The 72,089-nt window shown below is 43.3% G+C and overlaps 1 protein-coding gene and 2 long non-coding RNA genes across 5 annotated transcripts; 1 reads left to right on the forward strand and 2 right to left on the reverse strand.

The window, feature by feature from the left end:
- Positions 1–31,346: 31,346 nt before the first annotated feature.
- LOC124699570 lies at positions 31,347–33,865 on the forward strand. 3 transcript variants are annotated; one of them, XR_007001435.1, is made up of 5 exons: positions 31,347–31,474; positions 31,561–31,719; positions 31,857–32,093; positions 33,131–33,176; positions 33,522–33,865. XR_007001435.1 is itself a non-coding variant. In XM_047231852.1 (4 exons), exons 2-4 carry the CDS (start codon positions 32,668–32,670, stop codon positions 33,778–33,780), a joined length of 387 nt encoding a protein of 128 aa, XP_047087808.1. In that variant the 5' UTR covers positions 32,032–32,093; positions 32,660–32,667; the 3' UTR covers positions 33,781–33,865. The 3 variants fall into 3 exon arrangements, 2 of the variants coding, with proteins under 2 accessions (XP_047087809.1, XP_047087808.1); XM_047231852.1 differs by lacking the exons at positions 31,347–31,474; positions 31,561–31,719 and adding an exon at positions 32,660–32,749 and having other exon boundaries at positions 32,032–32,093; XM_047231853.1 differs by lacking the exons at positions 31,347–31,474; positions 31,561–31,719; positions 33,131–33,176 and having other exon boundaries at positions 32,027–32,093.
- Positions 33,866–34,362: 497 nt separating this feature from the next.
- LOC124699572 lies at positions 34,363–36,128 on the reverse strand. Its single transcript, XR_007001437.1, has 2 exons — positions 35,834–36,128; positions 34,363–34,759 (listed from the first exon to the last, which is right to left on the reverse strand). It is a non-coding gene; the product is annotated as an uncharacterized LOC124699572 (long non-coding RNA).
- A 23-nt stretch (positions 36,129–36,151) lies between these two features.
- On the reverse strand, positions 36,152–37,156 carry LOC124699571. The gene is made up of 4 exons (XR_007001436.1): positions 36,869–37,156; positions 36,729–36,776; positions 36,511–36,583; positions 36,152–36,210 (listed from the first exon to the last, which is right to left on the reverse strand). It is a non-coding gene; the product is annotated as an uncharacterized LOC124699571 (long non-coding RNA).
- Positions 37,157–72,089: the final 34,933 nt, after the last annotated feature.

Raw genomic sequence — 72,089 nt, forward strand, 5'->3', positions numbered from 1 at the left:
CCGTGGACCAAAGCACTTTGGACCAGGAGGACCTTCTGCCTCAATCATTTCTGATAAGTACACTCTATCCAGCCTGTGCCTCGCATCCCGGTCTGGTAGGCATCTTTCTCCCAACTGTGTCCCTAAAGGGTTTCGGTAGGCTGCAACTCTTTCAATTCCTGAATCAGCTTCATCGTAATGTTTCGGTACCGCGGCCCTTGCCTGCCGGTACCTTGGCGGAGGCATTTCCTCCTCATACGCTGCTCTTGGCGCACGATAATTTTGCCCGCTTTCTTCTCTAGCGACGTAATCATTTCCGGCATAGCCCTTTCTGGCATAACCGCGACCTGCCCATTGGCTTTTTCTACCGGCCTCGTGTCGCCCGGCTTGTTGTTTTCCGGCAAGTACCGGATCATACACAGTCATTTGCTGCGCATTCACTTCTTTTTCTTTTCTCTTGTCCGGATGGGGGGACGATGCCTGCCCATGGGACTTGCTTCCGGCATTCTTTGTAGAACGCACAGATTTTGAAGCCGCAGCTTTGTTCACCTTAGCAAGCTGCTCAGCATTTTGTGCCTCTATCATGTCAAGCAACTCTCTGACTCGATCTTGCTATTTTGCGAAAGCATCTCCGGTAAGCGATTCACATAGCTCTACTGCAGCCCTAGCAGCTTTTATGGTTTTATCCGGGCTACTGTACTTAGGTTTCTCTACCATGCTCAAAGATACAAAGGTACTCTTCCCGGCAAGAACTTCCTTACGCAGATCATGATCTAGGTTCCGAGCTCTAAGCCGGTTTTCCGGTATCCTGGCGGCCTGAGCGCTAACAGAAGCAAAGCCATGGGCAGCGTTATACTCACGTAGGGTTAGGTTCAGCTCGCGCTGCGCCCGGATGATGTCCGCGCCTGCGGAGAGCAGCTTCTGTTGTTGTGCCTCCAGCTCCGCCTGAGCCACTGCCGGGTCGATGTTCTGCGTGAGGGGCGTCGCCAGCACGTTCATGGCCGCTTGGAGAGGAGTCTCCGGTGGCGCTGTAGATGCACCCGCAACCTCCTGGTTGCGCTCGGTCGGCGGCTTGGCCGTGCGCGTGGACTTCGTCGGTCCTGCGCCTTCCGCCGCAACTCCTTTGCCGGCGTCACCTGCGCCAACCACCAGCACCTCGACGCTGCCGGCGGCGTGGCCGTTGCAAAGCGCAGACCTTGGCGGGTCCGGAGCCACCAGCACCGGCGAGAGGCACTGGCGCTCGGGGACGGTGCCGTAGTAGACGCGGAAGCTCCCGAACTCGATGACGCGGACGTTCTTGGGGAACTTACCTCCATTGGCGAAGCAGCCCGTGTTGTCGTTGATGAAGTCCATGGCGAGGACGCGTTCGACGAGCGCAGTGACGACACGCTCGCCGTCGATGGTGAGGAGGCCCGCCCGAGTATGTACTCCGGCAAGCGCAGCTGCTGGCCCCACGGTGGGCGCCAACTCTCGTCGTGGTGAACAGACAGATGCCATGGGATGGCCTAAGTTGGGGCCGAATGTGCGCTAGAGGATTCGGGTGAGGGTTTTGGTATGGATGGGATGGATTCCGGATGGATTTCCTATGAACTTGGCCTTGGCCAGAGGTAGAAGATGATGAACACAAGAACTATTTCCCCTTCAGATCTTTCTATTCCTTGATCATAAGAGGTTACAGGTTTTTGGATACAAGACTGGATGTACCGGCGTATGGGTGTACCCCCTCTCCTTATATAGGGGAGAGGGTGACTTACAAGGGAAGAAACCCTAGGAAACCCTAATGGCATCTTTGACTAGACAAACTACTTTACAAAGCTTCTTTAGCTACCGGCGTCATCGGTATTTCTTTAATCAGGGAGGCTGACGTCCTCCGGTACCTTTTACGTCATCATCTGCTTTAGCTCCAGAGCTTCGATTAAAGCTGAAGTGCTTCGCTCATCTTTGTCCTCTAGCTCCTTAGAGAATCTTTGACCAGTCTTGCCGACGTGCTACAGTGTAGCCTGTACCGGTAATCCGGTACCTTCTTAGCTTATTCCGGTTTACACCTCCTGGGATACCGGTATAGATTTACTTAGCCAAAAGCTTAGCTTCACAGTCCGGAATAATCTTTAAACCGGTAACTTGATGGCTCAAACCATCCGGTTTGGCATGCCTTTGGCATACCGGGGGTCATCCCCACAACACTTGTTATCACTCAGTACCTCCAATGATTCTTGCATCTATTTGAGAGAAAATAGAGAGGAGGACTAGATCTACATCTTCTCCAATCAATATCGTACTGAGGGAATCCTTTGTATCCATATCTTGGAGAATATTTTTTATCCTTCTTTGTTCTCCATATCATATTCCTCCATGGCATTAGTTGCTTTGGCTGTATTTAGGAGAAAAGGACTCCAACACTTGTGTCTTTTCCAGTATTGCATTGGTTGCATCGGTATGAGTTTTGTATGGAGAATCAGTTAGGTGAAATAATAATCTTATTACATTTGGGTGCTTGTACCCGCAGCTTGTTTCTCTTGGGGTTTTGGAACCCTAGAGAGTTGGTTGGTGTTTTCGGGGAGCTCAATCATTGTGGTGTAAAGTTCGGTGGAATTCTTAGAATCCTCCAATTTAGTTGTGGAGATTGGCCCAAACTTATTGTGTGGGTTTGGTGACCACTTTAAATGGTTCCCTAGTGGATCGAGACACTTCCCTTTTGGTGGGAAGACATAAGGAGAATACAACGAACCATTGTGGCGTTTGGGATTATGTACCCCTGTTATTATGAATAAAATGGGTTTAGTGGATGGCGATCGGCGATCTCAGATCTGAGATCACCGTCGGCGGCGCCCGCCGGTGAGGCGGGTCTCTCCATCACCCCTCCCCTAGCCTCTCCTCTCCATGGCTTTGGGGATGTCGCCATCCAGATGGCAGGTAAAGTTCTGCTCCTTCCTCTCACAACGTCTTCTCTCGGCTGATTCGGACTCGGGTTTTCTATACCTTCGTCCGCATGCCAATCGTCTCGCCCTCCTGGACACTGATGGCCTCCTGGTTGATGCCCATTTGCTTGAGGCGGACGAGGTGGTATCCTCGGAATCTGTGATCTCCATGCCGTGTCACCGAGTCATGGTGGGTGCTCAAGATCTGCCCAAGGTTGCAACCCCACCTCCTATGGCCTCTACCCTTGATCTTCGTCCAGGAATTGGACTTTAGAGGCAGATCTGGCAGCATTTTCATAGTCCTGTGGCATTTGCGGCCTCATAGTCACAAGGAGTTCTTCCTTGTCGCCTCCTTTGAACGATCTAAGCTTCGACTTGATCCAGACATGGTGGCTCAGATGCTTCATGCCTGTTTGGGTGGCAATCCGCATGATTTGAATGTCGTCTTTCTTCGTGATCGGACTTATCGTTTTTCAGTCCGCATCAAGCAAATTGGTTTCTTCATCAATAGTCTGCGACATTTTAAGTGTTCAGAGTTTACAGTGTTCTTTCTCCTCTGGGGCAATGGAGGACCAAATTCAGTCAGAGAGTATATGCTCTGGGAAATGGAAGAGAAAAACTCCTGGACTTCCGTAGGGAAAAAGTCATTTGCAGATGTTGTGACACTGGAGCCAACAGGGTTCCTAATGGTGCAAGAGCTCCACTGCCGGCAAGCTGACAGCCGGCTGTGACACTATATTTTCTTCACCGACTGTCTGTCAAGGAAAAACAGCTTCTCTCTGAAGCCATTATTGCTGGCTATGATTCTGGGAAAATTTTGCGCCGTTTCCACTTTTATGACTTTGATTGCCCGATTGCATCTCCCTTGGACTCACTCAGTACAATGCAGCTCCAGGAATTAAGGGCCCTAATTGCGCACAAACCTTTGGAAGATATTCTTGCAAAGATTTTTTGGGGTGTGCCTGAGCAGACAATGCCAATTCATGCATATTCGGTGGTTTCAGATATCCCTGTGGATTTGGTCTTTAATCGGTTGCATGAGTCCATTATGCAGCAAGGCGCGGAAAGGAATTTTAAAAACTCAGAGGCAGTCACTAGCCTAGATGCGGCCCATGTCAGAATCTTTGCTTTTGATCGATCGCAATACCCATCGGCCCATTAGCGTGTCTCACCTTTTCAGCGGCTGCAGACAACAGTGCCTGGTGCGGAGCCTCTCGATGGACAGCGTACTGCCAGCCAAGCTCCAACCCGCGACCCAGCTCGAAGGCAGCCCACTTGCCCCAGGTGTCTGTAGGTTGGGCACATTAGACGTAATTGTTGGAATAAAATCCGCTGCCATGGGTGCAATAAATCTGGGCACATTAAAAAAGATTGTCGTCCCACTAATTATACTTAGGTACCGAAGGAAGGCAATTTGCCGATTAAGGAAAAGTCTTTTATGACTAATTGGGATCTTAACCTTCCTGCTAATGAGCTTTCATCTTAGCCCTTGATAGATCAAGATACTCTACGCCTGGCCCTTGGATCCTTGTCATCCAGAAGCATCCTCTGTTCTTTGGACAAAAAATCTGGTGAACCAACATTTACTCCTTTTGGTCTTGGACTCGCCGTTGCCTCTTCATCTCCCTGCAAACCCTCTGAGCACCTGCACTGTAGCTCTCCGACCACCGCGCCTGCCGCCGCCGCATTGGCCCAATCGGCGATGGCAAACTTCCCCGTCGACCCCACGCCGTTCATCCCTGGGCAGTTTGAGATCCTGGAGGTGGCGAATCGGCCTCAGCAATGGCGCTACCACGTCTCTGGCCGAGCATCCACCAAGCATGAGGACTTGGCCATCGCCACCATCACGCATGCGCCCCTGCCAATCAGCCATTTGCGGCGACCATGTTTTTGCTGCGATCCTTCATAGAAGATGAACTCCGCATCCCGCTCGGTAACACTCAGAGGTGCCCCATTGGTACTGCCTATGTGAGGGTTAATGCAGATTCTTATAGAGATTGGCTAGTACAGAATAGTCCTCATCACTTTGAAGGGAGGGAGATTTCTTTTGTTGAGCACAATAGGGGAATTAATCATCGCTCTTTCACTTACAATCGTGAGTGTTGGCTTATGCTGTTAGCATTTCCTCCTGATTACTGGTCAGATGAGCATATTAGAGGTGCAGTTAAAGATTTTGGGGCTATGATATCTTGGGATAAAGATGTTAGTACTTATGGTGCTTAATTGTCAAAGTTAGAGTGGCTGACTTGCATCATATATCTCATTCCTGTGTGATCTCTACTAGCAATGAATGGGCAGCTGAATCTTGTCCTATACCAGTTTTTATTCTAAGTCAAAGGCTTCTAGGGGCCCTACCTGCAGATGAAGACCTTCCTCCTGCTGATGGGTCTACTCCTCACCCTATGCCACAAGTGCCTTTCCATGCACCTGCAGATGCTGATGTTGTTGATGTGCCCATCCACCAAGCAGATCCTGGCTGGCCTCTCTGGCACAATGGGAAAATGAATGATCCTGTTGCTCCTCCAGTGAGCTTACCAGGACAAAATCTTCATTTTCTTGGTGTTAATCCTAATGGGCACTTGGACATTAATGATGTACCTCATAATATTGCTAGTGACCTTAATGCAGCCCCTCACCAATTGAATGAGGATTATTTTCTTGAGCTTAATGACTTGCTTAATCATGTTATTCAGAATCATCCATAGCCACCAGTCATTTTTGCTCTTCCTGCTCTGAATCCTCCTCCTCAGCTGCCAGAAGATGTTGAGATGAATCAGCCTGAGGAAGTTCATAGTGATATCACTATCACCATTATCTCTGATGGTACTATGTTTGATGAATCTGGAGATTCAGTTAATGGAGGGTTGCCTCAATTGCAGCAGCAAAATGTGCAGGTTGGTGTAGCTCTTCTGCCTGCTATGTCTGTTGATCCATTGACTGCTTTTTGTCCAACCTATGGCACTGCCAAGACTTCCTTTTATCTGTCTAAGGAAGGTACTGCTGCATGGTCCTCTTATTTCAAACCAGATGGGTCCATCATCAATTATGTGACTGTTCCAGCCCAGTGGGCTGATTTCTTCACAGCAAAGCTGCTAACACCTGAGGATTTTGATTGGGCCAAATCCTTGATTTAGTCTAGTATTTGGCAGATTTCAAGTGATCTTGATGCTCCCCCTGATATATCTTCAAGGACCTTTGCTCTGCCAAGAAAATGTCTGATTCGTCTCCGACGTATCGATAATTTCTTATGTTCCATGCCACATTATTGATGATATCTACATGTTTTATACACATTATATGTCGTATTTATGCATTTTCCGGCACTAACCTATTAACGAGATGCCGAAGAGGCGATTGTCGTTTTTTGCTGTTTTTGGTTTCAGAAATCCTAGTAAGGAAATATTCTCGGAATTGGACGAAATCAACGCCCAGGGTCCTATTTTTGCACGAAGCTTCCAGAAGACCGAGGGGGAAAGGAAGTGGGGCCACGAGGCGCCGCCACAATAGGGCGGCGCGGCCCAGGCCTTGGCCGCGCGGCCCTGGTGTGTGGGGCCCTCGTGTGGCCCCCCGCGTTGCCCTTCCGCCTACATATAGTCTTCGTCGCGAAACCCCCAATACCGAGAGCCACGATACGGAAAACCTTCCAGAGACGCCGCCGCCGCCAATCCCATCTCGGGGATTCGAGGAGATCGCCTCCCGGCACCCTGCCGGAGAGGGGAATCATCTCCCGGAGGACTCTTCACCGCCATGGTCGCCTCCGGAGTGATGAGTGAGTAGTTCAACCCTGGACTATGGGTCCATAGCAGTAGCTAGATTGTTGTCTTCTCCTCATGTGCTTCATTGTCGGATCTTGTGAGCTGCCTAACATGATCAAGATTATCTATCTGTAATGCTATATGTTGTGTTTGTCGGGATCCGATGGATAGAGAATACTATGTTATGTTGATTATCAATCTATTACCTATGTGTTGTTTATGATCTTGCATGCTCTCCGTTATTAGTAGAGGCTCGGCCAAGTTTTTGCTCTTAACTCCAAGAGGGAGTATTTATGCTCGATAGTGGGTTCATGCCTCCATTAAATCTGGGACAAGTGACGTAAAGTTCTAAGGTTGTGGATGTGCTTGTTGCCACTAGGGATAAAACATTGATGCTATGTCCGAGGATGTAGTTATTGATTACATTACGCACCATACTTAATGCAATTGTCCGTTGTTTGCAACTTAATACCGGAAGGGGTTCGGATGATAACCTGAAGGTGGAATTTTTAGGCATAGATGCATGCTGGATAGCGGTCTATGTACTTTGTCGTAATGCCCAATTAAATCTCACAATACTCATCATATCATGTATGTGCATGGTCATGCCCTCTCTATTTGTCAATTGCCCGACTGTAATTTGTTCACCCAACATGCTATTTATCTTATGGGAGAGACACCTCTAGTGAACTGTGGACCCGGTCCATTCTTTTACATTGAATACAATCTACTGCAATACTTGTTCTACTCGTTTTCTCGCAAACAATCATCATCCACACTATACATCTAATCCTTTGTTACAGCAAGTCGGTGAGATTGACAACCTCACTGTTTCGTTGGGGAAAAGTACTTTGGTTGTGTTGTGCAGGTTCCACGTTGGCGCCGGAATCCTTGGTGTTGCGCCGCACTACATCCCGCCGCCATCAACCTTCAACGTGCTTCTTGGCTCCTACTGGTTCGATAAACCTTGGTTTCTTACTGAGGGAAAACTTGCCGCTGTACGCATCACACCTTCCTCTTAGGGTTCCCAACGGACGCGTGCTGTACGCGTATCAAGCTCTTTTTCTGGCGCCGTTGCCGGGGAACGAAGAAAAGTTACACCACAAAGATTTCTAACTTCCACATCAACTACACGCCAGCACTCTTTTTCTGGCGCCGTTGCCGGGGAGATCAAGACACGCTGCAAGGTGAGTCTCCACAATCCAATCTCTTTACTTTGTTTTTGTCTTGCTTTATTTTATTTACTTTCTTGTTTGCTGCATTATATCAAAACACAAAAAAAATTAGTTGCTAGTTTTACTTTATTTACTGTCTTGCACTCTATATCAAAAACACAAAAAAAAAATAGTCTCTTGCATTTATTTTATCTAGTTTGCTTTATTTACTACTGCTAAAATGGCCACTCCTGAAAATACTAAGTTGTGTGACTTCACAACCACAAATAATAATGATTTCTTATGCACACCTATTGCTCCACCTCGCTACTACAGCAGAATTCTTTGAAATTAAACCTGCTCTATCTGAATCTTGTTATGCGAGAGCAATTTTCTCAGTGTTAGTTCCGATGATGTCTGCTGCCCATCTCAATAATTTTGTTGAATTGTGTGAAATGCAAAAGTATAAAGATGTAGATGGTGACATTATAAAATTAAAATTGTTTCCTTTCTCATCAAGAGGAAGAGCTAAAGATTGGTTGCTATCTCTGCCTAAGAATAGTATTGATTCATGGACTAAATGCAAGGATGCTTTTATTGGTAGATATTATCCCCCTGGTAAAATTATATCTTTGAGGAGTAGCATAATGAATTTTAAACAATTGGATAATGAGCATGTTGCACAAGCTTGGGAAAGAATGAAATCTTTGGTTAAAAATTTCCCAACCCATGGACTGACTACTTGGATGATCATCCAAACCTTTTATGCAGGACTGAACTTTTCTTCGCGGAACCTATTGGATTCAGCTGCTGGAGGTACCTTTATGTCCATCACTCTTGGTGAGGCAACAAAGCTTCTTGATAATATGATGATTAATTACTCCGAATGGCACACGGAAAGAGCTCCACAAGGTAAGAAGGTAAATTCTATCGAAGAAACCTCTTCCTTGAGTGATAAGATTGATGCTATTATGTCTATGCTTGTGAATGATAGGATTAATGTTGATCCTAATAATGTTCCGTTAGCTTCATTGGTTGCCCAAAAATAACATGTTGGTGTGAATTTTGTTAAAAATAACAATTACAATAATTCTAGGCCATATCCTGCTAATGGTAACTCTTATGGTAGATATGTTTCACCTAATGAGGAAAAGATGTTAGAAATTGAAAGATCCACCAAGAGCTTTATGCAATCACAATATGAGAAAAATAAATTATTTACCAAAACTATGAATGAACAATCTACCTTGTTGAAGAATATAGGAAATCAACTTGAAAATCTGAATATGGAGATTTCTGGGTTGCAAACTAAACTTGCAAATGCTGAAAACCGAATCTCATACATGTCTAAGTCACAATCTTCTTTAATCAATAAAATGGCTGCTAAAACTGAGGATATTGAAAATAAAATTGTTACTACAGCAAATGCCATCCAAGTTAGAATTAATGAGAATATAAGATTGATGGCCGAATTGCATGCTAGGTGGGAAAGAGAAGAAAATGAAAAACTAGCTAAAGAGAACAATGTAGCTAAAGTTTGGACTATTACCACCACTAGTAATGTTAATGATTCACATGTTGCTGCACCTCCTACTATCAATGGTAAAATAATTGGTGTTGGCAATGTTACTACTCCTAGTGCAAAGCGTGCAAAATTGCCTGAAACTGCTAAAACTGCTGAAATTGCCTGTGATAAAACTGCTGAATTTTTTTCCACCATTGGGGATGATGATCCCATTGCTTTAGATTATAATGGTTTGGACTTTAATGATTGTCACATCTCTGAAGTTATAAAGTTCTTACAAAAACTTGCTAAGAGTCCTAATGCTAGTGCTATAAACTTGGCTCTCACAAAACATATTACAAATGCTCTCATAAAAGCTAGAGAAGAGAAACTAGAACGTGAAGCTTCTATTACTAGGAAGCTAGAGGATGGTTGGGAGCCCATCATTAAGATGAAGGTCAATGACTTTGATTGTAATGCTTTATGTGATCTTGGTGCAAGTATTTCCGTTATGCCTAAGAAAATTTATGATATGCTTGACTTGCCACCATTGAAAAATTGTTATTTGGATGTTAATCTTGTTGATAATGCTATAAAGAAACCTTTGGGGAGAGTTAATAATGTTCGTATTATGGTTAACAATAACCTTGTCCCCGTTCATTTTGTTGTCTTGGATATTGAATGCAATGCATCTTGTCCCATTATATTGGGAAGACCTTTTCTTCGAACTCGTTGGAGCTATCATTGATATGAAGGAAGGTAATATTAAATATCAATTTCCTCTCAAGAAAGGTATGGAACACTTCCCTAGAAATAGAATGAAGTTACCTTTTGATTATATTATTAGAACAAGTTATGATGTTGATGTTTCGTCTCTTGATAACACTTGATATACACTTTCTGCGCCTAGCTGAAAGGCGTTAAAGAAAAGCGCTTATGGGAGACAACCCATGTTTTTACTACAGTACTTTTATTTTATATTTGAGTCTTGGAAGTTTTTTACTACTGTAGCAACCTCTCCTTATCTTAGTTTTGTGCATTGTTGTGCCAAGTAAAGTCGTTGATAGTAAGGTTCATACTAGATTTGGATTACTGCGCAGAAACAGATTTCTTTGCTGTCACAAATTTCGACCTGCCTCTCTGTAGGTAGCTCAGAAAAATATGCCAATTTACGTGCGTGATCCTCAGATATGTACGCAACTTTCATTCAATTTGAGAATTTTCATTTGAGCAAGTCTGGTGCATCAATAAAATCCATCTTTACGTGATCTGCATCGTTTTGACAGATTCTGCCTTTTATTTCGCATTGCCTCTTTTGCTATGATGGATGAATTTCTTTGTTCCATTAATGTCCAGTAGCTTTGTGCAATGTCCAGAAGTGTTAATAATGATTGTGTCACATCTGAATATGTGAATTTTTATTATGCACTAACCCTCTAATGAGGTCTTTCGAGTTTGGTGTGGAGGAAGTTTTCAAGGATCAAGAGAGGAGGATGATACAATATGATCAAGGAGAGTGAAAGCTCTAAGCTTGGGGATGCCCCGGTGGTTCACCCCTGCATATTTTAAGAAGACTCAAGCTGTCTAAGCTTGGGGATGCCCAAGGCATCCCCTTCTTCATCGACAACATTATCGAGGTTCCTCCCCGAAACTATATTTTTATTCCATCACATCTTATGTGCTTTGCTTGGAGCGTCGGTTTGTTTTTGTTTTTGTTTGAATAAAATGGATCATAGCATTCATTGTGTGGGAGAGAGACACGCTCCGCTGTTGCATATGGACAAATATGTCCTTAGGCTTTACTCATAGTATTCATGGCGAAGGTTGAATCTTCTTCGTTAAATTGTTATATGGTTGGAATCGGGAAATGCTACATGTAGTAATTCTAAAATGTCTTGAATAATTTGATACTTGGCAATTGTTGTGCTCATGTTTAAGCTCTTGCATCATATACTTTGCACCCATTAATGAAGAAACACATAGAGCTTGCTAAAATTTGGTTTGCATATTTGGTCTCTCTAAAGTCTAGATAATTTCTAGTATTGAGTTTGAACAACAAGGAAGACGGTGTAGAGTCTTATAATGTTTACAATATGTCTTTTATGTGAGTTTTGTTGCACCGGTTCATCCTTGTGTTTGTTTCAAATAACTTTGCTAGCCTAAACCTTGTATCGAGAGAGAATACTTCTCATGCATCCAAAATCCTTGAGCCAACCACTATGCCATTTGTGTCCACCATACCTACCTACTACATGGTATTTCTCCGCCATTCCAAAGTAAATTGCTTGAGTGCTACCTTTAAAATTTCCATTCTTTACCTTTGCAATATATAGCTCATGGGACAAATAGCTTAAAAACTTTTGTGGTATTGAATATGTACTTATGCACTTTATCTCTTATTAAGTTGCTTGTTGTGCGATAACCATGTTCCTGGGGACGCCATCAATTACTCTTTGTTGAATATCATGTGAGTTGCTATGCATGTCCGTCTTGTCTGAAGTAAGGGAGATTTACCACTCATTTAATGGTTAGAGCATGCATATTGTTAGAGAAGAACATTGGGCCGCTAACTAAAGCCATGAATCATGGTGGAAGTTTCAGTTTTGGACATATATCCTCAATCTCATATGAGAACATTAATTGTTTCTACATGCTTATGCATTAAAGAGAAGTCCATTATCTCGTTGTCTATGTTGTCCCGGTATGGATGTCTAAGTTGAGAATAATCAAAAGCGAGAAATCCAAATGCGAGCTTTCTCCTTAGACCTTTGTACGAGGCGGCATAGAGGTACCCCTTTGTGACACTTGGTTAAAACATGTGTATTGCGATAATCCCGGTAATCCGAGCTAATTAGGACAAGGTGCGGGCACTATTAGTATACTATGCATGAGGCTTGCAACTTGTAATATATAATTTACATGATACATATGCTTTATTACTACCGTTGACAAAATTGTTTCTTGTTTTCAAAACCAAAGCTCTAGCACAAATATAGCAATCAATGCTTCCTCTCGCGAAGGGCCTTTCTTTTACTTTTATGTTGAGTCAGTTCACCTATTTCTCTCTACCTCAAGAAGCAAACACTTGTGTGAACTGTGCATTGATTCCTACATACTTGCATATTGCACTTGTTATATTACTTTACATTGACAATATCCATGAGATATACATGTTACAAGTTGAAAGCAACCGCTGAAACTTAATCCTCCTTTGTGTTGCTTCAATACCTTTACTTTGATTTATTGCTTTACGAGTTAACTCTTATGCAAGACTTATTGATGCTTGTCTTGAAGTACTATTCATGAAAAGTCTTTGCTTTATGATTCATTTGTTTACTCATGTCATTACCATTGTTTTGATCGCTGCATTCATTACATATGCTTACAATAGTATGATCAAGGTTATGATGGCATGTCACTCCAGAAATTATCTTTGTTATCGTTTACCTGCTCGGGACGAGCAGGAACTAAGCTTGGGGATGCTGATACGTCTCCGACGTATCGATAATTTCTTATGTTCCATGCCACATTATTGATGATATCTACATGTTTTATACACATTATATGTCGTATTTATGCATTTTCCGGCACTAACCTATTAACGAGATGCCGAAGAGCCGATTCTTGTTTTCTGCTGTTTTTGGTTTCAGAAATCCTAGTAAGGAAATATTCTCGGAATTGGACGAAATCAACGCCCAGGGTCCTATTTTTGCACGAAGCTTCCAGAAGACCGAGGGGGAAAGGAAGTGGGGCCACGAGGCGCCGCCACAACAGGGCGGCGCGGCCCAGGTGTGTGGGGCCCTCGTGTGGCCCCCCGTGTTTCCCTTCCGCCTACATATAGTCTTCCTCGCGAAACCCCCAGTACCGAGAGCCACGATACGGAAAACCTTCCAGAGACGCCGCCGCCGCCAATCCCATCTCGAGGGATTCAGGAGATCGCCTCCGGCACCCTGCCGGAGAGGGGAATCATCTCCCGGAGGACTCTTCACCGCCATGGTCGCCTCCGGAGTGATGAGTGAGTAGTTCACCCCTGGACTATGGGTCCATAGCAGTAGCTAGATGGTTGTCTTCTCCTCATGTGCTTCATTGTCGGATCTTGTGAGCTGCCTAACATGATCAAGATCATCTATCCGTAATGCTATATGTTGTGTTTGTCGGGATCCGATGGATAGAGAATACTATGTTATGTTGATTATCAATCTATTACCTATGTGTTGTTTATGATCTTGCATGCTCTCCGTTATTAGTAGAGGCTCGGCCAAGTTTTTGCTCTTAACTCCAAGAGGGAGTATTTATGCTCGATAGTGGGTTCATGCCTCCATTAAATGCTGGGACGGTGACGAGAAAGTTCTAAGGTTGTGGATGTGCTTGTTGCCACTAGGGATAAAACATTGATGCTATGTCCGAGGATGTAGTTATTGATTACATTACGCACCATACTTAATGCAATTGTCTCGTTGTTTGCAACTTAATACCGGAAGGGGTTCGGATGATAACCTCGAAGGTGGACTTTTTAGGCATAGATGCATGCTTGGATAGCGGTCTATGTACTTTGTCGTAATGCCCAATTAAATCTCACAATACTCATCATATCATGTATGTGCATGGTCATGCCCTCTCTATTTGTCAATTGCCCAACTGTAATTTGTTCACCCAACATGCTATTTATCTTATGGGAGAGACACCTCTAGTGAACTGTGGACCCCGGTCCATTCTTTTACATTGAATACAATCTACTGCAATACTTGTTCTACTGTTTTCTTGAAACAATCATCATCCACACTATACATCTAATCCTTTGTTACGAGCAAGCCGGTGAGATTGACAACCTCACTATTTCGTTGGGGCAAAGTACTTTGGTTGTGTTGTGCAGGTTCCACGTTGGCGTCGGAATCCCTGGTGTTGCGCCGCACTACATCCCGCCGCCATCAACCTTCAACGTGCTTCTTGGATCCTATTGGTTCGATAAACCTTGTTTCTTACTGAGGGAAAACTTGCCGTTGTACGCATCACACCTTCCTCTTGGGGTTCCCAACGGATGCGTGTTGTACGCGTATCAATGTCCTACAAAGACCCCCCCTGTCTGCACTTTATCTCTGGCTACCTTGGAGGATACCCAGGGTTTCTTGACTCCTCAGGCTCCAAGGAAGCAGAAGCTGGGGTAGCCCCCTTCATCTACTTCTGCATTACATATGAAGAAGAAGATTGTCAAGACTTCAAAGGCTCCCCTGGCATGCTCTGAAGTTAGGAGGAGCACAAGAATCAAAGCTTTGCACAAAGGCTATAAGGCTAGGACATGTTTTGATCAGAATTGTTTGGCTTGTGCTGCAGTTGCTCCACCAATCAAAAAAATAGTAGTAAAAAACCTCTGTGATAAATTTGATAAATCAGAGGAGGATGTTGATGAAGAGGAAGCAGAAGATGAGCATCTAGTTGTTCCAGTTGGTGCTATGGAGGCAGATCCTTCCAAGAAGAGTTCCAATGGAAGACAAAACAAGAAGTCCAAGAAGAAGTGAGGACTTCAGTCCTTTATTGCAGTGCTTAGATAGCTTTTGGCCCCTTGCATGTGGTGTTGGCATGATTATCTACTTTTGTAACTACTGCTTTCTTAGCAGTCAGATTATGTCCTTTCTTTTGGATTATTCTAGTTTCTGTAATGGATGCTTAAAGTTTCTTATGGACTTACATCCACCTTACTGTCAGCCTATGGTTGCCAGTTTATTTTCTGCTCTTTAATGTTTATAAGATCTTCTGGGAAATATTAAACTGGAATATTAGGGGTCTTAATGACCCAGCAAAGTGGACTCTCATATTTGATAAAATTCGAGGAAGTGGCTGTAATGTTGTTTGCTTCCAAGAATCCAAAAGAGAAAATGTTGACACATTCCTTAGAAATTTCTGCCCTAGGAATTTTGATTCCTTTGCCTTTGTACCATATGTTGGCAGATCTGGTGGTATTATCATTGTTTGGGACATTTCAGTATTTTCTGGTGTGGAGGTTTTCCAAAACAGATATGCACTGTCAGCTGAGCTGCATGCTACTAAGTCTGACACTTTTTGGACCCTTACCAATATATATGCCCCATGTGTGGATGCTGAGCAGTTACAATTCCTTCAATTGTTGCAAAACATACATATTCCTCCTGATGAAAATTACATGATGATTGGGGATTTTAATTTGATTAGATCTCCACAAGATAGAAATAAACCTGGTGGTAATGTTAATGATATGCTTCTGTTCAATGAAGCTATCAGCCAATTGGGCTTGGTGGATATTCCTCTTAAGGGCAGGAAATATACTTGGAGTAACATGCAAGCTACCCCTTTACTGCAAAGGCTTGACTGTTTTTTCGCTTCTTTGGCCTGGTCTGAAAACTTCCCAAATACCGTGGCACATCCTCTGGCTATGACAACATCTGATCACATTCCCTGTATTATTTCTATTGAGACTGATATCCCAAAGTCTAAGGTTTTTAGATTTGAAAATAACTGGTTACAAATGGAGGGTTTTTTTACCACTAGTTGAATTAGCATGGACATACTCCATCCATTATGCTCATGCTACCAAAAGAATCTCTGCAAAATTCAAGATTCTGCGTAAAGAGCTCAAAACTTGGTCAAAGAAGCTTTCAACTATCAAAGAAGATATTGTTGATCTTAATTCCCTCATTTCCTTGCTGGATGCCATTGAAAACTTCAGAAACCTTTCTAACTTGGAGAGATCTTTCAGAGCAGCTATGAAGAAGCATCTGGCAAATTTGCTGCAGCAGCAACTTGTGTATTGGAAGCAAAGAGGCAAGATTAAATGGGTAACAATTGGTGATGAAAATTCTAGATTTTTCATTTTATGGCCTCTAGCCAGAAAAGGAAAAACCATATTGCAACCCTCTCTAATCCAGCAGGGATTCAAGTCACTGACCATAATGACAAGGCCAGAGTTTTGTTGCAAGCTTATAAGGAAAGATTAGGTCAGACTAGCTCGACAAACTCTATTGCATCCATTGCTCATCTGCTGCATTCAGACATGGATCTATCTGTTTTGGGAGCTCCTTTTACACATGATGAAATTGATGCAGTGGTTAAATATTTTCCTCATAATAAATCCCCTGGCCCTGATGGCTTCAATGCAGAGTTCATGCAAAAATGCTGGCCCATTATCAAACAAGATTTTTATGACTTGTGTGATCAATTTCATCAAGGAGACTTATGCCTTCAGAGTATTAATGGCTGCTATATAACTTTGGTTCCAAAAAAAGAACATGCTGAGACTGTAAATGATTATAGACCCATCTCATTGTTGAACTGCACTCTTAAGCTGTTAACTAAATTGTTGGATAATCGCCTACAAACTGTTATCCAGGAGCTCATTCATGAAAACCAGTATGGGTTCATAAAGCTAGAACTATACAAGATTGTCTGGTTTGGGCATATGAATATCTCCATTATTTTCATAAAACAAAAAAGGAGGTAATTTCACTGAAGCTGGATTTTGAGAAAGCATTTGACAAAGTGGAACATTTTTTCATTCTTTCTGTGTTGCAAGCAAAAGGTTTTGGAGCTATCTGGTGCAATTGGATTAGCTTAATTCTGAAGTCAGTTACCTCCTCTATTCTTTTGAATGGAATTCCTGGTCATACTTTTCACTGCAAAAGAGGGGTTAGACAAGGTGATAACCTTTCACCTTTGCTCTTTGTTCTGGCTGATGATGTGCTTCAGTCACTGGTTAATGAAGCACTAAATAATGGTCTCCTCACCAGACCTTTAAGTCTGCAATGTTCATGATCCTTTCCCATCCTTCAGTATGCAGATGGTACTCTGATTATTCTTCAGGCTGATGTGCAGCAGCTAAGACACTTGCAACATTTGCTTCAAGTCTTTGGAGATATCTCTGGCCTCAGAGTTAATTATAGCAAGTCTAATCTTGTCCCCATCAACATAGCTGAAGACAGAATATCAATGTGTACTGATGCTTTACAATGCCAAAGAGGTAGCTTTCCCTTCACATACCTTGGATTGCCTTTAAGTAACACCAAGCCAATAAAGGAATTCTTTTTGCCTCTTATACACAAACTATTCAAAGAAGACTGCCAGCTTGCACTATGTATCTCAACTATGGAAGTAAGCTCGGTCAACTCTGTCCTCTCTTCCTTGCCTATGTTCTACCTATGCTCCTTAAAAGTTTACCAATGGATAATTGCTGAAGTGGATAAATACAGAAGGCACTGTTTGTGGAGAGACAAAGATCTGCAAAAGAAAAACCCACCACTTGCTTCTTGGGAATTAGTGTGTAGGACAAAGGATCACAGAGGGCTGGGAGTTCTGAATCTCTCAGTACAATGATTGTTTGCTCATGAAACATCTGCATAAATTTTATAATAAAGCCAATTTTCCTTGGGTCAGCATGTCTTGGGAACTTTATTACTCCACATCCTTACCTCCTGCCAGGACAAGAGAGGTCTCTTTCTGGTGGAGAGATTGTCTGAAACTGTTGCCACGGTTCAAAGACTTAGCCCAATGTGAGTTTGTCCAAGGAAATTCAATCCTACTAATTCCTCAAAAAAAGAAATTCAATCCTACTCTGGCAAGATAAGTGGGCTGGACCTCCTCTCAAAGATACTTGGACACATCTCTATTCTTTTTGTAAGGATTAAGGCATTTCCATTAAGCAAGCTCTTCTGTTGCCACAAATTTCTGATCTCTTTGTTTTTCCACTTTCTAAGGAAGCTTTAGTGCAATTCCATCTCTTCCAGGCTATTCTACTAGACCTGGAGCCGACTGCAGGAACATATATCTAGACAGTAATGGGTAATATGATGACCACCAAAGTTTCATCTGTTTACTCCACAGTCATGGACTCCGGGGGCACAATTCCAGCTCTCAAATGGCTTTGGCAAGGGTGTTGTTAGCAAAAACATAAAGTCTTTTTCTGGCTGCTGGTCTACAACAGATTGAACACAAGAGCAATGCTGCAAAGGAATAACTTTTTCATGGACACTTATACATGCATCATGTGTGATCATTCAGAGCTGGAAACTAGAAACCACCTGTTCTTCTTTTGTCCATTTGCTCAACTATGTTGGCAATATCTCTGCCCATCTTGGATACCTCCTCTTCAGCAGGATATTCAACGTATTATTGCCAGTCTAAAGAATGAATTAAGGGTGCCTTTCTTCATGGAATTAATCATGTTGACGTCATGGGCTATCTAGATGATCAGGAATGGCTTTATCTTTAAAGGTACTACACCTAATCTATATAGATGCAGGAAGATATTCAAGGCAGAGCTGGCACTCTTGGTTCATAAGGCTTCTAGGAAGTCTTATTCAGGACTCAAATCTTGGGTGGAGAGATTTAGATAAATCGGTACCACTCTTTCCTCTTTCTCTTTCTTTTGGCGTATGGCCTTTTAGATAGTCTTTTGTTGCTTTTCTCTAGCAACAGCCCTTTGTACAACCTTTTATTATAAATTTATAAATATACACAGTGGGGAAACCCACTGATTCGCCTCAAAAAATTGTGGCCTTTGGTGGGTAGCATTGTTCCTCCGCACTACGGCGGCCGACGTTATTGAAGCGGCCGTTTGCGCGCCAGCCGCCCACACGAGCTCGATGGCGCGCTCCTCTTCGAAGCGCGGCCACGCTGGGCTGTTGAGCGCATTCGACGGTAGGCTTCTCTCCGCCGGTGTCATATGCTTCCGCCGCTCGGTGATGAGGGCGCGCAACTCTGGTCCTGCCGGTGGCACGGCGAAGCCGACGATGGAGATGTGCCACCTGTGCGACAGCCTGTACTGTACTGGTACAGGGATGCGCTGCCAGTACGGTACGTCCGCCTCGTCGTGCGTTAGTTGCAGCGAGCGGAGCACGCCGCCGCTGCTGCCGGCCTCGTCGTTGTGCACCATCGCGTCGGTGGGGTGCGTGGGGGAGGTTGGTGTTTGGCGCGATGTCTGCGACAATGGCGGTGGTGGCGGCTAGGCTTGGAAGATGGGGAAGAAGAGAGGTGCGCGCCGGTGGGGTTTTAAGGGAGGTGGCGGACGCGCATTGAAGACGCGTGGGAGGAGGTGGGTGGACGTCGCGTGGCCAGTCGCCGCCCTCGTCGCCGCTTCGATTTCCGCATGGGAGACCATTAACGCCGACATCGAACCTTCCCGCGTCGTTTCCAACGTGGACCGTCGCGTCCTCTCGCTGCCAAGGCGGTCCCACCCGCGAAAACCGACGTGATGCGAGGCGCCGGTGCGCCCGATTCGCGCCCTTCGCAAAGGGGCTGGCATGGGCTGCCGGCGTTTCTATTGGGCTCAAAATTGCGCTGACGCTTTTTGGGGCGCGCCGGTGCGAGCCCATTTTCGATGCTGGCCCCTAAAATGCTATCGGAGCCGCTATCGGGGTTGCCGGCGGAGATGCTTTTAAAAGGTGGGCTATCCGTGCTCATAGTTGGTAAATAGTGCAACTCCTATTTTCCTCTCAGAGTTCTCTATACTTCGGTTACTTTTCTTCAAACCATAAAAAATAGTGTTCACCAACTCTATCCCTGGTTAATCTCCAAATTATAAAAAATATTACTCACGAGGTAAACAATATAAACATATTGCCCCACTCTTTCCAAAAACAAGTAAACCTCTCCTTTAGCACCGTGTCACTAGCTACTACATGTCAAGCGCACTTGTTAGTAGGCAAGGAAACAATTATGAGGGACGTAGCGTCAAGTATGCATTTTGTTAATATACTTCATCTTGCCATATTTTTTTCTCAAGCAATTGAAATAATGGAGGAAAGAGCCAAAGAGGGTATCTCTGGTTAGGCTGGCATAGGGAGTCTGCAACCCGCCTCCAAAGAAATCCAATTATTCACAGGATAATGTCTTCAAATTTAAAAATCCTGAGTCGACAATTTGATACACACGCAAGTTACTTAAAAGAATGGGCAAATAGTTTTAAACTTTGGATGGAACATACTCAAATTCTAATATCCATACTCATGCAAACATAAAACTTTGAAAATAAATAAATTCGACAACAGCAGCAACGATACATAGTACATGTATACTATGACAGTATACATTGGTTCTTATTGAAAATTACAATAAATCATGTAGTTCTGAGAGTTTAATTATTTCCTTTTGCCTGAAAGAGATGAACATTCCTACACGAATCCATGCGGAAGTGTAGTACAAGTTCGGGCCACTGGTCCTCTTGCCGATCCAGTAGAACCTGTACACGTCGGCGGGACATAAAAATAATTCATCAGTCAAATATTAGTAATTTAGAAATGTCAGATACTTACAAAGTGTAGCAGTTAAATTAAGTAAAAAAGTATTTACTATGAAACTAAGGACTATATCTAGAATATACTTTTGACCTGCATATGCATACATATACATAAATCTATATCGCCCTATATGATGTTGTATTAATAAACTCCAACCTAATGATCAATTAAGTAAAAAAAAATTCCACCCGTGATAATACTACCAGATTGTAGATATTTATCAAGACAACGACTTCCAAGTTGAGAAGGTGTTGCAAATGTAAAAATTCATCATGACTAACAAGAAGTGACAATTGGAGGTGGTGCATTTTGTAGTGAAGTTCTTCCCAAATTAATAGAATACAACAGAGTGAAGGTAGTTTCAGGTATTGAACACCGCTAACAGATGATATCATGTATAGTAAGGAAAAACTGTGTGGTTTACCTGAAGTATTACTTGAATTTGCATCCCCTGTCCTTTGTGTTTTGGTGGTCTGCGTATAATCTGCAGACATAATAGTCTGAATAAGTTAGTAATCAGGCTCTAATTCCAAATAACCTAACTAAAGCTGCGATGTAATATTGTACTGATTGTTAAAATCAAAGCTAGCAAAGTTATTTTCATACAAGAGTCTTACATATCTGTACAGAACACAAGCTAAAAAGTTATATCCAGTAAGGAAAAAAACATTATACAGAAAATGGTTACTTGAAGTTTTTCTTGTGAAATTAAGTAAATTTTAGATAACACTGCTTATATGCCATTGACAAGCGCTCCAATGATTCATTTGCCAACCAATAAAGATTTTGTGTATATACCAAGCACAAACAAGTTCTAGTGCTTATTTTCCATCGCCATGAGTTACCATGTCTCGGCTTCCCTATCACCTATCAGTCTAGCTGAAAATTCCTAGTTTACCTCACTTGAGAATATAAGAATGAGAAAAGGCAAATTGAACCCGCACCTCTCTCCCAGATCCACACACGCATGCGGACCATGGCAAGGAAGACACATCATGAGGCACCGCTTCACACAGAGAGCCGAGCAGATCATTCCTCAACGAAACAAGGTCAGATTTCCAGCCAATAACAAGTAGCACTTCCCCAGCGTGAAGAATTTGTACAAAGTTTTCGCCTACTCGACTCCTTTGATGGCAACAACCAGATGCTACATTTCTAATTATTTGTTTGGCCCCACAAATTAATTCAGTCAAGAGTTTTCCTATTAACCCGTGTGATTGTGTGCATACATATTTATGCACTTCAGTCTCGCTGAAGATCGATCGGATTTCGGACAACCTAGGCCGGAAGCATCGAGTGCCATGCATGGCATTGGCGACGACATCCAGCGTTCGCTCGTAGTGCACATGCCGCGTGTTCTGAACTTCAATCAAGTTGCATTGGGATTTTGCATGCGGCATGAGCACATGACGCATGCGGCATCTACACAGCTCACCCAAAAACTCATCCCAAACCCATCGAAGTGAGGAATTCATGGCTGCATGCATCAGTGTCCACCCAAAATGGATCCACGGCGAACAAGATCAGATCAGCCAGTGTTTTCTACGTGAGTCAATTAGGTTACGTCGATTAAGATTTCCACGTGAAAATAGAGGCAAGAATCAGTCAATTTTTTATAGACATGTTTTTCATTTGTTGCTCATTTGCCACATAGGGCAAAGCAGTTATTTTGGCCTCTTAACAAGTTAACAGACTGATGTAACTCTAGACTAACACAGTGGTATATAAGCACTAAAATTTATCGTGTTTGGATATAAGCACTGGAGCTTTGTTGGATGGCAAATGAGAAATTTCAGCACTTGTCAATGGTATAGAAGCAATTTTCTCCAAGTTTTATGCACATGTTACAGTAAAGTTCAAGAAGTACGTATATTGCTGTGAAACAATACACTTGCAACAATCAGTAAGTCCAAACAGCTGAAAAGGAACCATGTAATCTTATATAAAACCTGTTTTCTATGAAATATTATCAACGGAGCTTAAAGTGTTGTTTCTGACAAAAAAAAAGTTGGGTAACCATTGTGTTGATCTGCCCTTGTTCGTAAAACAACTACTAAGCCATAGACACAAACATTGTCTATATTTTCTTCCTCAAATGGATGATATTTCAGTGGACAAAAAGTAATAAATAAAGACATAAATTATTCTAAAACATGGATCGAACAACACATACCATGATCAGTACTTGTAGTACCAGCTGATCTCTGCAACCCAAAAGGAAAACATATCAACTTAATACTTCAAAATTAAATAGGTAAAATATAGTTTATATAATTATTATATGCTTGAAAATGAAGTATCTACGCACCTTTTTGTTGACGACCTTCCCTTTTACGGTTCCATATTTTGAAAACTCAAGAACGTTGGGTTTGGAGAGGAAGGGTCTTTCATACTCATTATGATAGAAGTACTGAAATGAAAAACACAATATATTGCATTTAACATATATACAACAGTATAAGTTTGCATGGGTGGAAGGATGCACATATAAATATAGAAGGTAAAAGTAACAATAACAATAAAAATCAGAAAATTTACTAGTAATACAAAACAAACAATATTTTTAAGTGGGACAAGTCAGAATGTTCAATACTTGTATTAACATATTTTTATCGTATTTCATCCCGAATGTGTGTTTTCATATACATGGTTGTTCAATAAGATAAGGGACACAAGGTATTAAAAATGGCAGATAAATCAATTTTGCCTAGGTTGAAACTAGGATGTATTTGTTCTCCAGTGAGCTGCACAACCGCGAGTTGTATTTCTCCATATTTATTGGATAACTTTGGAAAACATCAAATGGTTAATTGAGTGATGTAAAATAGTTTAACAACTCATTACACATGCGAGTTATAAAATACCTTAATCTGATGTGAGCTGATCATAAAAAAGATGAGTTGGCTGTTAAATAGAGTCAGAAAATCACTATGTCTCCGGTTCCTACATATATTCTCGTAACTCGTTCAGCTGACCACAGAAAAAAAGACTATATAACAGTTTCACTTCAATTTAGTTTTACTCACTGCCTTGCTCCATCCCTCGGCATATATATAACTAACCCAGCTCAGTAGCTATGGAAACCTTTTCTTGTATCAGTGCAATTCTCCCAAACTTCAGTTCACCTTACCATATTGCATGTTCAGGTGTTTCATTCTAATAATAATAGGCACTTCACACAAAAAATCAGGCCGATCACATGATTAACCATGATAATGTTCCGCGCAATATTAAGCATAATGTACATTTTTATGCACAAGTAGAATATACATGCAATATTTGTATCTCTTCTTTGCCAGATTATTAGTAAAAGTACCGTCAGTTCCTATAGAGGTATAGTATATACTCCCTCCGGTCGGATTTAATCGACGCGGAGGGAGGCTTCCGAATGCATCTTATTAGCAGGACTGTGCGTCAATTAAATGAGTCCAGAGGTAGTAGATATGAGTGCCCTTTTTACTGTTCAGGCACGGCCGGAAATTTTCTCAAAGGCCTTTCTAAATTGATTATACACAAAAAGTATATTTTATAACTGACATCTTTTTAAAAAAATTAGTAGATATTTTGCTCTATATACCCGTCTAGAATACATATTGTGGATGAGAGCTGTCCGCATTCTATTTTTTTCGCTTATGTTTGACCTTGTTCTCTTGTAATTTCTATTTTTTTTAAGGTAGTTACTTGTTTTATTAGCTAATTGTATGAGTGATTAATGCATAAATAGTACTACGGATGAGAGCTATGCACAGTTCCTCTTCTATGGTTCGTCTTGTTTTATTGTATTTTATAACAGAGTCAAGTTGCTTACTAATTTTACTAGCTAGTACGAGGGTACAAAGGGAAGGACTCCATCAAATGACATCGGATGAGAAGCACAATATGACGTAAACGTTACAGTTTATGGGCTCACAAGGCATAGATGTGCAAATTCTTTTGTTGTCTCCTTGCCCGACGCCTGCCCACGCATTATGCACCACCTTTTTTTTGGGTACGATGCCTCCTATGTTGCTCCCGGTGTCCTAATCTACCCATCCAGCGAGCATTGCACCATACAGGAATGGCGGACTTGTCCCTTCAAACCAATCTACGAGAAGCTGAGCTTTTTATAAATTGGTATCACATACAACTACGGGAACATTTGGGTGGAGCTTCAAGAACACTGGTGGAGAAGTGAGGGAGCCTAGCATCCAGGAAGGTTGTTAGCAACACAACGGATAGTTATGAGTTATTTTTTTTCTATCTTTTCACATACAACTACCGCTATCGATCATGAAGTATCAACCACACAGAAGATTGAAGATTAGAAGAGAAACCACACAATATTTTTTGTCATAAAAAAACGAGATCTAATTTATCCTGCAGGCTCATCAAAAAAAAAGCGTATGTTATGAGATGGTTAAGAAATGGTAAAATAATGTGATTTGACGATTAAAGCATATGTCTTAGTGCACCAGAAAGTGAATATACTAACCATGTCAGATTTCTTCCCATCTGATCGAAACCTTTTAGTAGCTGTCCATATGCCTCTGCCCAAATCGATTTCCTTCAGCCAAGGTTCGAGAGGCAGCTGTATGGATTTTGAATTGACAACTGCCTTAGCACGAGAGGCCGACTCTACTTCCAGGCCATGAACTGCGATCTGCCCAGATGTATCACTATCAGATGTTTCTTCCTTCTCGGCTACAGCAGGTACAACCATTGAAGATTCTGCTTCCAGGCCGGCATCTTCTGCTTGATTCCGCTCAAACTCAACGCTGATGGTTCTGTCACTGTCAGCAGGAGTGGAGGGAATCTTTCCCATATCTCCTTCCAGATCTTGGCCTAGGTACAACCAGGGTTTGCACGAATGAATGAAGAAGTAACAGAACGAGGAGATTAGGTACAAGATGGTATCGATGAGAGCAAACCTTGTTTCCGCAGTGTAGAAGAATGAGGAGATTAGGTACGTTTACGATGATTGTTTTTCCAGGTGACTTGGGTGGCGACTGGAGGAAAGAGAGGGAATGTTTAGATGAAGACAACAAATAGATTTCAAATTGGGTCGAGCCCGGGAATATAAGGTTTGAAACTGCGGTGCATTTTACAGCTAATGCAATCTTGCCTGCGTGGTCACCAGCAGCTTGCATGCTTTAATTAATGAATTAACCGTTGCTAAAAATATTTCGAAATAATTGGCCTCCTCTGTTTCCTTCTGTTCTTGTAATGTGTAAACACGAATCGATTTTGTATGCGCAAAAAATCTATTACTGCCATATAATACAGGTTTCAACATTAATTACTTTCTCCCCACAAAAAAAACAGTAAATTACTTCCTAAAATATTTCATTATTATCGTATCCAACAAGATACTGCATACATAATTCGCAATATTGCAGAATATGACAATTAAAACCCTTCTCAGACTCTGTAAACACGATCAATTGTGTATGCGCTAAAAATCTATTGCTACCATACAATACAGGTGTCAACATTAATTACTTTCTCCCCACAAATAAACGTACTGTAAATTACTTCCTAAAATATTTCATTATTATCGTATCCAACAAGATAATTCATACATAATTCTTAATATTGCAGATTATGATAGTAAAAAAAAAACCCTTCTCATACTGTGTAAACACGATTCAGTTTTGTATGTACCAAAAACTACTCTGTAACATCTCAACCTTGTTTAAATAAATAAAGGAGTGATCATGTGTGTTTCGTGCATATAGTTTGCATTTGAGCAAAATTTGCATCAAATCCTAATTATGCAAATTCTTCTCTATTTCAATTGCCTTCAAAATCTCTCAAGTTTTTACAAGATAAGCAACATGGTTTTGTTGTTACTCAATATAAGCCTATGGTGTTTTGAAATATCTCTGAAAAGTTTGAGTTTTCAAACCACATTCAAACATATTCAAATTTGAATTTTATTTTGGAAATGAAAACTAGAAAAAAGGAAAAGGAGAGAAACCCTTCCCTCTCTCTCTTCCTGGGCGCAGTCCATTCCCTCTCTCTCCCTCCCTCCCTCCCTCCCTCCCTATCTGGCACAGCCCAAGAAGCTCAGCCAACAGCCCAACAATTCCCGCATGGTTTTCTTTTTTTTTGCAAAAATCCCTTTCTTCCCCGCGGCTCCAAGCTGCTGCCTGGCAGCGCCGTGGCCGTCTGATGCCGCCTCGCCGCCGGATGCGTGCCACCACCCCCAGCGACCTACAAGTAGCCTCCGCCGCCGCCCAGGAACCCTAGAACCGCCAGTTTCCCCTCTCCCGCTCTCCCGCGCGAGAAAAACCTAATCCTAACCCTCGCAGATGCTGGCCGCCCCTACCGAATTCGTCACCGGCGAGCCTCCCCAGCCGTCACCGTCCACTCCATCGTGTCCACGGTGAGCTGCTGCACCTCGCCTCACTCTCTCCTCCCTTGTAGCGCCTCCGCGCCGAGCACTTGCCCCCGGTCGCCGCAGCTGCTCGTCGCCGGACAAGCTCCGGCGACCAATCGCAAGCGGCGCCGCCACCAAATGACCCGTCGCGTCGCGCTGCCCCGTTTGCCCCCTCACGCGCGCCCTCTCGCGGTCGAAATCGCCGAAGCCGAGCTCGCCTGTGAGCTCATAGCCGCGCCGACATCAGCGTGACATCATTATTGTTTTTTATGTTTTATGTAAATCATTTTCGATTTAGGAAAACAATACGACATGTGGGCCCCCTTGTCAAGATTTTAATAATTTTGTAAATGTTTCAATAATGAATAAAACTATGATAGTGGGTCCAAGCTGTCAGACTTTTAATATTTTTCCAGAATTTTCAGAAATTTATTTAAAATGAATAAAACTTGGAAAATTCAAAATTCATTCATTTTAAATAAGAAAAATACAAACAATATATCAAAATATTCAGAAAAACAAATCATATCTGTTTATCCATGTTTCATACATGCTTGAACCAACTAAATTCAAACCCTAATGGAACCCTAATCGGCCCCTCTCATATGTCGGGTTCGATGTCGGTTTCCCCTTTATTTAAGTCGATGCATCTAGGGTTGTTCCAATCCCTTTAATATGACATGTCATCATATTGTATGTGCATTGCATTATGCCATGTATTGATTGAGTCCTTCCTCTCCGGTGTTTTGGTTCTTCTCGATAGGGACCGAACACGAGCCTAATATCAACGCCACCGAAGAGCAGCACCTGAACAACGAGGGACAAGGCAAGCCCTAACCTGGTTCATATATTGTTTCGAAATGCTTTTACTTCTAGTTCATACATATTGAATACGCTTTAAATATGTTTTATCGGCAGTTGTAGATATCCTATGTGTGCATACTCCATCCTTGTAGCCTAAAGTTCTTGATCCACCGCTCCCAGTAAAACTAGGTTCGAGCTTGTATGCATCGCTAGAGCTGTATATATGATATTCTTAACCATGCTTAGTTGTTGAAGTCTGATCCATCCGGTTGATGAATCAGAGCTACGAATGAACCTAGTATGATAGGATGACGTGCTATGACCAGTGATGATAATAAACATGTTTAAAGACTTGGATGGGCCACCACATAGGGATGTGGTGATTTGACTCGTTCTCGCCGATACTAGGACCTGAGTTCTCGCCTTCGGAACCAAGACGGAGCGTACAACCACGTCACTTAGTTTGCGAGTTTCATTTGCCATACGCATGGGGAAAAGGTGGTAAATATTTTCAAAGGTGCATCATACAGGGCGTGGCCGGGGTGAAGGATGCTGGAGGCATTGAACTGGATCCCCTGCGCACAATAACCGGGACCGCCTCGGAGAATTTCTACCTACGATGAAGAAGTTCCCCGGTTATGTTGACTCATGGAATAGGCGAAGTAAGGGAAAGGTTTTGGTCTACCACCAACTGTCGGCACACCAAGGAAGTGTGTTAACCTAGTGGCATTAAGAGTCGGTCGGCGCGTGTGGGCAAAGTTCTACACCCCTGCGGGGTTAAATCTTTTCAAAAAGCCGTGTCCACGGTTACAGATGACTTGGTGATGGATTTTGTGATGATAGATAACTTGAACCTAATGGTAAGACTTGATATCAAGAGTGTGAATAAGGATCCCTTCTCAGGGTATCGAGGGGGTGATCCTAGTTGATAGGTTTAGGTAATGATGAAGATTCGGTGCATTCAACATGATGAGACATAGAGCTACAGTTGTTATCGCTCTCTTATCCCTTTTGAAAATGGTCTGAATAGATGAGCTTCTGCTCCCTCTTGCTTACAAAGAAAAACTGGCTTTACGCAAAATAAGCTCCACATAAAGCCTTACATACCCGCTTTGCTAACATGTTGTACTAAGTCTTGTTGAGTCCCTGTACTTAGATTTGCATGCTTTGTTTCAAACGAAGTCCCTCCAAAAGATGGTGGTTTCTTCTTTGACGTCGACGAGTAGTTTGGAGTTCCCAGGCGGCAGCCTGAGACTTATGGGCTGGGACGTCGCCTTATGTTATGGCTTCTTAGGCCCTTTGCAGTCTTCTTGTCTAAAATACCATAATTTGCTTTCCGTTGTTTGTTGTAATGTGGTCAGTGACCTCTGTGTGTAATAAATTTGGATCTTAACTCTGTTAAGAGTTGTAATATATTTGGTTTCAGTCGTAGAGTCACTGTTATGATACCGATTCTCACCATGTAGGCCCTAGAGATCTATGTTAGGCTTATGCCAGATGTGAATCTGGGTTTGTCTAGCCCCGACCTCCGGGGTTCCCGACATACTCTCTCCGATCTATATTACTTGATACTAAAATGGATGATATACCTACAACTAAAATTTGGCTAGATACATCTATATTAGCGATTTAGCGTCAAGTAATATGAATCGCAGGGAGTATCACATTATACGTATCAACATTAATTAGTTGAGATATTTAATTATGTGTCCCTGGTTCTTTAGTTGTGCTCACTGTTCCCCACGCTTCAAACTTTGTCTCACTTTTTCCCACTTCCTTAGCTGAAACTCTCACAAATTCTCATACATGACGTTTGCCGTCTTGACCGTTAACTCTGACTAGTGGGGCCCACGCAGACTATGCATTGACCGTTGCTTGTTGACTGGTGGGACAGCACGAAGAAACGTATCGGGCTTGTCTAAACCTGAAACGATTCAGATCGAGATTGTCCATACCGCACCGCGCCGGCCTCCCCGCCCCCTCCACCGGTGCCATGCCGTGTCCATCGACGTTGTTCCCTCCACTCTATGCCCCCATTCCGTTCGTCGGTGACGCCGCGTCTCCGCCAGATCTAACCCACCCCCCCCCCCGTCCGTGGGATTACGAAGCGATGTTGGGTGAGGACGCGTGGAATTTCCTCGACTGTGGAGAGGATTGGGTCGAATCCGCGGCAGATAATTCATGGATTACACCTGGGTAAGCATCGTTTCCCCTCGAATTGATGTTCTAAATCGTATTATAGGCCGTATTTGACTTCTGATAGCTTGAATCTTCGAATTTTTCTGAATTGTCCCTGGCCTAACTACAATCTTTGTTTGAACGAGCTAAGATTGATCCCGCGCTGGCTTTCCGGCTGTCGATTAGAATGGAAATTAGTGTGTTGCGTGGTACTAGACCGCAATTGACTTTATTTTTCTATCAGAAAGTGGTAGAAACCAACATGAATTTCAAAGATTTTTTAGCTGAGCTCCGTAACACCTTTCCATGGAGCAATGCCAATGCTATTGAACTGAAATATTTCAATAGTGAAGAGCAAAGATTTCTCTCACTAACTTGCGACGAGCACAGACTGTTGGCAACTGATTTGGTAAACTCCAAATCGATGTGCTTCAGCGACGCGCAGAATGGGTGAAGGAGAAGGGAGTTCAGACATCGATCATCTGTCTCCGCTAATAGCCAGCACCCCGGCACTCCTTGTAGTTTGACACCAATTAGTGGTGCTGAAAGGCACAACATGTCTGCTGCCAATTCTATTGCCGATTCGGCTAGTGCAGTCGTTGTACAGGAAGATGCAGAAACTGACGAGCAAGTGCCAAATGATGATGAAGACCAGATGATGTATCCTGAACTGGTAGATGGAGCCATTCAACAAGAAGTGGATGATGAATATCTAGAGGAGCCCATCAGCCGAGCTAGGTTTGATCACACTGATGATGAAGAGAAGGAGGAGAACATGGACAGCTTAATCGATGATGAATACGATGGTGAGTACATGCCAACAATTGAGTGGAGTAGAGAAGCATCTGAGCTTACTAAAGGAACCATTTTCCAATACTGGGCACAACTAAGGAATGGGGGGCACAGGAGTAATAATCCCTAATTAGTTTCTCCAAAAAAACATAAACTACTTCCTAAATATTTCATTATTATCGTATCCAATAAGATAATGCATACATAATTCATAATATTGCAGGAATTTATATATATATATAGAGAAACTCTATTCAACCCCTGGGTGCAGAATAATAATTCTGCTCCCCGGTCGAATTTTCGGGCCCGGTTGCACCGAACCTGTTGGTCTCTCTCGCACCCACCCTATTATATGTGTCATAATCATAACCTGTTTACGCCGACAGTTTTCTTGTGAATTAAGGGCGTTGGGGAGCTAGCCCACTACCGAGCCACCTCTTTTTTTTCCTCCAGGTTTTCTATTCGAGCGTGTCAGGCGGTGAGCAGTTTCTCAAAAAGGAATTGAAGCTTGGCGGCGGCGAGCGGGTGTCGTCCGGCGGCGGGCGGACTTGGTGACCCGGCGAGCGGCGGGTGGGCTCCGCTGACCGTGTCCTCGGCATCAGCGGCGTGATTGACGGGTGAAATCCGCGGCGGCATGGGCAGCCGGCCGAATCAGCGCCGGCGTGGTCTGGTGGCCGAATCGTCGAAAATGGCGGCGTGATCTGCTTCTCTTGTATCATGCCGCGCACGGCAACTGGTGACTTCGGCGACCTCAGCCCATCCCCTTGCTAGGTACCTGAAGTTTTGCTCGTTTCAATCTGTGTGCACGAATTTTATACGGCCTCCATAAGATCTGATAATGTGCGCCTTTTTCCTAGAGTCAAGACTGAACAAAATGGTGCATAGAGGTGGTTCTGGTCGGCGTGGTATAAGATTACATCTCAGGGACAAATCAAAAGGAGCTATCTCCAGATCAGACCTACGGCTGCCTCCTGCTACCATTTTTCCCGGCCTTCCCATAAACAGAGCTAATAGAGGTGGTGATCTGGTTCAGCGCCACTTTTTTTTTGTCTGTTCTGGTCCGTCGAGTGTTCATTATTAGATTAAGCAACACGAGATTGGATATATGATGATAAACTTACACATTATTACATCTATTGCTACTGGTATGCAGCTGAGGATTGTGGCCAGCAGCGAGCTGCTGCAGCTAGAGAACGACAGGTGGTATCAGACTATAGTAGCACTGTCGTGGACTCTGCACCGTGGGGAGTGGCATGTTGTCTCGGTGTTTGGCAATGCGTCGTGTGGTGGCTGACTGACGGCAGCGCTGTGATGGCATCGGTGTCATGGTGAGCAAGGGCTGCCTCGGCACTGCTACCGGAGAAGTACACCGGCGGGCTTTGATGTCAAGGTGTGTTGTGGCGATTGACATTTTATTTCTTCTTTCACCAGCAATATCGCATACATTGGACGTGTCACTAGTGTCTAGGATTCTGAAATTTATGGCACAGTTGCCTTTGGGCCTGCTATTGCCTCCAATTTAAGGAAAACTATATATGCTAGAAACTTTGCACACATATACCACTGCTATGTTATGAAGGTTCCAACTTATTCAAAGCTCCACCTTTTCATGTGCATATACCCCTTAGTTTTATACAGGCAAATAATATTTTATGTCTTCAATTTGATCATCACGATTTTTATTCCTAATATATTCATGTTTGGGTGTATCGCCAACTTTGCCGTGTGGCCATTTGACCTGAATTATGAACTTATATGCCAAGATAACAAGATTATGAAACTATGATGGATTTGACTGTATCTAGTTATTATTTGTCATATCTGATATATTTATTTTGTACAACAATGCTAAATACAATTGTTTCATGCTTCCAGAAATTCTGTCGCTGGTTCGCTATTTTGGTTGTGAGTTTGTGTATGGTACTTTGACACTCAGTCTACCTTCCTAATATTCAGAATACCATATGCTGATTTGTAAGAGTGCTGTGCAGCAGCCGTACATAGGTGGCGATGGCATTAAGACCAGTGCAGTATTGATAGCAATTTGTATGTATTTATTTGTGAATTCTTCACTTGCTTGCCGTTTTATCCTATTCAGATATTCCATTGTCCCGTTCATACATCTAATAATACTAGCTCTGTAATTTCTTGCTAGCTACCAGTTTTGAGTTAGATTTATTTCAGTTTAGGGAGGCAGATGGTTATAGATGAATGGAAAACCTACACAATACTGACTTCTATAGACATTTGTTTATCTACTCTCATTTGATATTGATTCATCTACATTGTTAATGTTGTCTACATGCTTTGCAATTTATTGCACACCCATTATGCTATTTGGTCATTTACCTTTCGCCATTTTGGCAGTAGGCCAATAGCTACAAGTGAGACACTACTTCTAAAACTTTGCTTGATATTTATGTCTAGTGGGGCGGTCGGCGAGCAGCGCATGGCTTCGGCGCAACACAAAATGGTATACTGAGAGCACATATGCTTCCCTGATGTTATTTCCGTTGCTTTATTTGGAAGTTGGTATATGAAAATAACCAGAAATAAAGGGGTACATCTAAACGGATACCAATAAAGAAAGTGGTATATGTGATGGACTGTGCCCTCGTCGTGTTTTCTGTTGGCTTCAACAATTTTAACGTCGGGGTCGGTTTTGGCTATATTGGCATGTCCAAGGTCATCATCAAGCAACTTGTTTTCCCAATTGCTACTAATTACTTCCTGATTCATATTTCAAGTTTTGAGTTGGTCTTTTGCTTATTGGTTGGGTAAGTGATCTGACCCTAGGATGACATTATTGAATTGCCAGGCTGAGGATTGGAAGATGCAGTGCAATGGTCGATATTAGAGCTCCCGTCCCCACCAAAGGCCTCAGGCACCCAATGGCATTGGCTCCTATCGGTGACTCCAGCAGCAGCGCCTTTGTACTGGGCATCAGCTCCCTGGAAAGTCCTTCCGGCACTGCTTCCCTGCGGACTAGTGATTGTCAGAAGATAAGATACGGCATGAGCTACCGTGCAAGACATAGACATTATTGTATTGGTCAGGTGTGGTCTTTCCCAGGGTAGATAAGCTATGGGAGTAATCAGCACCGGAAACAAACTGTAATTACTGGCTCTAAAAGCCCTCTTTTCAAAAGCTAGAATTTCGTTGTACATGAGTTGCTACGGAATTCTTACATTTGACACAACCGATTCAATTCAGTTAATACTGAATCCTTTGGTCAACAATAGAACAACATGTGTTTGCCGAAATATGATTATGGCTTTTTGGGAAAAAATAATTAAATCAGCTTGCTAACAATGTGATGTAAAAACAAGGCCAGCTTGATTTTTGGTTCTTAAAAAATATTGTGCAGTATTTGGAATTCGCAAGCTCCGCTAATTAGCTACTCCTGTGTATTTGCATGTGCATATACTTAACCACTAAGCTATCTAGATCTAGCTAGCAGCCTTAAATCTCAAAGGACACTTCAGCTCTACAAACAAAAACTTATAATCTGCTTGCTAAAGAAAGTTCTGTTACAATTGGCATACATACGAAATCTGGGAAGTAGGACTTCCAATTACACCGGTTATTTCTTCCAAAGTTATTATGTTGTCACACAAATCAACATCAGATCATATAAATTATGGTATACACTGGGAAATAAAAAAAATGTGAATTACAAAATGTCACGTAGGTGACATGGATCATTCTTTCAGTACAACAATTCCGGACATGATCTGTTTGATGACGCCAATAGTAGGAAGCATTCATAAGCAATTTCATTACATGGACAGGACACGAGACTAAAAATATCCACCTATATACAGAAGTGCAGTTTGTTTTAGGGAGTGAATGCACAAGGGGAAACTTGAAAGCAGAAGGTAGTTTCGAACTTCAATGTTTATTTCTCTGCTGCTCTTCGGAGGCTGGGTTCCATGGAAAACAGCAGCGCAAGGAACAACCTTGTTCTGGGATTTCCTCGACCTGGACAATTTCTTTGAGGGACTCGAAACCATTGGCCTACTAATGTTAGTTGTGGTCTTCAATTCCTGTCACGAACTTCAGACCACATGCACAAAAGCAAGAGAATAAGAGTTGCTAAATCAAATAAAATAAGATGTGCCTACGACATGAAAATAACATAAAATTATGAGGATGGTATTATTATATTTCCTTTTCTGTTCAATATATGTAGCCAAGTCACCTAGTGTTGTTTCTCAAACATAATCATGCTACATAGAATATGTTATGCTAGTGAAAATATACAGTGAACATGAACTGACAGTGAAGCAATTGCATCAGTTCTAGGTAATCAGAAAACATTTACAAAGAAAACAGCTACATGACTCTCCATCTTTTGTAAATAGTTGTTGTAGCTTGTTTTGGTTAAGGTGGAGCATGTCCAGACAAGCTTGTGACTAACAAGGATGCAGTGTAAGATTTTAAACTACTCGAAATTGCTAGTACTAAGTCAGAGCTTCCAGCAAGCATTCAAGTCTGGCAAAAAGGGGTATGAAGCATCACAAATCGGATTTTCTGGAAATATGACTATTTTTCAGAGAGTATCTTGTATAAATGTGACAGTACCACATCTACCGTGTTCGGGTTTCAACAGAGGTTCTTTGTTCAGAACAGTAAATTGTTAATACAGACGCAATGTCCGGAATGGACTTTTTTTTTCTCAGCTTCGTTCCATGTTGCCTAACTAAATCATGCAAGTCTTATAGGAAAACACATTTTATTGACCTGATATATGTGTATTACTTGGATAGATAACCTAAGAAAATGATAATTGTAAAAGTGTTTTTTATTGGGCTCACTTTTGATTCATTTTTACAAACTCATTATGTCGCGTGCAGAAAGCAAAGAATGTTAACATGACCTATTGTGCTTTCGAGTTCCACTGGACTTGCTATTTGTTCTCTCAAGATCCAACTTCGCTCATCCATGTGCAAAAAAGAAAACACATCCAGCTCTCTTCGCTCTTGTATAATTTTCAGAGGTGTTTAATCTACAGTTGGTTATACTCATTGTAATAGGAATAATCTATCAGTCTAGAGTGTAACCTCTGAAATATGACATTTGCAAAATGTTCAAGATGGGAATAACAGAATAGTGGTTGTTAGTTTTAACCTGAATCAGTGCATCTGCCCACAACCTCCACCCATTACGCCGATGCCGAGGCCACCCTCAGCCACCACCCGCCACGTGGCCTGACCAGGCTTTTGACGCCGCCACCAAGCCGCCATTGCCCCGAGATGACCTGAAACCTAGATAGATCTAATTGTACATATTTCAATCTCGTATTGCTTAGTATAATAGTTAACATTTGATGGGTCCAGAACAGGAAAAATGGAGGAGGACAGGATCTGCGACGAGGTGAGATTGGGATACCATGCCACGAGCGGCATTCTGCTGCGGCACATGTCTGCCCCAACACTCCGTGGGATCCGTCCCGACCCATCCCACGGCTGCGCGCTTTCGCTTTGTCCAAACGGAATCATAAATTCCTATCAAACACAGCACTTGAATGTGTATACACAATGATGGGATGAATAAGCACATGATTGTGCATCCTATCAGGTTAATTTGAATTGTAACGCAAGGCACACAAGAAAATCACTGAAATTAAATTAGTGAATGTGATTTCCGTCATTTATGTTTCATCATGGAGTGAATCAATTGCTGTCAATTTTAAACTGTTAGAACCAAATAAAAACATAGCCCCAAACGAATCGACTCCGTGAGAAGTGAAATTCCATGTGTGCAACTCACTTTCATACGTGCTATGCACTAACACGTAAAATTACCTGGTGCATTCCAGAACAGGAAAAATGGAGCTGGACCTGAGGAATCATAGACACACACAACATGGAGCTGGACCTGAGGAATCATAGACACACACAACATGATTAGTAGCTCCGTTTATGAGAAGACAAAGAAAGAATGGTAGCAGGATTAGAGGAAGACGCAGGTCTAATCTGGAGACATAATTTCTTTTTTATTTGTCCATGACATCAAATTTTACCTAGCGGAACAGATCGCCACATCTATGCAATTTTGTGTTCAGTCTTGGCTGACATAGGAAAAAGGCGCACATATCAGATCTTGTGGAGGCCATAATGGAATTCGTGCACGCAGGTTGAAAACAAGCTAAGCTTCATGTACCTTGCAAAGGGGATCCGACAGCACGCACCGAATTTGAGGATGAGGCCGTTCGTCCCCTTCCACTCCAATCAGAGTCGGTTCTGTAGAAGCCAATCACACCACGCCGCCGCTTCGGACGGCCGACCACGAGCCTGCTGTTCACCCGCCGATAACGACGCTATCAAGGACACGGTCAGCAGCTCGCTTGGCCACGAGCCCGCTCACCTCTCGCCGCCGGACATGCATCCGCTCACCGCCGACGCACTCGATAAAAAATCAGGTTCGGCTAGGTAAGTGGGCTAGCTCCCAAACCCACGTCCTTTTTTTTTGAGGACTGAAACCCACGTCCTTGATTAGATAAGAAACTGTCAATGGAAACAAATTATAGCAGGTGTAAGGTGCTAGGACCCGCGAGCCACACGAAACAGGTAGAGTGGAACTGCGACGCGAGATGGATTATGGGCTGGTTTGGATCTCCGAAGTACTGCCGTAAAATTATGTCACGCATATAAAACGGGTGGGTTGGCGTTCGGCGCGCGCGTAGGCCGGCTCGGGAGCAGAATAATATTCTGCACCCAGGGAGTCAAATAGCGCGTCTCTATATATATATATATATCTCTATATATATATATATCTATATATATATATATATATATATATATATATATATATATATATATATATATAGGTCTGCTATTCTCGAACCGGTTCGAGAATAACTATTCTCGAACCCTTTCTGAACTTCCCGGTACATGGATCTGAACTTCTTCTTCCCTGCATCTGAACTTCCCGGCGGACTTTTCCGAAACTTGAGTCTAGTTTGAAGTGAACTTCAGAAAATATAGGGAACTTCCGTCGCATCTGAACTTCTCTGGAACCCACTTGTGAACTTCTCGACGGGATACCAGAATTGCATGTTCGTGCGGACACTATTTTCATTTTTATTTTCATACCACTTATCGGATGGATACATACAATATACCGTTGGATTCGTACGGAAATTTCGCAACTTTTTCGTGTTCATTGTTTTCCCAAATTCTGTATTGTTTAAAAATAATTTTAAATATACAAAACAACGTTTTCGCGGATTTATCTCTTTTCGTGCAGTTTTGGGGTTCTATTTTTCAAACCGTTTATCAGATTGATGTGTATGATATGCCGTTGGAAAGCTGATGAATAGGCGCACCTTTCTCATGAAGAACACTTTTCTAAATTCTTTACAGTTTAAGAGCAGATTTGAAAATACGTGATTGCTCTTTTCGAGCTTCTCGGTTTTTGAACTGTTTTTTATGGATTATTTCCGAACCACTAGTCGGAATGTACCAAATGATATTGCGTTGAAAAGATATTGATTAGGCGCATCTTTTTAATGTTGAATGTTTTTCCAAATTCTTAATTATTTTAGTTTAATTTTAGAAATTCATAAAACTGAAAATAACGCCGACACGGGAACATTTCGAAATTGGCTCTTCTAGATTGATTAGTTGTGGCATTGCGGTATGTTAGAGTATTAATAGAGTTATATTAGTGCTAATTGTACGTGGAGTTGGTCGATTTACGCAATTGGTAGTCGTACGAATGGTTTCTATGTGTATGATTTCCGCCCACAAGTGTGTGAGCTACTCGAATATGAAAGTGAACTTCCCGATATCTATTAGTGAACTTCCCATCGCGGTATAAAAGTTTCGGGCATGTTTAAATTGAACTTCCTACGCGGTTCAAAGTGAACTTTCGCTCCGTTGAATTTTAACAACAAAAAATCCGGCATGTGCGTGATGAACATCCTCCGCGTTGAAATATAATATTGACAGAAGACAAGTGAATGCACTGCCCATGTGCTGCAACACATTTTACACAACTTTATTAATCTGTGCGAAAACGAAATTTGTAAAATTGAAATCACAAACGTACACATCCAAGTTAGCAGTTCAAAACCAGTCTTACAGGTTCAGTAAGCGTGCGTTTGGTTCCAAACCAGAGGAAGGATGGGATGGGATGGTCCCCTTTTTATATGTGTTTGGTTATAAACTGTAAGGAATGGTACCATCCACCCAAGAGAATATACCATAAATATGCTGAACCAAGTCATCCCTTAGAATTGGCCGGCCCTCTTCATCCCTGTTTTCCTAATCTGTGGACCGGCTCCTAATTCCTCTCATACTCTTTGTCATTCATGGCTCGATCCCGTAGCCGCGACCACCTCATCCAAGTCCGGCCGCTGCTCCCTGCCTCAAGCTCGCCCGCCCGCCTCAACCTCGCGGCCGCCGTCCAAGATCGACAGCAACCCAGACCGGCATCGCCGGCCGGCACTCGACGGGCCAGGCCTCTACTCCCCAGGCGCTCAGGCCGCCGCCTCAAGCTCGCCCGTCCTCCTCAACCTCGCGGCCGCCATCCAAGATCGGTAACCACCCAGACCAACGTCGCCGGCCGCCACTCGCAGAGCCAGGCCTCTGCTCGCCAGGCGCCCATGCCGTCGCCTCAAGCTCGGTCGCCCGCCCGCCTCAAGCTCGGTCGCCCGCCCGCCTCAACCTTGCAGCCGCCATCCAAGATCGGTAGCCACCTAGATCAGAGTCACCGGCCGCCGCTCCCCGCCCGCGTTCTTCCCTGTTTTTTTTTTTTGGATAGAGCGTTCTTCCCTGTTGATGGTTGTTGAATCCGTGCGCTCGTTCGCATTGTTTCCCAATTTCTGTTAAGCTAATTGTATTTAAAAGACTGCTAACCCGTTGGTATTAAGTATTGTAAGCTAAACGGATACCATCCCATCCACTTTATTTCTTCCAACCAAACAAAACACAAAAGACGAATCGAGGACGATCCCATCCTCCAAAACCTGGACCATCCATCCCATCCCTTTCAATGCTTCCAACCAAACGGACCCTAGAAGTAGCACCTGGTTGCTACACATTTACTCGATGCACAAACTTCATATCGAAGAAGTAAACTTTTCATACGGTAGGCTGCACATCTTTTTCACAAATAAGTGTACTGCTCCACCAGATACATAACAGTTAACTTAACACATAGTTTATATACAGAAATCATCCACCCCGCAGCACAAACATTGGAAGTGAACTTCAGGAATAATTCATCTAGCAGACTCAAATGAAAATCCATCTAGCAGGGAAAATCTAAAGTGAAGCATCAGGATACATGAACATCACGAATAGGAGAAGTGAACTCCACAAAGTAGTATAAGTAAACTGCATGCATCCCACGTCATCAGCAATGCTCCTGCAACAAATGCCCCCACGACGTGAGGCTGTTGGGCATGACGACGCCATGGATAGGGAGCGACCACCAAGCCGTGTCCACCCTGAAGTAGACGGGGCTGGCACCACATTTATGACCCCGTCCTCTCCAGCATTGCCCCGTCGGGGTGGCGGCACTCAGGGGAGTCCCTATTGTATATACATGTAATGCTCGAACAATAAGAGTGGACTTCCCAAATACCTAGCACCAAAGTTAACTAATTAGGTGAATAATAACTCGAAATATTGGATTATAATGAAAGAACATAGTAGATCAGCAGTCCATAGCTTCGATCATCTTTCGAGAAGATCACCAATTATATTTGAGAAATACAATGATTAGATCTTCAAAAGTTCACATAAGTTGTCTTTCTGGAAATTAACACAAACTATTTCTTGTCAGCAAACAGCTTATTTCTTCTTGTCAACAAACCTTAACTGCTGCCGAACAGTGAACTCCACACAATATAAAAGTTAACTTTGCTCCGAGAACAAAGTGAGTTCTATTTGTTTTATCATCCACGCATCAACACATACATTTGCATTCCATGAACAATATTTTTATATATAAAAGTAACTACTGGTTTTTCTAAGATTGGATAACTAGAGCTAGTCATGCATGAATCAGCCATACTGCATATACATTTGTTTCTTACTACTACATCCATATGAATGGGATAAAGTGGAGGGAAACCCATAGTCATTCCAAAGAATTGTCTAGTAAGAACAATTTACTCACAACCATTGTACTCTCAAAGTGGAATTATGAATAACTAATTGTTGTTCTCATGCGCATAAAACAAATAGGGGCACCAACTTCCAAGAAAGACAGAACAATCAAATAACACAGTAGAGTGGCGCAAGGAGTTCAGAAAATTATAATCTTCCTTGTGGAAGGAGAAAGAGAAACCAGAAATATACCTCTCATTATCTGACATGGAATTGCATCTGAACTTCTCATTACTACTACATCCATATGAATGGGATAAACTTCAGCATGATGAATTGATAAAAGTGAACTTCTCAGAGAAATAAAAGTGAACTCCACTTTTTCAAGGGAAAGCGGATGTAGTTACAAAAGGAATTTCCCATATGTTCAAAGTGAACAGGCTGAAAATAAGGTGATCTTTCAGCAAGATGAGGTGAACTACTGACTAATTCAAAGTGAACTTTTCGGGGCGCTCAAGTTGAACTTCCAGTATTCAGAGCAATGACTAAATTATAAAGGTTAACTTCTTTTTTTCCCTTGTTCAGAGAACTACTATATGCATAACTTAATTAACTCAAAAACAAAACCAGAAATCTGGAGTTGTAGCTTGACAAAAGTCCCCCAAATAAAAATGATTATCTCAACATCTACAATAGCCACCTGCACCTGCTCTAAATTAGGCCGAACTTCTTTTTAAGGTTAGTGTGAACTGCCGTTACATGCAAAGGTATTCTTCATGCTCAGCTTATGGAAGCAACTAATTTAGAGAAGCCTACATGCGAGGTGTGTATGGGCGTGTTTATGCAAGTTCATACCTGCAGGATGTCAGATTGCATGGGAGCGTGCAGAGCAGATCGAGGAGCTCGGGAAGGTCAGTGTTAGCTCGCGGGGGAATCCACATCGGCCCTCGGGGGAGGTCCACATCAGTTCTCCTTCTCCCGAACATCTGTCAGCGCAAGGCACAGCCTCAGAAGTAGAAGTTTACATGAACTAAAAAATAGCCCACATAAGTGCTCCCCATGCGCATATGGAATTTAGAACAGATGTGGAGGTCAGCGGCGGGCACAGCTTTAAGTGATACCAACTTCCATGGATTCCTTTCTAATAAAAAGTGACCTTTTTTCATGGGCAATGTGAATTTCTATTTTTTGCTATCAGCCACGCATCTTATATTTGTACTGGTGAGGCTAATTAGAAACCACTACATTGTCAAAATATTACTGAACATTATTACTCAATGCGAATTTCAGTAGGAGAAACAGGAAACAATGGCAGCGTTGTGTATCATACCAGAGAGCTCACTATTCACAGGGAGCTCGTTCTTGCTCATGTGAACTAACATATGCTATAGTTGTATATTGCATTTATGCCTGCATATAAAGTAAAAATAAAGTAACTAACTGTCATAAAAAAAAGTTAAGGATAAGGAAAAACACAAGGAATAATCCAGTAGCACAAGTGCATCCTACTCCGAATCATCTAGTGAACTCACGTAAATGTAAAACAAGCAGTATCTTCCAGTAATATGAACGAACTTCATTATTTATATAAGGCGAACTTCCACTATACAAACAACGATATTTTTGTTTTTCTGTTTATATAAAATGGATACTTTTATAGTAAACAAAACACTGAACTTCGGCATGCTGATCAACTGCATTTCACGATTAAAAACAAATAATAGTATGAATAATTATGTCACTATGTTGTATCAGTATCTGGCACCCAGGCACCCAGTACAGGGGAATACTTACATGTTATTACCCAGTATTGCGCAAACTTGGTGCTCATGGGAGCGCGGAGTGGTCCTTGTGGGGAGTTCACAGCAGGGGAGGTCGTCGGGCCTCGAGGGAGATTCGGATCGGCGCGGGAATCCCATATTGGCCTATGAAAAAAGGTGAACCATTTTGCGCGAATAAACTTGAACTCTTTGCTTGTAATAAAAAGTGAAATCCACGATAGGTGATTCTGAACTGCCGGACCAATAAAAATGAACTTCGCCAGAACACCACATTTTTCTATTTTGTTTCCTTAACTACATTTTTATTGTTTGCTTTTATCTGAAATAGAAGCACATATGAAATGAACTCCCGCAAAATAAAGAGTGAACTTGCCATTTTGAACAAAGTGAACTGTGAGTAGATCTGGAGCGAAACCAACTTACGAATTTAAAAAGGAATTTCACAATAAGGTCAATTGGACAAACAAAACTTCGCAAAAATTATATGCAAACTTCGCAATGGGTTTAAACCAACTCGTTAACCAATGTAAATATTTTTACTACCTCACATGAAGTACCGAACTTGGAGAGAGCAGAAGTAGACTTTCTACACGGAATAATTATGAACCGAACTTTCTAACAAATAAATATGAACTTCGAAAAGAAAAACCAACCAATTGTTACTTGGTCTCTTGAAATACACTCCCAAATAAATCAAGTTTTGTTTTACTGAGAGTGGACTGCCCAGAATAAAGTTTATTTTGTCTTGCAAAAGTTCTACCTTTTGCTCTAGTATTAAATTGTACCGAGAGCTCTGGGCAGCATATAGACCTTTCTTAGAGTTAAGAATGAGTATAAACACATAAGAATAGGGACCTCGAATGTAATCTTGAATGAAGTATAAATTGTTCACTGGTTAATTACCTTTGTTGTGATGAAATCCCCAGAGAGTATTACCGGAGCACCATTCCATGTCTTAGATATAGCATATGCTCGATCAAGTACATACACAGAAAAAGGGGTGCGTTAGGATACTAGTGGACATTGGCAAATAGTCAAGAGCTGAAGAAACATTAGATAATGCTTTCATATAACAAAGCAACAGGAGCGTGCTGAACTCCCGTGGAGAGAAAAAGTGAACTGTCACACGTGGGCGATGTGAATTTGCCGACAAAATAGTTGATGGCGCGAACTCCCGAGAAAAAATAGTCGATGCAATAAACTGAACCTTTTGTAGATTGAAAAAAAGGTAACTTCGCGACAAAACAAGATGAACTCCGTGAGTTGGACATGCGAACTTTACAGTATTCTATTTTATGTGCTTTAACTGAAACCAGTGGACGAATGAACTTCCAAACACAAATTAGTAAACTTCGTGTGTGAACTAGGTGAACTTCTATATTTTTTCGCGAGCTGCAATCATCAAAACTTTGCTAAAATACAAAGCTAAAAGACAATCTGTATGAAAAGAATAACACAGAGCAGCAGTTCAGATGTTTTTCTCTGAAATTCACGTACTAAATCTCTGAACTTACCGTGCTAGACAGCCGAACACTAGGAGGCCACACACGCGTAGTTCAGATGCATCTTGAGTAGTGGTTCAGCATCAGCCGCTCACCTGTGCATGCACGGAGTCGCTTGGCTAGATGGGTAAGTCTAGAGGAGCTCGAGGGGAATTCACTGCAGGACATGGCGCACTCGGTTCCCTGATTCAGAAAAATAAATTAACTCTTCCATAAGCAGTAGATGTGATCTTCGCAAATTAAGAGAAGTGAGCTTCACAGATTAGGAGAAGTGAGCTTCACAGATTAGAATGAGGAGTCTTCAAATGAAATCAATCTGCAGTTCAATAGACTAGCAACAGTTCAAACTTCAGACATGTGTAAAGTGAACCCAACTAATTGCTTTCTTCTTGAGCTCCTGGAATATAAAATGTAAACATGACATGTGAACAATATGAAATTCTTTTTTCCTTCTATATCGCAAATTATAGTACTTTTTCAAATATAAGATATTTGTTCACAGCAATCATCTTTTGTAACCAGCAGTATGAACAGACTTATTATTTATATAAGGCGAACTTCCAATGTACAAAGAGCAAACTGCAACATGGCCTGCAGTAAACTGCGCCATGGCTACTGGGTCACATATGGCACTAAGGAGAAGTGAACTATAAGGATTAGAAGAAGTGAACTTCACCCATCCCGCACTCGTTCCAACAAAACCTAGGAGGAAGGGTCTGAGAAATATGAACTTCACTTCACCAAAATGGCAGCAGTTGAGAATATGAATTTAGAAGCAGTTCAGAAGTGAACTAGAAGCATTTAAAAACCATTAGCATCCCAACAGCGTTCTAGCAGCAGTTCATTCATACAAAAAAACTGAACTTCAATATTTGTGTTGCAAACAAAATTAACTCCTGCGCAGACGAAAGTGAACTTTATTGTTGATATAAAGTGAACACATATTTCATTCATCAATTTACCAGCAAACTAGAATAGTGTTTCATAATTAATTGGTTTTAAACACATTTCATCACACATAATGTTTTAGTAATTGGTTATTAACGAATCAATTGAATAAGTGCTAGCTAGCTACGAAACAAAAAAGAACAAGGACTATGATGAGAATGCTGTACATACAGAGGAAGTTTGAGCAGAAACCCTTGACGACCACCCTCTGGTTGTTGGTATACACGAGCCTCTTGCTGCAGAGCGATACCATCTTGGCATCCCGAAAGCCCACAAGCAGCCTGTTGGCGATGGAGTGAACTTCACAAGCACCTCTCAAGCGTGCTTTTCGGCTTGTTGCTGGTAAGAGGAACACGGGAAGAGCGCGCTGCTTGTCACCAAGCATCTGTAGTTCCTTCGAACAAGCAGTGAACTCCATAGCGTCGCAGTAGTGGACTGCCGGTCGTCACAAACACAAAACTGTCAAAGAACTTGATTAAATTGTAGCAGATTATGTAATGCATATGGAGCTTCAGTTTAACCTTCCAACACTTTCGAGAGGTGAACTTCCAGCGTGTGGAAAGTGAATTTCAACGTGATGTAAAATGAAGTAGCACCCAAAACTTCATGACAATAACATGAACTTATAGACAAAAAGATATGAACTTAATGACAAAGAAAAAGCGAACTACATGAAAAAAATGCGAACTTTTTTCCTCGTGGGTGAATTGAACCCTTTTACCAAAAAAACGTTAACTACATGTACTAGTCCAACTGAACCTTCTCTGACAAATAAAGTGAACTCTCCCGATAAGAAAACTGATCTTCATGAGAAATTTGACTTTCACATGCTAGTAACTAAACAAATGCACTGTCTAAACCAAAACAGATGAACCGTTTTAAACAAACAAGTGTACCACAGACATTGTGTTTTCTATAGGATTGTGAACTCTTCTTTTAGCCTAATTGATCTGCTCAAAGTTAACAAGTGAACTGCTCGATGCCGTAACAAACATGTACAAACAATAATAAAGAAGCGAACTCATGGAAAATTATATCAGGCATAGATGCAATGAAGTGCTCAACTGAAATATCAACTTACATGTTGTTGCCTGATGGATCTCAAGCTCCATCTCTACTTGATCAATGTTTTGATGGGCGCCAGTTGTAGCTCACTAAACCAGCAGCAAAAGTTCAGTATTTTAACAAGTTGCTAACACAAATCACTAAAACAGAAGTTGCTAACAAGCTGGCTACTACAATCATATCAACATGGATAGGCTTTCTAGGACTGGGTACCAACTTGGAAGTTTGGAACCCGAATCGAAACTGACATTAGCTGCCAGTTAGTTGTAAAGATAAATCCTGCAATAGTGAGCACAAGTGAACAAACATCAACCCAGAAATTTTGTACCAAGATGCTGGTTGGAACAGTTCAGCCATGGAATCTTAAATCCGAGTATGTGTACCCCACTACGGTATTGCACTGAGAACTTTCATGTATACAATACTAAAACACAAATGCAACAACCATATAGCCATACAAGCTTCCACACAATGATGGCATGGAGAGGTAAATGGAGAGACCCTGTGTCGGTCCTAGCATGCTAGGACTCTGTCACTATCATTTATAACACAGAACTAAACTACAAGGATATCTAAATATCACACTCGTTGTCATTGGCAGCGTTGCGGTTCAACCAACAAGACAGAACAAAGGAATGTCATCAAATTCCTTACGGTTTAGGTGCACATATTTCCAGGACAGCAAACCCTGCGAGAGCTAGAACAAACAATTTCAGACACTGACCTGCTTCAGCGTGGCGCACTCCATCTCCAGTGCGGCGGGCGCTCGGTCAGGGCGATGGCGGCGTGGGTCCTCGCCGTGGGGTACGGCGGCATGGAGCCTTGGCCAGGGCAACGGAGGCGAGGGCCCTCGGGGAGGGCGACGGCAGCACGGGTCCTCGGCCTGGGAGACGGCGGAGCGGAGCCAAGGCCTGGAAAACTGCGGCGCGGGGCCTCAGCCTGGGCGTCGGCGGCGAGCCAAGGGCGGATCGAAGGCGGTGGATCGAGGTAGCAGGGAGAGAGTCGCGAGGAAGATGACTAGGGCTGGGTCGGGTGGGATCCGGGGTAGGTGGGGAAGGGGGCGGGGCGACGCGGTGGCTCGCCGGCGGTGAGACGTGGAGCAGCAACCGCGGCGGCGGTAGGTGGTGGCGTGCGGGACGGAAGGTGAGGGCGGCGCGTAGGTTCTGCGCGTGCTCAGGGAGGGGATGGGAAGTTCATTTACTCCGGGTGGGTCGGGGCGGGACCGGCTGGGGTTCAGGTTAGTGTTTTTTTTCTGGTTTGGTTCGGTTGGTTTTAGGGGGCTTCGACAATAGCTATTCTAGAACCCTCTTTCTGATTCCAGAAATCAAGAATCACAGCCGATTCTCGGGAATCAGGATTGACGGCAGAATCTCAGAATCCGAAGCCCAAACAAAGGGGGCCTCAGATTATGGTGCTATGTGTATATTTTTTAGAATCAGTTCTAGATAATCTGGGTATTGTGGAGGTCTGTTTGTTTTAGATTCTAATTCTACAACAGCTAGAATCCAAGAATCAAAAATTTAAGCCCAAACAAAGGGGTACTTAAGGGGGTTCGAGAATAGTTGGGCTAACCATTTCGAGATAAAATTTGATTGTAATTTGACCCACAAAATATAAGTTACATGACACCAGAATCATATTGTTGGAAACATCTTTCAAAAATGAATCTAGTGATATACTTTTGGTGACATATAACTCATATTTTGTTGATCAGATCATTAATAAAAGTTTTGCCTCGAAATGTGTGGTGGCCTTATATATAAAAATAAAGGGACTAATCAAAACCCTCCAACTACAAATACAAATTTAAATTTAATACGCACATAGGAAGCTCTGTTTTAGAGTAAATTTGAAACATACAAATAATCATTAAATATTATTAGCAAATTCCGACCAATGCGTGGTGGTGGTCAAAGGAAAGCGCCACCGTCTGGACTGTTAGGCCTCTCGGCGGGCCAAAGCAGCCTCCATCTCGGCGGCCTAGTGCTCCCTCGCGTCGAACGCGACCCTCTCGACCTTCACCGCAGCGAGGTCCTCCGCCTCGCGCGCCGCCGCAGCAACATGCTGCCTCGCCTCGCGCGCCGCCGACGCTGCAGTGTATCCCATCATCGTCTCGAGCCAAACAAGCTCATTTTCCCTTACCGCAGACCTGCGTTGCCTCCTCTTCGCTTGCCAAAGGATCCCCCGCGGAGCGCTGGATCCGGCATTGTGCATCGCGTTGTCCCTCTCCTCATCATCCTCCACATCCATGATTCTCCAAGCCGCAGACACTGATGCCGCCTCGCCGCGCGGCCCTCCTCTGATGCATTGTCCGCGGCTCGTTTGGCCTGCTCGTGCGCCACGGCCGCCTCCTCCTCCTTGCGTTTCGCGATGGCGTGGCAAAGCTCACGCACAACGATCGTGGCAACCTCGCGCGCCACTTACTCAAACGTCACCATGGCCGCCTCGTGGTGGATCTTGCGCAGGGCCGCTGCAGCGGCCTCCTTGGCCGCGATAATGTGAATCTCTCACACCGAGACTTGGACACTCCTCAGGACGCCCAGAACGGGTGAAGGAGAACGGAGTTCAGACATCGATCATCTGTCTCTGCTAATGGCCAGCACCCCGGCACTCCTTGTAGTTCGACACAAAGTAAAGCAAGTGGTGCTGAAAGCCACAACATATCTGCTTCCAATTCTATTGCCGATTCAGCTAGCGCAATCGTTGTACAGATGCAGAAACTGATGAGCAAGTGCCAAATGACGATGAAGACGAGATGATCTACCCTGAACTGGTAGATGGAGCCATTCAACAAGCAGTGGATGATGAATATCCAGAGGAGCCCGTCAGCCGAGCTAGGTTTGATGACACTGACGATGAAGAGAAGGAGAAGAACATGGACAGCTTAATCAATGATGAGTACGATGGTGAGGACATGCCAGCAATTGAGTGGAATAGAGAAGCACCTGAGCTTACTAAAGGCACCATTTTCCAATACTGGGCACAACTAAGGAATGGGGGTACAGGAGTAATAATCCCTAATTAGTTTCTCAAAAAAAAAACATAAACTACTTCCTAAATATTTCATTATTATCGTATCCAATAAGATAATGCATACATAATTCATAATATTGCAGGAGTTTTTTATATATATAAGATCACTAACCATTTCGAGATAAAATTTGATTATAATTTGACCCACGAAATATATGTTACATGACACCAGAATCATATTGTTGGAACATCTTTAAAAAATGAATCTAGTGATATACTTTTGGTGACATATAACTCATATTTTGTTGATCAAATTATTAATAAAAGTTTTGCCTCGAAATATGTGGTGGCCTTTTATATGAAAATAAAGGGTGAATCAAAACCCTCCAACTACAAATACAAATTTAAATTTAAATATGCACATAGGAAGCTGTGTTTTAGAGTAAATTTGAAACATACAATTAATCATTAAATATTATCCGACAACCGCGTAGTGGTGGTCAAAGGAAAGCGCCACCATCTGGACTGCTAGGCCTCTCGGCGGGCCAAATCAGCCTCCATCTCGGCGGCCTAGTGATCCCTCGCATCCAATGCGACCCTCTCGACCTTCACCGCAGCGAGCTCCTACGCCTCGTGCGCCACCCCAGTGATACGTCTCCAACGTATCGATAATTTCTTGTGTTCCATGCCACATTATTGATGTTATCTACATGTTTTATGCACACTTTATGTCATATTCGTGCATTTTCTGGAACTAACCTATTAACAAGATGCCGAAGTGCCGATTCTTGTTTTCTGCTGTTTTTGGTTTCGAAATCCTAGTAAAGAAATATTCTCGGAATTGGACGAAATAAAAGCCCGGAGGCCTATTTTCTCACGAAGCTTCCGGAAGACCGAAGACGAGACGAAGAGGGGCCACGGGGTGGCCAAACCCTAGGGCGGCGCGGCCCCCTTGGCCGCGCGGCCCGTGGTGTGGGCCCCCCGTGCCGCCTCTCGACTTGCCCTTCCGCCTACAAATAGCCTCCGTGACGAAACCCCCGTACCGAGAGCCACGATACGGAAAACATTGCGAGACGCCGTCGCCGCCGATCCCATCTCGGGGGATCCAGGAGATCGCCTCCGGCACCCTGCCGGAGAGGGGAATCATCTCCCGGAGGACTCTACGCCGCCATGGTCGCCTCCGGTGTGATGTGTGAGTAGTCTACCCCTGGACTATGGGTCCATAGCAGTAGCTAGATGGTTGTCTTCTCCCCATTGTGCTATCATTGTCGGATCTTGTGAGCTGCCTATCATGATCAAGATCATCTATATGTAATTCTATATGTTGCGTTTGTTGGGATCCGATGAATAGAGAATACTTGTTATGTTGATTATCAAAGTTATGCTTATGTGTTGTTTATGATCTTGCATGCTCTCCGTTACTAGTAGATGCTCGGCCAAGTAGATGCTTGTAACTCCAAGAGGGAGTACTTATGCTCGATAGTGGGTTCATGCCCGCATTGACACCAGGACGAGTGACGAGAAAGTTCTAAGGTTGTGTTGTGCTTGTTGCCACTAGGGATAAAACATTGATGCTATGTCTAAGGATGTAGTTGTTGATTACATTACGCACCATACTTAATGCAATTGTATGTTGCTTGCAACTTAATATCGGAGGGGGTTCGGATGATAACCCGAAGGTGGACTTTTTAGGCATAGATGCGGTTGGATGGCGGTCTATGTACTTTGTCGTAATGCCCAATTAAATCTCACTATACTCATCATGATATGTATGTGCATTGTCATGCTCTCTTTATTTGTCAATTGCCCAACTGTAATTTGTTCACCCAACATGATGTTCGTCTTATGGGAGAGACACCTCTAGTGAACTGTGGACCCCGGTCCAATTCTCTTTACTGAAATACAATCTACTGCAATACTTGTTCTACTGTTTTCTGCAAACAATCTGAAGGAGATATGCCCTAGAGGCAATAATAAAAGTGGTTATTATTTATATCTCTATGTTTATGATAAATGTTTATATGTCATGCTATAATTGTATTAACCGAAACATTAGTACATGTGTGATATGTAGACAACAAGAAGTCCCTAGTATGCCTCTTAAACTAGCTTGTTGATTAATGGATGATTAGTTTCATAATCATGAACATTGGATGTTATTAATAACAAGGTTATATCATTATATGAATGATGTAATGGACACACCCAATTAAGCGTAGCATAAGATCTCGTCATTAAGTTATTTGCTATAAGCTTTCGATACATAGTTACCTAGTCCTTATGACCATGAGATCATATAAATCACTTATACCGGAAAGGTACTTTGATTACACCAAACACCACTTGCGTAAATGGGTGGCTATAAAGGTGGGATTAAGTATCCGGAAAGTATGAGTTGAGACATATGGATCAACAGTGGGATTTGTCCATCCCGATGACGGATAGATATACTCTGGGCCCTCTCGGTGGAATGTCGTCTAATGTCTTGCAAGCATATGAATGAGTTCATAAGAGACCACATACCACGGTACGAGTAAAGAGTACTTGTCGGGAGACGAGGTTGAACAAGGTATAGAATGATACCGAAGATCAAACCTCGGACAAGTAAAATATCGCGAGACAAAAGGAATTTGGTAATATATGGGAATGGTTCATTCGATCACTAAAGTCATCGTTGAATATGTGGGAGCCATTATGGATCTCCGGATCCCGCTATTGGTTATTGGTCGGAGTGAGTACTCAACCATGTCCGCATAGTTCGCGAACCGTAGGGTGACACACTTAAAGTTGGATGTTGAAATGGTAGAACTTGAATATGGAATGGAGTTGGAATATTTGTTCGGAGTCCCGGATGTGATCCCGGACATCACGAGGAGTTCGGAATGGTCCGGAGAATAAGATTCATATATAGGATGTCATTTTATGTGAATAAAATGACGCGGAAGGTTCTATGGAAGGTTCTAGAAGGTTCTAGAAAAGTCCGGAAGAAACCACCAAGGAAGGTGGAGTCCACAAGGGACTCCACCTCCATGGCCGGCCAACCCTAGTGGGGGAGGAGTCCCAAGTGGACTCCCCCTTAGGCCTCATTCGGTGCCAGTGGTTTTTTGAGTTTTTAGGGGTGTTTTAAGGAGTGTTTTGGGTGAAAACACCAACCACCCAAAACACTACCTAAAACACTACAAAACCCTTTTCATCTAAAACACTTGTTTGGAACGCAGGTTTTACAAACTAATGTATTCAAGTGTGTTCAACACAAATGGATCAAAAAACAATCTTCTTTGACAGTTTAAACTAAACTTGTATCACAAATAAAAATATGATCTTTTTTAACACACTAGAATAGATAGAAATTCAATAATTATATTGAATAGATAAAAATTCAATAATTGGTACGAGTGTTTCAAATACAAATTCAATAAGATTTAACATCAAATATCTTCAATCATTGGTTCAGCTTAGATCTTAGCAAATAAATAAGGTTTCAGCTCGGTTCCAACAACAAATAAATAAGGTTTCAGCTCGGATCTTAACGACAAATAAATAAGATTTCAGCTCGGTTCCAACAACAAATATCTTCAGGCACCGAAGCTAAAGACTTGCTACACAATTAATTATCCAGTATTATTTCGCCAGCAGTAAATATCTTCAGGCATGGTCTCTGACAACTTCAAGCAGAGCAAAAGGGCAGCATGAACATAAGTTTTCTCTAAGCCGTGCTCATCGATATGTACCCTTCAACAATAAACAAGTTGAGAGTGAAAAAGAGAGAAAACTATGGTGGTTCTTTCATAACACTCGCATGATAGGAAGGTATATTAAAAGCACAGCAAGCAAACAGTGGATGAATATCTCTTTGCGGGCATTAACCGATGATCCGAGTGCATGAGTAGATGCATGTAGATAAAAGCAACTAATTGTGTCCTAATGCTAAAAAGTAAAACCAAAATTATACGGAATGAAAGCAACTTTATCTAACCACGTCTATACAAATAAATAGATGACTTTTGACCATTGAGATAACACGAACAGGAAGAAGAACATCTTGTTACAATGTCCCAGGCATATCTTGGCAATTCCAGAATTTTCATCTAGCTGGCAATACATTTCACAGATGGAATAATCTGGTACTAGTAACTTTGGAGAAAGTTCAGCAGAGAGCTCACATTATATCGACTGATGCCTCTGCCTACAATATAGCGTTTACATGATATCGCAAGAAATACGTGGCCGGACGAATCCGATTCTAATATCACAACAAAGACGACCTAAAAACTACATTCCACTTGTTTCTCGAGAAGAGAATCAGTACCTCATGTGATGTTGTATCCAGTGGCTAGTTTCTCGATTCCATGTATGAACATACAATTGGGATTTCAATCAGTACTACCATGCACACACGATGTTAATATGATCAAGTTTGCTGAAGAAAAAATAACTCTGCACACATACTATGATAAAATTTGAAGAAACAAAATAAGCCATGCCAATGTTTGTGGCTAGTTTTAGCTATTGTCCTAGGGCAAAACAACCCATGTCACTGCTACATGTTTATCCAAAATGTTTACAGAAACTCACTCATAGTGGACTTGAGCCTTGGGATCAAGTTCAGGAAACTTGCTCCTACCAGGAGTGTCCGGAAAAGATCATTTTTTATATTTAGCATATATCCGGTCTATTCGGTAAAGATAAATGTATGATCATACTGCAAAATGACTTCATCATGAAAGTTGTATCCAATACAAAAAGAAGGCGCATCAAGAAGTACGGGGAGAGGAGGCGGCGGGGTGGATGGTACTCGGGAATGACTCCGGCTTCGACGGAGAGGAGGGACGGCGGCAGGAGCTCTAGGTCGGCGGCGGCGGGACCTTTACGAAAAACATTTGCACTTGATATCAATACGGTATAGTCTAGGGACATGAGATATCTTGAACGAGACTATTTTTGGGAATGCGGGGACCGAAAATGTAAATCGGATGAGTCTTTTAAAATGTGCAAACAGATTTGGACTCATAACTTGCATAACCATGCACACACGACAAGAGCCATTGTTTCTATTTTAAGCCTGAAAACTGCAACCATTAACCAAAAATCTACATGAAAGAGGAATATCGAGTCTACTGGTTGTCGTTGTCAAAATCTCAAAGCTTCAAAGTTAAACGACGGTGAAGCACCCGAGCACCATAAATCACCGAGGCTTTTTGACGATCGGATAGGTCCTGCTCAACTTAACTTAGTTAAGCTACAAGTAGTTCTACCATATCATACGAGCATACATATGCGAGTACAAGGAACATATTACGGCAAGTCTGTTTCACCCACTACATACGAGTGATATATGCAGTACAAGGTTTTTTTGCCGAAGGCTTGTTTCTTCTCTTTGGGTCGACTGCATTCAAGGGTGACCCTTCCTGTTCTGCTATTGTGATCAGAATAGCAAAAGGACACAGACACAATTGGAGCATGCGTGTATCCGATTGGGCAAAATAGGAATCGGACTCCCTTTGGATTCTTTGATCCAAATTTCTCTAAATCTAAGTCAAGAATAGTACCTATAACAGGATCACATAGAGGAACCGGATCTCACAGAGAAATCAACCGAATCTAACATAGAGGCAGGAAGAACGGATCTCACATCAAGAACCCTAGCCACAGACAAGCCAAACGCGAGTAGTACATGAGAGAGGAGGTGATGAGGTGCGTTCTTACAAAGGAATCAAGGTTGACGATGAGGGCGGCGGCGAGAGCTCCCGGCCGGCGGCGGCAGGAGCGTCGGGGCGGCGTCATCTTCCTGCCTCGTCGCCGCGTCGCCCTCTCGTCGCCCTCGTCGCCAGCCGCCAGAAAACGCGAGGGGGGTGAAGCGTTTTAGTTCCACTCCAGCCCGACGGGTTTCGCCGTGTTTCGTCGGGCCTAAACAGGCCAAAACCGGCCTACCGAACAGCCCAAACGTGTTTTGAGGTGTTTTCGGGTGTTTTGATCGGGCCCCAAAAAAACACTCCAAAACCGGCCCAAACACTTGTAAAAACTCTGTCACCGAACGAGGCCTTAGGGGGCCGGCCACCCCCCACATGGGAGGTGGGAATCCCACCTTTGGGTGGGAGTCCTAGTTGGGCTAGGATTGCCCCCTCCTATGGAAGGTTTTGGTTCGGGTCTTATTCGAAGACTTGGACACCACCTCTTGGGGTTCCACCTATATAATGAGGGGCCAAGGGGAGGGGGCCGACCACCCAAGAACCACCAAGGTGGCCGCACCCCATAGTGGCCGGCGCCTCCCTCTCCCCAAACCCTAGCCGCCCGCTCCTCCACATCCCGCATAGCTTAGCGAAGCTCCGCCGGACTTCTACACCGCCACCGACACCACGCCGTCGTGCCTGTCGGATTCAAGAGGAGCTACTACTTCCGCTGCCCGCCGGAACGGGGAGGTGGACGTCGTCTTCATCAACAACCGAACGTGTGACCGAGTACGGAGGTGCTGCCCGTTCGTGGCGCCGGAACCGATCGTGATCAAGATCTTCTACGCGCTTTTGCAAGCGGCAAGTGAACGTCTACCGCAGCAACAAGAGCCTCATCTTGTAGGCTTTGGAATCTCTTCAAGGGTGAGACTCGATACCCCCTCGTTGCTACCGTCTTCTAGATTGCATCTTGGCTTGGATTGCGTGTTTGCGGTAGGAAAATTTTTGTTTTCTATGCTACGTTATCCTACAGTGGTATCAGAGCCGTGTCTATGCATAGATGGTTGCACGAGTAGAACACAATGGTTTTGTGGGCGTTGATACTCTTGTTGTCTTTAGTTGAGTACTTTGCATCTTTATGGCATAGTGGGATGAAGCGGCTCGGACTAACTTTACATGACCGCGTTCATGAGACTTGTTCCTCGTTCGACATGCAACTTGTATTGCATAAGAGGCTTTGCGGGTGTCTGTCTCTCCTACTATAGTAAAGATTCAATTTACTCTTCTATTGACAACATTAGTATCAACGTTGTGGTTCATGTTCGTAGGTAGATTAGATCTATATCGAAAACCCTAAACCACGTAAAATATGCAAACCAAATTAGAGAGCGTCTAACTTGTTTTTGCAGGGGTTGGTGATGTGATATGGCCATAATGTGATGATGAATATGTATGAGATGATCATTATTGTATTGTGGCAACCGGCAGGAGCCTTATGGTTGTCTTTAAATTTCATGTTGAGTAGTATTTCAAAGAAGTTGTAATAGTTGCTACATGGAGGACAATCATGAAGACGGCGCCATTGACCTTGACGCTACGCCGACAATGATGGAGATCATGCCCGAAGATGATGGAGATCATGTCCGTGCTTTGGAGATGAAGATCAAAGGCGCAAAGACAAAAGGGCCATATCATATCACATATGAACTGCATGTGATGTTAATCCTTTTATGCATCTTATTTTGCTTAGATCGCGACGGTAGCATTATAAGATGATCCCTCACTAAAATCTCAAGATAATAAAGTGTTCATCCTTAGTAGCACCGTTGCCAAGACTTGTCGTTTCGAAGCATCTCGTGATGATCGGGTGTGATAGAATCAACAAGTGCATACAACGGGTGCAAGCCGCTTTGCACATGCGGATACTAAGGTGGCCTTGACGAGCCTAGCATGTACGGACATGGTCTCGGAACACGTGATACCGAAAGGTAGAGCATGAATCATATGATTGATATGATGAACACTTTGAGTGTTCGCCATTGAAATTACACCTTGTCTCGTGATGATCGGACTATGGTGTGGTGGATTTGGTTCGTGTGATCACTAAGACAATGCGAGGGATATTGTTTTGAGTGGGAGTTCACCTAGATTTTTAATTATATTGAATTAAAATTTGAACTCAATTTGTCATAAACTTAGTCTAAACTATTGCAAATATATGTTGTAGAGATGGCGTCCCCAATCAATTTTAACCAGTTCCTAGAGAAAGAAAAGCTTAAGAGCAACGGTAGCAACTTCACCGACTCGGTTCCGTCATGTGAGGATCTTCCTCTCCGGCGGAAATCGCAATATGTGCTTGATGCACCGCTAGGTGACCCTCCTGCAGAAACCGAAACCGATGAAGTAAAAGCTGTTTACGAGACTCGGAAAACTCGGTACTCTCAAGTTCAGTGTGCCATCCTGTGCAGTCTGGAATCCGATCTTCAAAAACGTTTTGAGCACCACGATCCTCATGAGTTGATGAAAGAATTGAAGACTATTTTCGAGACTCATGCGGCCGTGGAATGCTATGAAGCATCGAAACATTTCTTCAGCTGTATGATGGAAGAAGGCAGCTCCATTAGTGAGCACATGCTCGCCATGACCGGGCATGCGAAGAAACTCAGTGACTTGGGAATAGTGATTCCTAACGAGATCGGGGATTAATCGTGTCCTTCAATCACCGCCACCAAGTTACAAGAACTTTGTGATGAACTACAATATGCAGAACATGAACAAGGAGTTACTCGAACTCTTTGGCATGCTAAAAGCTCGCTGAGATTGAGATCAAGAAAGAGCACCAAGTGTTGATGGTCAACAAGACCACTAGTTTCAAGAAACAGGGCAAGTCTAAGGGAAAATTCAAGAAGGGTGGCAAGAAAGCTGCCACGCCTCCTATGAAACCTAAGAACGGCCCTAAGCCCGATGCTCGAGTGCTATTATCGCAAGGAGAAGGGACAACTGGAAGCGTAATTGCTCCAAGTATCCGGCTGATCCGAAGAGCGGCCTTGTCAAGAAGAAGAAAGAAGGTATATCCGATATACATGTTATAGATGTTTATCTCACTTGGTTCTCGTTCTAGTACCTGGGTATTTGATACCGGTTCGGTTGCTCATATCCGTAACTCGAAACAGGAACTAAAGAATAAACGAAGACTACCGAAAGATGAAGTGACAATGCGCGTTGGAAATGGATCCAAAGTCGATGTGATCGGCTGTCGGCACACTTCCTCTACATCTACCTTCGGGATTAGTTTTAAGCCTAAATAATTGTTATTTTGTACCCGCGTTGAGCATGAACATTATATCCGGATCTTGTTTAATGCAAGACGGTTATTCATTCAAGTCTGAGAATAATGGTTGTTCTATTTTTATGAATAATATCTTTTATGGTCGAGCACCACAAAAGAATGGCTTATTTCGTTAGATCTCGATAGTAGTGATACGCATATACATAACATTGATGCTAAGCGAATTAAATTGAATGATAATTCTACTTATATGTGGCAACTGTCGTCTTGGTCATATTGGAGTGAAGCGCATGAAGAAACTCCATACCGATGGATTACTTGAATCACTTGACTTTGAGTCACTTGATAGATGCGAAGCATGTCTAATGGGAAAAATGACTAAGACTCCATTTTCTGGTATGATGGAGCGAGCTACGACTTATTGGAAATCATACATACCGATGTGTGCGGACCAATGAGTGTAGCATCGCGCGGTGGTTATCGTTATGTTCTAACCTTCACAGATGATCAGAGTAGATATGGGTATATCTATTTCATGAAACATAAATCCGAAACTTTTGAGAAGTTTAAGGAATTCCAAAGTGAAGTAGAAAATCAACGTAACAAGAAGATTAAATTTCTACGATCTGATCGCGGAGGTGAATATCTGAGTTATGAGTTTGGCATGCATTTAAAGAAATGCGGAATACTTTCACAATTGACACCGCCGGGAACACCACAACGAAACGGTGTGTCCGAACGTCGTAATCGAACTCTCTTAGATATGGTTCGTTCTATGATGTCTCTTACTGATTTGCCGTTATCATTTTGGAGTTATGCATTAGAGACAGCCGCATTCACTTTAAATAGAGCACCATCAAAATCCGTAGAAACGACACCGTATGAATTATGGTTTAATAAGAAACCTAAGTCAGTCGTTCCTTAAAGTTTGGGGTTGCGAAGCCTATGTAAAAAGGTTACAACCGGACAAGCTAGAACCCAAAGCGGAGAAATGCATCTTCATAGGATACCCTAAGGAAACTATAGGGTACACTTTCTATCACAGATCCGAAGGCAAAATCTTTGTTGCTAAGAACGGAACCTTTCTTGAGAAAGAATTTCTCACTAAAGAAGTGACTGGAAGAAAAGTAGAACTCGATGAGATTAATGAATCTATACTCGTTGATCAGAGTAGCGCAGTACCGGAAGATGTACCTGTACCGCCTACACCGGCAACAGAGGAAGCTAATGATAATGATCATGAAACTTCGAACGAGGAAACTATCGAACCTCGCAGATCGACAAGGGAACGTGCCACTCTCGATTGGTATGATCCTTGTCTAAATGTCATGATTGTGGATAACAATGATGAGGACCCTGCGACGTATGAAGAAGCGATGATGAGCCCGGATTCCAACAAATGGCAAGAAGCCATGAAATCCGAAATGGGATCCATGTATGATAACAAAGTATGGACTTTGGTAGACTTACCTGATAGCCGAAAGGCTGTCGAGAATAAATGGATCTTCAAGAGAAAAACAGATGCTCGATGGTAATATTACTGTCTATAAAGCTCGACTTGTCGCAAAGGGTTTCCGACAAATTCAAGGAATTGACTACGATGAGACTTTCTCACCCGTAGCGAAGCTAAAATCTGTGAGGATTTTGTTAGCAATAGCTGCATTTTTCGATTATGAGATTTGGCGAGATGGATGTCAAAACGGCGTTCCTTAATGGAGACATTGAGGAAGAGTTGTATATGGTACAACCCAAAGGTTTTGTTGATCCTAAAAATGCTGACAAAGTATGCAAACTTCAGCGTTCAATCTATGGACTCGAAGCAAGCATCGAGAAGTTGGAACCGACGCTTTGATAAGGTGATCAAAGACTTCGGGTTTATACAAGTGTCATGGAGAGGCCTCGTATTTACAAGAAAGTGAGTGGGAGCTCGTAGCATTCCCGATATTATATGTAGATGACATATTATTGATCGGGAATGATATAGAACTATTAAGCGAGTGTAAAAGGTTATTTGAATAACAGTTTTTCAATGAAAGACCTTGGTGAAGCATCGTATATATTAGGCATCAAGATTTATAGAGATAGATCAAGACGCCTAATAGGGCTATCACAGAGTACATACTGGACAAGATTCTAAAGAAGTTTAGAATGGACGAAAGTAAGAAAGGGTTTTTACCTATGTTACCGAGCAAGGTCTTGAGTAAGACTCAAGGACCGGCTACGGCAGAAGAAAGAGAAAGGATGAATCAAATCCCCTATGCTTCGGCGATGAGGCTCTATTATGTATGCCATGCTATGTACAAGACCTGGATATAGCGCATGCCGTTAGTTTGACTAGCGAGATATCAAAGTGATCCAGGAATGGAACATCTGGACAGCGGTCAAGAATATCCTGAAGTACTTGAAAAGAACTAAGGATATGTTTCTTTGTTATGGAGGTGACCAAGAGCTCGTTGTAACAAGTTACACCGATGCAAGTTGGAACACCGATCCCGATGACTCTAAGTCACAATCCGGGTACGTGTTTATATTGAATGGTGCCTGCAAGTAAGCTGGGCAAGCTCGAAGCGAGTGCACGGTGGCGAAGTCTTCAACGGAATCGAGTACATAGCGGCTTCGGAGGCTTCATCGAAGCGGTATGGATGAAGAGGTTCATTGTAGAGCTCGGTGTGGTTCCTAGTGCATTGGACCCATTAATCATTTACTCGTGATAACATGGGTGCCATCGCCAATGCACAAGAGCCAAGGTCACACAAGAGGTCTGAAGCATATCAAGCTGCGTTACCACTCGATTCGCGAGTACATCGAAGATGGAGAAGTAAAGATTTGCAAAGTACACACCGATCCGAATGTAGCAGATCCGTTGACTAAAGCTCTCCCTAGGGCAAAGCATGACCAACACCAGAATGCCATGGGTGTTAGGTATATTACAATGTAATCTAGATTATTGACTCTAGTGCAAGTGGGAGATCGAAGGAGATATGCCCTAGAGGCAATAATAAAAGTGGTTATTATTTATATCTCTATGTTTATGATAAATGTTTATATGTCATGCTATAATTGTATTAACCGAAACATTAGTACATGTGTGATATGTAGACAACAAGAAGTCCCTAGTATGCCTCTTAAACTAGCTTGTTGATTAATGGATGATTAGTTTCATAATCATGAACATTGGATGTTATTAATAACAAGGTTATATCATTATATGAATGATGTAATGGACACACCCAATTAAGCGTAGCATAAGATCTCGTCATTAAGTTATTTGCTATAAGCTTTCGATACATAGTTACCTAGTCCTTATGACCATGAGATCATATAAATCACTTATACCGGAAAGGTACTTTGATTACACCAAACACCACTGCGTAAATGGGTGGCTATAAAGGTGGGATTAAGTATCCGGAAAGTATGAGTTGAGACATATGGATCAACAGTGGGATTTGTCCATCCCGATGACGGATAGATATACTCTGGGCCCTCTCGGTGGAATGTGGTCTAATGTCTTGCAAGCATATGAATGAGTTCATAAGAGACCACATACCACGGTACGAGTAAAGAGTACTTGTCAGGAGACGAGGTTGAACAAGGTATAGAATGATACCGAAGATCAAACCTCGGACAAGTAAAATATCGCGAGACAAAAGGAATTTGGTAATATATGGGAATGGTTCATTCGATCACTAAAGTCATCGTTGAATATGTGGGAGCCATTATGGATCTCCGGATCCCGCTATTGGTTATTGGTCGGAGTGAGTACTCAACCATGTCCGCATAGTTCGCGAACCGTAGGGTGACACACTTAAAGTTGGATGTTGAAATGGTAGAACTTGAATATGGAATGGAGTTGGAATATTTGTTCGGAGTCCCGGATGTGATCCCGGACATCACGAGGAGTTCCGGAATGGTCCGGAGAATAAGATTCATATATAGGATGTCATTTTATGTGAATAAAATGACGCGGAAGGTTCTATGGAAGGTTCTAGAAGGTTCTAGAAAAGTCCGGAAGAAACCACCAAGGAAGGTGGAGTCCACAAGGGACTCCACCTCCATGGCCGGCCAACCCTAGTGGGGGAGGAGTCCCAAGTGGACTCCCCCTTAGGGGGCCGGCCACCCCCCACATGGGAGGTGGGAATCCCACCTTTGGGTGGGAGTCCTAGTTGGGCTAGGATTGCCCCCTCCTATGGAAGGTTTTGGTTCGGGTCTTATTCGAAGACTTGGACACCACCTCTTGGGGTTCCACCTATATAATGAGGGGCCAAGGGGAGGGGCCCGGCCACCTAAGAACCACCAAGGTGGCCGCACCCCATAGTGGCCGGCGCCTCCCTCTCCCCAAACCCTAGCCGCCCGCTCCTCCACATCCCGCATAGCTTAGCGAAGCTCCGCCGGACTTCTACACCGCCACCGACACCACGCCGTCGTCGTTGTCGGATTCAAGAGGAGCTACTACTTCCGCTGCCCGCTCGGAACGGGGAGGTGGACGTCGTCTTCATCAACAACCGAACGTGTGACCGAGTACGGAGGTGCTGCCCGTTCGTGGCGCCGGAACCGATCGTGATCAAGATCTTCTACGCGCTTTTGCAAGCGGCAAGTGAACGTCTACCGCAGCAACAAGAGCCTCATCTTGTAGGCTTTGGAATCTCTTCAAGGGTGAGACTCGATACCCCCTCGTTGCTACCGTCTTCTAGATTGCATCTTGGCTTGGATTGCGTGTTTGCGGTAGGAAAATTTTTGTTTTCTATGCTACGTTATCCTACACAATCATCTTCCACACAATACGGTTAATCCTTTGTTACGGCAAGCCGGTGAGATTGACAACCTCACCTGTTTCGTTGGGGCAAAGTAGTTTGGTTGTGTTGTGCGGGTTCCACGTTGGCGCGGAATCCCCGGTGTTGCGCCGCACTACATCCCGCCGCCATCAACCTTCAACGTGCTTCTTGGCTCCTCCTGGTTCGATAAACCTTGGTTTCTTTACGAGGGAAAACTTGCTGCTGTGCGCATCATACCTTCCTCTTGGGGTTGCCCAACGAACGTGTGAAATACACGCCATCAAGCTCTTTTTCTGGCGCCGTTGCCGGGAAGATCAAGACACGCTGCAAGGGGAGTCTCCACTTCTCAATCTCTTTACTTTGTTTTTGTCTTGCTTTATTTTATTTACTACTTTGTTTGCTGCACTAAATCAAAATACAAAAAAATTAGTTACTTGTTTTACTTTACTTAATATCATGCATGTTTTTATTTCACTAGTTTGGCATAATGTACAAGAGTGAGCTTCTTATTCTATTTCCTGATTTAAAACATGGATTGTTTGATGCGAAAATTAAAAAACCTATGGAATCTTATTTGCATGCTGGTAGTAATATTAGTATGAACGCTTTGAACACCATTGTTGATAATGATATAGAAAGTTCTAAGCTTGGGGAAGCTGGTTTTCATGATATTTTTAGTCCCCCAAGCATTGAGGAGAAAATTTTCTTTGATGATACTTTGCCTCCTATTTCTGATGATGATAATGATAGTGGTCTTTTTGTGCCACCTACTATGGAGAGTAAATTTTGTTGTGATTATACTATGCCTCTTACACTTGATGAGAATAATAATGATAGCTACTTTGTTGAATTTGCTCCCACTACAACTAATAAAATTGATTATGCTTATGTGGAGAGTAATAATTTTATGCATGAGACTCATGATAAGAATGCTTTATGTGATAGTTATATTGTTGAGTTTGCTCATGTTGCTACTGAAAGTTATTATGAGAGAGGAAAATATGGTTGTAGAAATTTTCATGTTACTAAAATGCCTCTCTATGTGCTGAAATTTTTGAAGCTACACTTGTTTTATCTTCCTATGCTTGTTACTTTGCTCTTCATGAACTTGTTTATTTACAAGATTCCTATGCATAGGAAGCATGTTAGACTTAAATGTGTTTTGAATTTGCCTCTTGATGCTCTCTTTTGCTTCAAATACTATTTCTTGCGAGTGCATCATTAAAACTACTGAGCTCATCTTAATGGCTAAAAAGAAAGAACTTCTTGGGAGATAACCCATGTGTTATTTTGCTACAGTAATTTGTTTTTATTTTGTGTCTTGGAAGTTGTTTACTACTGTAGCAACCTCTCCTTATCTTAGTTTTGAGTTTTGTTGTGCCAAGTTAAGCCGTTGATAGAAAAGTAAGTACTAGATTTGGATTACTGCGCAGTTCCAGATTTCTTTGCTGTCACGAATCTGAGCCCACTGCCCTGCAGGAAGCTCAGAAAATTATGCCAATTTACGTGCATGATCCTCAGATATGTACGCAACTTTCATTCAATTTGAGCATTTTCATTTGATCAAGTCTGGTGCCATTTTAAAATTCGTCAATACGAACTGTTCTGTTTTGACAGATTCTGCCTTTTATTTCGCATTGCCTCTTTCGCTATGTTGGATGAATTTCTTTGATCCACTAATGTCCAGTAGCATTATGCAATGTCCAGAAGTGTTAAGAATGATTGTGTCACCTCTGAATATGTCAATTTATATTGTGCACTAACCCTCTAATGAGTTGTTTTGAGTTTGATGTGGAGGAAGTTTTCAAGGATCAAGAGAGGAGTATGATGCAACATGATCAAGGAGAGTGAAAGCTCTAAGCTTGGGGATGCACCCGGTGGTTCACCCCTGCATATATCAAGAAGACTCAAGCGTCTAAGCTTGGGGATGCCCAAGGCATCCCCTTCTTCATCGACAACATTATCAGGTTCCTCCCCTGAAACTATATTTTTATTCCATCACATCTTATGTGCTTTTTCTTGGAGCGTCGGTTTGTTTTTGTTTTTGTTTTGTTTGAATAAAATGGATCCTAGCATTCACTTTGTGGGAGAGATACACGCTCCGCTGTAGCATATGGACAAGTATGTCCTTGGTTTCTACTCATAGTATTCATGGCGAAGTTTCTCCTTCGTTAAATTGTTATATGGTTGGAATTGGAAAATGATACATGTAGTAATTGCTATAATGTCTTGGGTAATGTGATACTTGGCAATTGTTGTGCTCATGTTTAAGCTCTTGCATCATATGCTTTGCACCCATTAATGAAGAAATACATAGAGCATGCTAAAATTTGGTTTGCATAATTGGTTTCTCTAAGGTCTAGATAATTTCTAGTATTGAGTTTGAACAACAAGGAAGACGGTGTAGAGTTTTATAATGTTTTCAATATGTCTTTTATGTGAGTTTTGCTGTACCGTTCATCCTTGTGTTTGTTTCTAACAAGCCTTGCTAGCCTAAACCTTGTATCGAGAGGGAATACTTCTCATGCATCCAAAATACTTGAGCCAACCACTATGCCATTTGTGTCCACCATACCTACCTACTACATGGTTTTTTCCAGCCATTCCAAAGTAAATTGCTTGAGTGCTACCTTTAAAATTCCATCATTCACCTTTGCAATATATAGCTCATGGGACAAATAGCTTAAAAACTATTGTGGTATTGAATATGTAATTATGCACTTTATCTCTTATTAAGTTGCTTGTTGTGCGATAACCATGTTTACTTGGGGAACGCCATCAACTCATTGTTGAATTTCATGTGAGTTGCTATGCATGTTCGTCTTGTCCGAAGTAAGGGCGATCTACACTGAGTTGAATGGTTTGAGCATGCATATTGTGAGAGAAGAACATTGGGCCGCTAACTAAAGCCATGTTCCATGGTGGAAGTTTCAGTTTTGGACAAATATCCTCAAATCTCTAATGAGAAAAGAATTAATTGTTGTTGAATGCTTAAAGCATTAAAAGAGGAGTCCATTATCTCGTTGTCTATGTTGTCCCGGTATGGATGTCTAAGTTGAGAATAATCAAAAGCGAGAAATCCAAATGCGAGCTTTCTCCTTAGACCTTTGTACAGGCGGCATAGAGGTACCCCTTTGTGATACTTGGTTAAAGCATATGTATTGCGGTGATAATCCAGGTAGTCCAAGCTAATTAGGACAAGGTGCGGGCACTATTAGTACACTATGCATGAGGCTTGCAACTTATAAGATATAATTTACATGATGCATATGCTTTATTACTACCGTTGACAAAATTGTTTCATGTTTTCAAAATCAAAGCTCTAGCACAAATATAGCAATCGATGCTTTTCCTCTATGAGGACCATTCTTTTACTTTCAATGTTGAGTCGGTTCACCTATTTCTCTCCACCTCAAGAAGCAAACACTTGTGTGAATCGTGCATTGATTCCTACATATTCGCTTATTGCACTTATTATATTACTCTATGTTGACAATATCCATGAGATATACATGTTACAAGTTGAAAGCAACCGCTGAAACTTAATCTTCTTTTGTGTTGCTTCAATACCTTTACTTTGAATTATTGCTTTATGAGTTAACTCTTATGCAAGACTTATTGATGCTTGTTTTGAAGTGCTATTCATGAAAAGTCTTTGCTTTATGATTCACTTGTTTACTCATGTCATACACATTGTTTTGATCGCTGCACTCACTACATATGCTTTACAAATAGTATGATCAAGATTATGATGGCATGTCACTCCGAAATTATCTTTGTTATCGTTTTACCTGCTCGGGACGAGCGAGAACTAAGCTTGGGGATGCTGATACGTCTCCAACGTATCGATAATTTCTTGTGTTCCATGCCACATTATTGATGTTATCTACATGTTTTATGCACACTTTATGTCATATTCGTGCATTTTCCGGAACTAACCTATTAACAAGATGCCGAAGTGCCGATTCTTGTTTTACGTTGTTTTTGGTTTCGAAATCCTAGTAAAGAAATATTCTCGGAATTGGACGAAATAAAAGCCCGAGAGGCCTATTTTCTCACGAAGCTTCCGGAAGACCGAAGACGAGACGAAGAGGGGCCACGGGGTGGCCAAACCCTAGGGCGGCGCGGCCCCCCCTTGGCCGCGCGGCCCCGTGGTGTGGGCCCCCGTGCCGCCTCTCGACTTGCCCTTCCGCCTACAAATAGCCTCCGTGACGAAACCCCCGATACCGAGAGCCACGATATGGAAAACATTACTGAGACGCCGTCGCCGCCGATCCCATCTCGGGGGATCCAGGAGATCGCCTCCGGCACCCTGCCGGAGAGGGGAATCATCTCCCGGAGGACTCTACGCCGCCATGGTCGCCTCCGGTGTGATGTGTGAGTAGTCTACCCCTGGACTATGGGTCCATAGCAGTAGCTAGATGGTTGTCTTCTCCCCATTGTGCTATCATTGTCGGATCTTGTGAGCTGCCTATCATGATCAAGATCATCTATATGTAATTCTATATGTTGCGTTTGTTGGGATCCGATGAATAGAGAATACTTGTTATGTTGATTATCAAAGTTATGCTTATGTGTTGTTTATGATCTTGCATGCTCTCCGTTACTAGTAGATGCTCGGCCAAGTAGATGCTTGTAACTCCAAGAGGGAGTACTTATGCTCGATAGTGGGTTCATGCCTGCATTGACACCGGGACGATGTGACGAAAGTTCTAAGGTTGTGTTGTGCTTGTTGCCACTAGGGATAAAACATTGATGCTATGTCTAAGGATGTAGTTGTTGATTACATTACGCACCATACTTAATGCAATTGTCTCGTTGCTTGCAACTTAATACTGGAGGGGTTCGGATGATAACCTCGAAGGTGGACTTTTTAGGCATAGATGCGGTTGGATGGCGGTCTATGTACTTTGTCGTAATGCCCAATTAAATCTCACTATACTCATCATGATATGTATGTGCATTGTCATGCTCTCTTTATTTGTCAATTGCCCAACTGTAATTTGTTCACCCAACATGTCTGTTCGTCTTATGGGAGAGACACCTCTAGTGAACTGTGGACCCCGGTCCAATTCTCTTTACTCGAAATACAATCTACTGCAATACTTGTTCTACTGTTTTCTCGCAAACAATCATCTTCCACACAATACGGTTAATCCTTTGTTACAGCAAGCCGGTGAGATTGACAACCTCACTCGTTTCGTTGGGGCAAAGTAGTTTGGTTGTGTTGTGCGGGTTCCACGTTGGCGCCGGAATCCCCGGTGTTGCGCCGCACTACATCCCGCCGCCATCAACCTTCAACGTGCTTCTTGGCTCCTCCTGGTTCGATAAACCTTGGTTTCTTTCTGAGGGAAAACTTGCTGCTGTGCGCATCATACCTTCCTCTTGGGGTTGCCCAACGAACGTGTGAAATACACGCCATCACCCAGCAACATGCTGCCTCGCCTCGCGCGCCACCGACGCTGAAGTGTATCCCATCATCGTCTCGAGCCAAACAAGCTCATTTTCCCTTACCGCGGACCTGCGCTGCCTCCTCTGCGCTTGCCAAAGGATCCCACGCGGAGCGCTGGGTCCGGCATTGTGCATCGCGTCGTCCATCTCCTCCTCATCCTCCACCTCAGCCTCCTCATCCATGATTCTCCAAGCCGCAGACACTGACGCCGCTTCGCCGCGCGGTCCTCCTCCGATGCATTGTCCGCGGCTCGTTTGGCCTGCTCGTGTGCCATGACTGCCTCCTCCTCCTTGCGTTTCGCGGTGGCGTGGCAAAGCTCGCGCACAGCGATCATGGCAACCTCGCGCGCCACTAACTCAAACGTCACCATGGCCGCCTCGTGGTGGATCTTGGGCAGGGCCATTGTAGCGGCCTCCTTGGCCGCAATATTGTGAATATCTCACACCGAGACTTGGACACTCCTACACCGCCTCGACCAGCTCCTGCAACGCCTACGAGGACACCACACCTTCGTTCTCGAAGCCGCCCACCTCCTCACCGGCGTAAGTCCGGGCTAGCTACATGGGTTGCAACTCCTCGTCTTGCTCGAAGGCCTGTGGAAAGCAGGCGCGACACATCTATTTGACGATGATCCAGTTGACGATGTTATTATGAGGCGTAGGTGGTTGACGTTTGGGTGCTGCTCCTCGCCGCACAGCATGGTGTTTTTATAGAACGTGGCCTAGGCGGGAAACAACCGACCGGGCGGAAGATGATTCTGGTCGTGGGCGGGAACCCACCATGGCGTGTGCGGGGAAACATGAGCCAACAAGAACGGGAACCAACCAGATGCGCCATTAGAGGGAAAGCATCAACCGTTAACAAGAAGCAGGGGAGGTCAACATGCGCTAGATAGACTGCAACCCATTATCTATCCGCGTAACGATCTGCTTGGACCAAATCAAATATTTTGGATTGCCGTGTTGGGTCGCACCTCCTTGCCGATACGCTCGCGGTACTTCTCGTGCCACACCCTCTCCAATGGGTCCATGGCCGCCATGTCTGCCATCAAGAGATCTTGGATTCTTAAGTCATCCTGGCCAACGAAAGCTGCGTCGCTTCATTCGTGGCTTTCATGGCCGCGGCGTGAGCTGCCATCTTCACCGCCTCCACCTTCTCCCGCTCCAACTCAATCTTCACATATTGCTTATCCATTATTGCTTTCCACATGGTGGCTTACCTATCCGCCGCCTCTTTTTTCTCCATGGAGAAGGAGAATATCATCTTCTCGAAGGTGACCGTCCATGGCGGCCAATCCCGACGCTGCATTCCTCCCAGCCTTGGCCTTCTTGTTGCCAATTGGGCGCCCAGCGGAGGAGGCGGCGGCTTCGACTGGCCCATCTTTTATGGTGTCGTCCTTGTTGAGAGAGAAGTGGATGGCGTCCCAATTCTTGCAACCCTCAATTTTTTTGAAGCAATGCATGAAGAGGAAAGCTTTGTGCCATTCTCACTCTTGTACATATCAAGGGCGTCGAAGAACTAGGAAATGAACAATGACACATGATCAAGTTTCTTGAAGCAATCCATGGCAAAGACATTAACAAGATAAGCTATGACACATGATCAAATGGACATAGAACAAACATACCAAATGCTTCATCGTTTTGCTGCTCTCTTTCCGGTTCTTGACCTTCTCGAAGTAGCCATGAAATTTGCTACACGCCGCCTTGATTATGTTCCAATGGTGAGAGAGGGCACCCTCGTTTCGGATCATGTGGATGGTGGCGTAATCACCATAATTCTCCGTCTCATTGAATTGATCAAGGAGGCGCTTGTAGTACTTGCCGGAGGTTTGGTTGGCGCCGGTTGGGGCAGAAGCTCACTACCTTAAGCGCGTCGATGAGGCACTCATCCTCCAAGGTCTTCCACATAGGCCGAAAAGTCCCGGCGGTCGGCTTCTTCCTCTTGGTCACGCCGGTGTCAGCGTCGATCAACACGTCCTCGCCTTCCTCATCCTCTGTGTCCTCCTCCTCTTCGTGGTCCTCTTCGTCATAGTCGTCGCTGCCGACGCCGGCTTCATAGCCGTCGCCACCATGGCGGATGAAGCCACTCAAGATCTCGGCGCCAACCATCTATGAAAAAAAACGAGTTTTACTCACCGACGCTCTACAATATGCATATAATATGAGAAAACTCACGTCGTCATCGCCCATGGACACGCCAAACGTGCAGCCAAACACCTGGTGGGTGCTCCTGCTATCGCCGCTGAAGAGGTTGCGGGGCAGGTCGGCGCCAACAGTCACGTGGCCGGCGTGCTACCCAAAACGTGATGGCGCAAATCTGACGGCGTGTTGAGGTTGGGGAAGCAAAACGCGCCGCTGCCCCTCGGCGCCGAATGCGGTGAGAACGTCGTGTTGGGGTCGACGGTGTCGCTCTCGGCGTACTCGGGGGAGTAGTGGGCGTGGCCGTTCATCTGGGACAAACGATATGCGAGAGCGACGGTGCCTCCACGAAGTACCACGGCGACGAGGGTGAGCCGCCCAAGCTAAGGCACACTTCGGGCCGCGGCCCCGGAAATACCCCTATTAGATTTTGTTTGTTTGTTCATTTTCTTTTCTTTTATGCATCATCATGTTATCATGCATATTTTTGAAGCTAAAATTATTTTTAATAAATCTTATTTGGTTGCTAAATTATTCTCTATTTTTATCCTAAAATTAAAACCTTGTTTTTATACTAAATTTTCTGGCCGAAAAACTATTTTAACAAGGTTTTGAAACAAACAGAAAAATAATAACAGAAAATGTTTTAAATAAAAAAAGGGAGAGAGCCCAGCCAACTGGCCAGGCCCAAAAGGCCCAGCCGGCGGCCAATTCCCTCCAAACCCTAATCCCACCTGCCCCCCTGCAGTTTTGCATCCACACCCCCTGCCTCTTTTCCTCCCCCTTGCTTCTTTCTTTTTGCACTCAAGTCCCCCCACCAACCCCCTCTCAGCCCTCGACCCCGACGGCTGCTGCTCCTCCCTCCTTGTCGCCACGACCCTCTTCACCGTCGTCGAGCAGGCCCAGCTCCGCGTCCCCGTCTCCTCTACCCGCGCCGCCAGGGACCCTGCTCCACAGCGCCGTCCCCGACCTCGACGGCCCTTCTTTTCGCCGCCAAGCTCGTCGCGTCGCAGCGCTGCCTCAGTGACCCTGCTCTCCTGCCGGTGCTCGTCCCCGCCATGGCCGCCCCATTGACCTCTCCTGATGCATGTTGCTTCGTTCTCTGTGAGCGGGCCGTCCTCAAGCTCGTCATGGTGTCGCCCGCATGGCCTCCTTCGACCCGAACGCACATCTGCTCGCCTGCGCACGCCCCGAGTTCCTAGTCGACCCTCCGTCCTTGGCCTCTACCATCGCTGCGTTTGTCCAGTTGGATATTCCAGCAAGTGGTGATGTTGTTCTATGGTGTTTGGCATTTGGCCACTCCAATTGTTCGTTGCAGCTCCTCTCTCCGGTGTGATGTGGTACTGCAATGATGCTGCGAACTCGAAGACTGAACAATCTCCGCTAAACCGGTGCTGACGAAGACAAAGACTGTCGGCAGTAATTCTAGTTCACCACCGACAACGAACACAGAACCCCGAGTTCTTTTTCCTGAGTCCCAAGACCGTTGTTCCCGAATACGGAGGCACCAACTTCCTCTCTTAACCCGAAGACATCGGCGACTTCCGCCACTTCACTTCTTCCCCGTGATCTTTCTCGGAATGTGCGATGTGAGGCCCCAACCCCTAAGCCAACACTATTTTATAAATGTTCCACGTAACTTGTTTTATTCCTTATCATGTGCATCCATCGAATCATATCATTTGTGTTGCATCGCATCGCATATCTCATGGTTGATCGGGTAATAGCGATTC

This window comes from Lolium rigidum, chromosome 3 (assembly GCF_022539505.1).
Source record: "Lolium rigidum isolate FL_2022 chromosome 3, APGP_CSIRO_Lrig_0.1, whole genome shotgun sequence".
NCBI lineage: Eukaryota > Viridiplantae > Streptophyta > Magnoliopsida > Poales > Poaceae > Lolium > Lolium rigidum.

Coding starts and splice junctions, on each gene's coding strand:
- LOC124699570 (XM_047231852.1), top strand. CDS start 32,668: ATGCTGATTTGTAAGAGTGCTGTGCAGCAGCCGTACATAGGTGGCGAT. Junction 32,750..33,130: donor TGCAGTATTGATAGCAATTT/GTATGTATTTAT, acceptor ATTTATGTCTAG/TGGGGCGGTCGGCGAGCAGC. Junction 33,177..33,521: donor CTTCGGCGCAACACAAAATG/GTATACTGAGAG, acceptor TTGAATTGCCAG/GCTGAGGATTGGAAGATGCA.